The sequence below is a fragment of the Aristolochia californica genome, unplaced genomic scaffold (assembly GCF_029961685.1).
Source record: "Aristolochia californica isolate CCGP_79_NKW_82.1479 unplaced genomic scaffold, dmAriCali1.0.hap1 SCAF_4, whole genome shotgun sequence".
Lineage (NCBI taxonomy): Eukaryota > Viridiplantae > Streptophyta > Magnoliopsida > Piperales > Aristolochiaceae > Aristolochia > Aristolochia californica.
Genome location: NW_027182103.1, coordinates 40,775,877 through 40,828,232, shown reverse-complemented (window position 1 = coordinate 40,828,232; position 52,356 = coordinate 40,775,877). Strand labels below are relative to the sequence as shown.

General features: G+C 39.1%; 5 protein-coding genes across 6 annotated transcripts in view; 1 reads left to right on the top strand and 4 right to left on the bottom strand.

Moving 5' to 3' along the window:
* LOC137961911 (inositol transporter 1-like) overlaps nucleotides 1–4,365 on the bottom strand; it is a 4,452-nt gene extending 87 nt beyond the window's left edge. The window contains exons 1-6 of the mRNA XM_068808542.1: nucleotides 3,593–4,365; nucleotides 3,354–3,424; nucleotides 2,915–3,250; nucleotides 1,350–1,457; nucleotides 944–1,132; nucleotides 1–725 (exon numbers count right to left, since the gene is read on the bottom strand). The exon at nucleotides 1–725 is cut by the window's left edge and continues 87 nt beyond it. Of these exons, the coding sequence (XP_068664643.1) occupies nucleotides 45–725; nucleotides 944–1,132; nucleotides 1,350–1,457; nucleotides 2,915–3,250; nucleotides 3,354–3,424; nucleotides 3,593–3,734 (1,527 nt within the window). The 5' untranslated portion in view covers nucleotides 3,735–4,365 and the 3' untranslated portion in view covers nucleotides 1–44. The remainder of the gene's footprint in view (nucleotides 726–943; nucleotides 1,133–1,349; nucleotides 1,458–2,914; nucleotides 3,251–3,353; nucleotides 3,425–3,592) is intronic.
* A 10,081-nt stretch (nucleotides 4,366–14,446) lies between these two features.
* LOC137962626 (probable E3 ubiquitin-protein ligase ARI8) lies at nucleotides 14,447–24,255 on the top strand. The gene is made up of 15 exons (XM_068809616.1): nucleotides 14,447–14,954; nucleotides 16,891–17,015; nucleotides 17,660–17,768; nucleotides 17,920–18,010; nucleotides 19,234–19,406; nucleotides 19,999–20,103; nucleotides 20,186–20,274; nucleotides 20,841–20,948; nucleotides 21,062–21,152; nucleotides 21,249–21,338; nucleotides 22,037–22,084; nucleotides 22,637–22,708; nucleotides 22,795–22,894; nucleotides 22,972–23,101; nucleotides 23,518–24,255. The coding sequence occupies exons 1-15, from the start codon at nucleotides 14,784–14,786 to the stop codon at nucleotides 23,795–23,797; spliced, it is 1,782 nt and encodes a 593-aa protein (XP_068665717.1). The 5' UTR covers nucleotides 14,447–14,783; the 3' UTR covers nucleotides 23,798–24,255.
* Nucleotides 24,256–24,426: 171 nt separating this feature from the next.
* LOC137963010 (uncharacterized) lies at nucleotides 24,427–35,167 on the bottom strand. Of its 2 annotated transcripts, none has more exons than XM_068810182.1 (9): nucleotides 35,109–35,167; nucleotides 33,753–33,902; nucleotides 33,029–33,243; nucleotides 32,858–32,928; nucleotides 32,579–32,741; nucleotides 31,938–32,109; nucleotides 30,672–30,830; nucleotides 30,418–30,506; nucleotides 24,427–24,697 (listed from the first exon to the last, which is right to left on the bottom strand). In XM_068810182.1, exons 2-9 carry the CDS (start codon nucleotides 33,883–33,885, stop codon nucleotides 24,599–24,601), a joined length of 1,101 nt encoding a protein of 366 aa, XP_068666283.1. In that variant the 5' UTR covers nucleotides 33,886–33,902; nucleotides 35,109–35,167; the 3' UTR covers nucleotides 24,427–24,598. The 2 variants fall into 2 exon arrangements, with proteins under 2 accessions (XP_068666283.1, XP_068666282.1); XM_068810181.1 differs by lacking the exon at nucleotides 35,109–35,167 and adding an exon at nucleotides 34,203–34,851.
* A 152-nt stretch (nucleotides 35,168–35,319) lies between these two features.
* On the bottom strand, nucleotides 35,320–37,596 carry LOC137963338 (calcium-dependent protein kinase 7-like). Its single transcript, XM_068810474.1, has 8 exons — nucleotides 37,261–37,596; nucleotides 37,021–37,144; nucleotides 36,764–36,907; nucleotides 36,528–36,680; nucleotides 36,265–36,380; nucleotides 36,022–36,189; nucleotides 35,650–35,883; nucleotides 35,320–35,559 (listed from the first exon to the last, which is right to left on the bottom strand). The coding sequence occupies exons 1-8, from the start codon at nucleotides 37,594–37,596 to the stop codon at nucleotides 35,320–35,322; spliced, it is 1,515 nt and encodes a 504-aa protein (XP_068666575.1).
* Nucleotides 37,597–38,166: 570 nt separating this feature from the next.
* Nucleotides 38,167–45,690, bottom strand: LOC137962931 (protein TIME FOR COFFEE-like). The gene is made up of 15 exons (XM_068810069.1): nucleotides 44,980–45,690; nucleotides 44,645–44,889; nucleotides 44,521–44,569; nucleotides 44,310–44,440; nucleotides 43,550–43,591; nucleotides 43,179–43,449; nucleotides 42,543–43,047; nucleotides 42,385–42,448; nucleotides 42,222–42,305; nucleotides 41,820–42,102; nucleotides 41,636–41,717; nucleotides 41,233–41,299; nucleotides 40,791–41,147; nucleotides 38,994–40,497; nucleotides 38,167–38,582 (listed from the first exon to the last, which is right to left on the bottom strand). The coding sequence occupies exons 1-15, from the start codon at nucleotides 45,077–45,079 to the stop codon at nucleotides 38,578–38,580; spliced, it is 3,789 nt and encodes a 1,262-aa protein (XP_068666170.1). The 5' UTR covers nucleotides 45,080–45,690; the 3' UTR covers nucleotides 38,167–38,577.
* Between the last annotated feature and the right edge of the window lie 6,666 nt (nucleotides 45,691–52,356).

Genomic DNA, 52,356 nt, shown 5'->3' with positions numbered 1-52,356 from the left:
TGCACGAGGTTCAACAACTTATTTATTGAAATCAAGGACTGAATTTAAAACTGACCACCACCCTCGAGAAGGGCTTCTGAACCACTAGCACTTCCCCATGCTCTCTCCTTCCAGAGCCTTTCCACCTGATCAAAGCTCAGACCCTTGGTCTCAGGCACAAACAAGAAGACGAAAATGAAAGCGCATACTGCCACTCCCCCTAGTATTAGGAAGGTCCCAGCAGTCCCCACTGCAGCCACCACGGATAAGAATGTCTGTGCCACAATAAGGTTTGAGATCCAACACACGGTTGCTGACATTCCCCCAGCTACTCCCCGATATGCCTCCGGATAGATCTCTGAGTTGACAGCCCAGGGCACAGGACCCATTCCTGGTGAGAAAAAAGCAATATAGAGTGCCAAACCTACAATTGCAAACCAACCAGCTCCACCAGTCTTGCAGGCAATGGCAGCACATTCTGAGGAGCCAGTCTCAGATGTTTCTAAGAAGAAGGCTGCAGATAGAATGCCCAAGGATATGATCACACCAGTTAAGCTGGAGAGTGCCAAACGCCGCCTCCCAAAGCGATCAATCAAGTAGATTCCAACCATGGTCCCAGAAGCATTCATCCCAGCAACAATCAAAGACAGAAGCAACGCAAGCTGGTTGGAGCGAAACCCAGCCATCTGAACTATAGTGGGGCTGTAATACATGACGGTGTTGATTCCAGTGAACTGCTGAAATGCCTGCATAAAATACAAAAACTCCAGGTGGATTGATACACCTTAATAGTTTCTCCTTCTCTTAAAAGGAGAAAGAAACAGAAGGATAGCACTAAAAGGCACAAAAACAGATGAATATGCATACACCAAAAGAATAGCCAGGAATGGAGGCAAAAAAATTGTATGAAATCTTAGCCACTAACACAGTATTGATTTAGGGGATATTAGATATCCTCCATTACCTGAAGACCAGCTCCAGCCAAAAACGCAAGCCTGATTTCTTTTGTCTTGAAAACATCCCAGTATCTATGACTGGACTTCGTAGAATGACACTCTTCCTCTGAGAGAAGAGAAAGTTGGTTCAACTCCTCCTCCAAACGGTCCTGATCATATATTTTTTCAAGAACAGCAATTGCTTCCACTTGTTTATTCTGCAAAATGTAAATTAGTTCAGTCACCCCCACAATTCCTCACATAAAACATTCACATGGACAAATGCTGAAAATATCTTCTAGAGAACCCATGCTAGAGGAACAGCAAAAGAATTGAGTAACCCCAGAGACAAAGGCAGGCCAACCAACCCTGCCAAAAATTAAAAAAAAAAAAAAAGAATAAAAGAGCAAAACAGAGAGGTTCAACTGAACATACTTTCAAGTAGAGCCAGCGTGGTGACTCAGGCAAACAAAGCATTAGACAGAATTGTATGACAGCTGGCAAGCCTGATACACCAAGCATCCAGCGCCACGTTCCAGGGACCTGAACAATCACAGATCAATTGTTATAGCACACACTAGATGATATTTCAATATCCACAAAGCAAATGAATACAGAGATGAGCACAAAAGAATCTCTTATTCTGTATGCAATCCAAGTAGAGGAACTGGCTTCAATGGCATGGCAAGAAACATCAAGCTTCAAATTAGGTTGAGATTTTATGGCTCTTCCAATTACTTTGAAATCATAAAAGCAACAAGTATCACAAGCTTAACTAAGTTTTATTTTAATTTTGGAACTTTTTGCTTTTGTTGCTGGTTAACAGAGCTAATATCTACATGCAAATTTTCTAAAAATAATTTTTTTATCCTTTGAAATAATAACACAATGCAAATTTTGACAAGTGCTCTTTTCTTCTTTAGAAATAAAACAGAAATCAAATCATGCACTAGCAAAGTAAGTATCATTCTTTACTGCAGTTTGATGAGAACTATGGGCTTCACTAAACAACAGCTTGGCAACTCAGGAAGACCATAAGAACTTTCTAATGATTGGCAAATGAGACACTTCCAGCACCCAGCACCATGCCTCAGAGACCTGCTTGATCATGACAAAATATGATATGAAACATCAAATATCATAGCAACAAATAGAGATGACAAAGCTTTTGGTCGTCATTGCCAGTAATTGTCTATTTTACCATGAATGGCACTCTGCACGTCAAGAGCATGGACTGTCACGCCCCAATCTGAAAATGTCAGACAAAAGTATAGGAAACAATTTGAAATATCTGGTTAATGATATTTGAACAGGATAAAAAGGCTCCTGTAATTCTTCAAGGACTGGCACATTTGCTGAAGCTGCATAATAATATAAACCAATCTTGTCATATCATGGATTACACCATCTTAAGCAGCCCAATCACATGAACAGTTTTAATATTGGTAAAGCATCCGAAAACATTTTAATAATTTTACAAACCAAAAATTCACTAGACTGTTGATTGTGAAAAAAAAAAAAAAAATAGATTATTGGTAAGTGAGAACAAAATTGCCATTAGACTTGACCATAAAATTAGATTTTCATAAATAAGCAGATCTGTCAAATTAAACAAGACCTAAGAGTAGTTGTGCCTTGAGGAAACATTACCACCCTCCTCCCATTGTTTTTATGTCAAGTTACCAATTGAAACCCCAATCAGCCAAAACACGACCAGCCTAATAATTGTAACTTTCAATTAAACACAGGAATTTCGATAATATTTAAATAGCTGAGAATTATTCTCAAACTACGTAGCTGAACCGATGCAACATAGAAACACATTCTTCTATAAGTTAATATTATCCAACTTTACTGTCATGATAATTTTTTTCTTTTAAAAAATATGATTCTACAATTATTCCTGAGAACGAGCATCAATATCAGACCATTAAGAAGGTCTATAAAAATCATAAATAAGATCTAAAGCATCCAGTCAACGTAAGTAAGATAAAGCTTACCTCAGTGAAAGCAAGATTTACGAGGTAGGAAAGAAACTGTCCTCCTGTGATCATGAGCACATTCGTGCTCACTAAACCTCCCCTTATTTCAGAGGGAGAAGCTTCGGCAATATACACAGGAGCAGTAACAGAAGCAACTCCCACACCCAAACCAACCAGCAATCTTCCAAATATAAGGAAATATGGATCTGGCGCAATAGCCATGACCAAAGCTCCAACAGCAAAGACTGAATCGGCATACAGGGTTGCTTTTTTACGTCCATGAACATCATTTAGCCAACCCCCAGCAGCGGCACCGATCATTGCTCCCACTAGTGCCATACTAACAATCGTTTCCTGCAGAGCTAAAGTATTTAGACAACTTACCCTCCTAAATGAATAATAATAGAAAATTTGCTCTTGCCAAACAGTAGAGAAAACTTTATCCACTGCCTTGTACCTGTAAGAACTTGCTGTCGTCAACCGCCTTAAATTCATCTCGAATATATAGAAGTGCCCCAGAAATGACACCTGCAAACAGAATTTTCAACATCTGAGACTCCAGAAATGCTTTGTGGCAATTTTTTTTCAATATTTAGGACTCTAAACAACTTTTAGAATTCAACTGCAGATAAAGTGAATTTTATGGGAACAGTTATCATTTGAATTAAAAAAAAAAAAAAAAGAGGTTTCTCACACCTGTGTCATAGCCAAACAGCAAGCCACCAATACCAGCAGTCAATGTTAAACCAAGCACATATCGGTTGCTGAAGTACGACACCTGACGGTCAGAACCAGTGCCCAACGAGCCAGAGCTCCCGGGTACGGACAGAATCGTCATGTTCGGTACCTAATAGGGGAGTCGATCCTGAAGAAAGAATTTCAACGAACAGTGGAGAAATCGATAAAACCCCCAAAATGCGATGTTTTATCAACTCCGTCTAAAATACGGTAAAATTCCCCACTTTATTCTTTCTATACAAAGAGAACAAGGAAAACACTCCCCCCTTTCTGTACTATCTACGAGAAGTTCAACGCCAACAACAAAACACTCAAACTGTGACTCATACCGGGACAAAGATAGCAAGTTCCTGAAACCGATGGAACGCCAGAATAAAAAATCGGACTTCCTACAATACAGACAATTTCGAACAGCAATGTTTCAGATTGTATCCTATATGGTTCCTTCCAAGTGCCGTATGAGGTAATATGACATAGATTCTGGAAGTCCCGCACAGTCCTAAACCGTAAACTTTCCGACAGGCTCTCCGATAACCTCGGATGCTCCAGTCTTTGGACAGCGGAAGGCACCGAGCGAGGAAGACGAACTTACGAACCCCAACGAAATGAAAAATCTGAACGAGATTTTGTGGCGCCAGAGAGTGATCGACACGCGCCTATAGAGACCAAACTCCAAACTCGCGAAATTGGATCCAACGCCCAGAAGTTCCTGCTCTATAGAGAAAAATGTGTACCTCGCGGGCTGCGTTGGGAACGATTTTATAGATTTTGAGGCACTATCAGTCTGCGACCGGTTAAAGGACGGCGACGAGAGGTCGAAAAGTCCTGGCCATTTTATGAGGTCACTTCTACCCCTCTAGAAAACCACAAATGGCATGCTTATATTACCTTATCCTTTTCAAATATATAATATTTACGGAGATTTCAAGTGTCTGACCACGTATCGAGATCCACAAATGGCTAACTCTATAATCATTTTTCACGTGACAAAAAGCCAAATATTAAATTAAAAAAGAAAAATTTGTTACCACCCACCGACACGTGTCCCTCGGTTATGACTCGGATAACACCGGTGAGTTACGGTTTTACAGATCGGCCGGCACCCTTTTTCCGAATTAGAATTGACGCGACCCGTACGGGTTCACGGTCTTAGCGTTAAATTGCAATGAGAACTGGTTCATTGCACCTAACGGCAGATCGGCGGAGGTCCGGCAGACGCTGACGGTGGCGTGACGGCAGCAAGGTGGGAGTTTGTCCGCCACCTGAAGCGATTAAAAGCTCAAATGGAAGGCACCTAGTGTTAAGCTGCGTGTCAAATAAAGAGGAAGAAGACAACGGATTAGAATGACTGAGATTGAAGAGACAGGATTAAATGGCTGGCTATGTAGCATACGTGTTGCGAATACTGGAAGTGGGGAGTTATCACTAATAATTCATTTCATTCATCAATCGCCATTATCAAACCCTCAATCTTGCAGGTGACCTGTATTTTTTGGGCCAGCCTCTGAAACTGCTTCAGTAGCTTCATTGTCAAGCTCTCAATTCGTGATTAAAAATAGTTAACCCGACATCTTTACTTTTAGATCTGCCGTTCAAATGCAGGTTACAGGCAACCGTGTCGAGACGCTACTGTGCCACGTCTCAGAAGCCGGGAAAGCTTTTGCTCCCTTTTAACGCTTTCGATCGTCGGCAGTTTGGTAGCTTTGCGCGCGTTCACGTATCGTCGGCAGCAATTCACGTGAAGATGGGACGTTCCGGTGCAGTTCATTTGTCGCGGAGGCTCCCGGCCTGATTACAGCCATACACGAATCAGCAGTCTGTCTTCATATTTGTTTCCGCATTGCAGCGCCCGCCCGTTGTCCCTACCGACCTAATATTCTGGGCAAATCGTTTCCGGCTCCAGGATCTTTTCAGTTTTCTCTCAGATGCCATCGGGCCCATCACTGCCCCCTGGATGCTTCAAGGGCTGGACATATCCAAGACGCTTTTCAATGTATAAAACGATGATATGATTCTGCTCAGCATTTACGCCACCAGATACGAGGCGTCCAGGGACGTGGACGGTCACAGTTCGATTCTAGCCGTCCCTCCTCTCTCTGGTTCCGATTCACGTCCACAAGCTTGTTTCCCAGAAAAGCTAAAGAACAAAGAGAGCACAGAAGCCACGGGAGCTGAGTGGCAGCCACAGAAAACAAGAACTGATGTCAGGTACACCATTCTTTATTCGTTTCTCCAAACGTGGCAGCATCGAGTGGTGAGAAACCGAATGCGGAGTGCAGACAATTTTGATTAATCCTGCTAAACATGGATTGTTGCAGGAGTCTTTGAGTAATGGAAGACCAGTTTGTTCCTATCCCCTTAGATTAATTCCCTTCTCTTGTCAAGGTTTGATGGCATCTTTGTTCAAGTGAAAGAAAATGACATATTTGCCGACTAATCTAAGAGATGTGACGCCTTCATCGATCTAGTTTCTCCACGCAATTAGGGATAAAACCACGTGTCCTTGCGATTATGATGATCGAAAGTGAAGGCTAATTATCAACCATGAGAAGCAGACGAAGCAAACGTTTTTTTTAAGGGAATTTTACCAAAATACCAGTTTAAAAAAACTTATTTATGAAAACAACAAAGATCTAACTTATTTGCAAAACTATCGAACTTTGACCGGTCCACTATACATGTGAACAGTCAAAGACGACACATAAGCTTTGATTGTTTACGTGTTGAAACCTCATCAGTACAGCATAACACATTAGCTAATACGTCATTATTTTTACCCTTCATCTGACATGGCATCTGACACATCATTATCAATTTCCCTCTTTGCCCTGTCATCTCTCGCCATGTCAGCTGACTCAACATAAGCCCTCCGTTATATTTTTTTCGTTCTAATGTTTCTTCCTCGATCTTTCTCCTCTCCTCTCCTCTCGCCCTTGCACCTGTTGCCACCTCTCCCCTGTTGCGGCCGCTCGGCCTCGCCCCCCTCTCAACTGCTCTCTCTTTGTCTCAGCCTTATCTTTTGTTCTTCTTCTCCGTTCCCCTCTGTTCATCCTCTTGCCACCCCCTCTCTTAATACCCTATCATTTCACTTTCTTGCCGCTCCTTCTCTCAAAATCGAAGCCCTCCTCACCCTCTAAACCCAAATTTGAATTTCAAAAACCGATTTAGGAGGGTGATTTTTTAGGGTTTTTGTTAATTGAATCTAATTATTGTATTTAATTATAATATTGATTTGAATTTAGGTGTTTAATTACTGTATTGATTTTTTTGTGATTACTGTTTAATTTTTGATTTTATGTTAATGAAATTTCTACCAAATTAAAATTATTGTAAAGTTTTGTAAGATTTTTAATTAAATAATATATATTTTTAGTAATTTATTATTTTTAAATAAGGTGATAAAAAGTATACAAATAAATTATATTTTTAAACACTAAAACAACTTTTTGTATATTTTTTTAATTTATAAATATTTTAAATGGATAATATATGGGTAAGACTTAAGAGTAAATTTTTTTCTATTTATAAATATTTTAAATGGATAATAAATGGGTAAGAGTTAAAAGTAAAAAATAAATATTTATAAATATTTTAAATCCATAGTAAATGGGTAAGAGTTAGATTATTTCTATTTATAAATATTTTGAATTTCTAAATATTATTATTTTGTAAATAAGGTGATAAAAAGTATACAAATAAATTGTATTTTTAAACTCTAAAATAAATTTTTTGTATATTTTTTAAAAATTTTAAATATTTTAAATCGATAATATATGGGTAAGACTTAAGAGTAAGATTTTTAAAATTTATAAATATTTTAAATCCATAATAAATGGGTAAGAGTTAGATTTTTCTATTTATAAATATTTAAAATTTGTAAATATTATTATTTTGTAAATAAAGTGATAAAAAGTATACAAATAAATTTTATTTTTAAACTCTAAAATAACTTTTATTTTTATTTTATTTTAATTAATAAATATTAATTGATATTAAATAATGTTAAATAAGTAAGAGTTAATTTTTAATTGTTTATTAAAAAAATTTAATAATTTATTATTTTAGATATAAGGTAATAAAAAATGTATTCGATTTTTTAAAATTTTATTCAAATTTTTATAATGTAATGACGTGGCAGAATATGTGTCAACTATACTAACGTGGCAGACGATGTGTTAATCTACAGTATCGCGTTGATGACGTAGTGACGCGTGTCATCTTTGACTGTTCACATGTACACTGAACCCGTCAAAGTTCGGTAGTTTTACAAATAAGTTGAGGTTGTCGTTATTTTCATAAATAAGTTTTTTCAAACGGGTATTTTGGTAAAAAAAAAAAATTTTAACTATTTCTAATCTTTTAATTAACATTTCATATGTGCTTACCCGAGTAATATAAGACTAAATTCCAAATCTTCGTTCCAAGAAGAATCAAAACGAAGCTTCAACGGTTGAGAACGCGATGTAATGAGCAAATTAAAAAAGGGAGAAGTAAATTAACTAAAATCTTCCGGCACGAAATTTCCTACGGAATTCTAAGAGAAACGTTCAGCGTCAGTTTATGATGGGCATCGATTGATCATATTAACACTCAATCTGCTTCTCTTTTTTGTTTGTTTTAAAAAATTCCTTCTTGGTAGCTAAATTTTTTTTCTCCATTACGGCACCGACCGATATGTTTGGGAGATTCCGTGCATCGCGTGCGGATGGATTAGATTAGACTTAAAAGGAGATTGGAAGAAATTACAAGTAATAAGCGAAGATTTCCCATTTTCTGCAGAAAGACGTATCTAAAATCTGAGATAAGCAGTGACGTCTGACTGTGACGAGTGATCAAACTTGAACCGACGTATTTACTCACCCTCATCCTCGCCGCCTGCTTCTTCCTCACCGCTTTCCTCCACCAAACCATCACAATCGGCATATATCACCGTTTCCTACTTTTCCTGTACACCATGATTCTGAACTAGACGTAACTTCAGAACCACACATGCCGGGCCGTTCAGTCCCAAACATGTGGCGGTCGCCGGTGACGGACTCGTGCAGACTCTGCGGTAGGCTAAACGGTGATAGGGAAGCCAAAGAAGGAAGTCAAAGAAACAGATATGATCCCCAAGAAACTCATCACCAGTCGACCGTGGATTTCTGTTCTAATAAAATATGACACGGCACACCAACTCGGAGAAGATGAATCGAGTGGTACAACTATAAAGCTTGACAGGAGATTATCGGGATGGAGACAGAGCTGCTTCCTCGCTTTTAATTGTAGCTTCTAGAAATCAGAAAATCTCAACAAAGATAAAAATCAGACTCGAACCTAGAAAAAACCATTTTTATGTTCTTCAATCTGGGATCGAATAAATCTAAGAAAAAAAATTCTTTAATGGTCTTCCGATCCTTCCTCATGAGGTCGGACCTGCTACCTTCGCTATTCTAAGAAGAAAAACAGGAATCTCAAGTTATTTTTGTGTTGTGAATGAAAATTGTCCGTGTAAAATTTGAGGTTATTTATGATTTCTATGAAAAAATATTAGTAAAATATAGAAGAAAAAAATGTAATTGTATGTCCTGGTAGTGCCCTCTGAAATTTGGGAGGTAAAGTAAATTATAAATGTAATATGCTTTCCCCCGTTTTAGGCATAATGCAAGGGAAAGTGATTCAGGGTCGAGTTCTGAATTCACTTTCCCTCCATAGACTGTCGAACGAAAGGCTTTTGGAGAAAAAAATTTCAGCTCCTCTCTCGCTCACGACCTTCGGTGATTTCAATCGCCCCCTTTGCGACCTCTCCCAGGCGCTCGACTCTCTTCCTCTTGCCGTCCCTAGCACCGACAACCATCGGTGATTTCTCTCCCCTCTCTTCAACCACTCTAGCTCCTCTCTCACTCGCAACTTTCTGCGATTTCAATCGCCCCCTCTACGACCTCTTCCCAGCGCTCGACTCTCTTCCTCTTGTCGTCCCCAACACCGACGACTTCTCTCCCCTTCTACAACCTCTGTTGTCCTCTTAACAGTTTTCTTTGTTAAGACGTCTACCCCTTGTTATTCGTCATTCCACTCGCTGAGTGAGGAAGACGAGCTACAGTAACTCAAACCAAGGCAAGCCATAATTACTATAATAATTTTTCCTTTTAAACAACCATTGTTATTATTTATGTTTTTTTATAATCTCTTTTTTCTGTTTTTTATTTTATATTCATATTTTGGACTTTTTCATTATGCAATACTTAGTATTTAATTACTTCCCAATTTTATTTTTTAATTATAAAGTATAATTAAAACTAATAATTTATTTTTATTTTCTTTCATCTTTTAAAGTAATCTTAGCTTTGTTCAATGTTTGGGTCAAGTGGAATTTCTAAACACTCAACCTAACCTCGAGCCTCAACTTCAAAACCAAGGTTTTTTCCACACCATTTCCTTTCCCTCAACTTCGTTCTTGCCTCATTCCCTTCAGTCATATTTTTAAGAACTCAACTCTACGCCGAACGCTTAACCTCAAACCCCAACTTCTAATTTGACAAAAAAAACTAAAAAATGGACCTAGATCCACCCTGTTTCCCCACCCTAATTTGACAAATATTTTTTGTGTTATATTTTTGTATGTACAGTTGTAATTTTTTTATATTAAATAGGTGATTGAGTTATATTTGTATTATTTTTATTATTACGATGTTTGTGTAGTACGCTATGTAGTACGATGTATGTACAATTATTTCATATTTAGCTATTAAAAAATTACAATTTGATTAAAAATTTAATAATATAAAATTAAACATTTTGTTTAATTATTATATCTAATATATTTATTTATTAACTAATATTAATTTAATTTTCTAAAAGTCAGATATATCAAAATATTTTATTTAATAAATAATCTATCTGCACTTTACACCACATTTTTCATTGTGCACACTAACACAAATAAGTACTTTACATTGTGCACACTAATACAAACAAGTACTTTACACTGCACTCTCCATTGCGCATACTAACACGAACAAATATTTCACTTTCCCTCTCACTTTCACTGGGGAAAGTACATCACTTTTCGTCCTACTTTCCCCCTACACTTACAAAGTGCACTAAACCCCAACCCCCCCCCACAAATTCCATGTTCTTCAAACTTTGATGCTAGATTTATAATAAATATATATGGCTGGTAAAATATGTAATTCTCCCATGCTACAACCTAATAACCATGTTTCCTCAATGTCAATTGTTTGAAGGTTTAGGGTAAATACAATATTTAAGACAACATCTAGAAATTACCCTACCCTATGGAAAAACACTCATTGGTTATTTAGAAATTTCATTTGGCTAGCACATACATCTACGAGGGTGCTCATTTTTACTATTTTATCAGAGCATGCATGACTTATCAGTGCATTTGGATTGTTTATCTATGAAATTTAATTTGGTAAACTATACTAATGTTTTAGTGCGAAAACATTGCACATATGCACAAGCCCTAAACCTACGAAATGCAATTGATGTTTTTTTAACCTATTTTTTTATGGGTGTGATTTTTGTGAATAAACTAATATTATCCATTGATTCAATGAGATCAATTCCTTAAAAATCTAGTTCAATTAAGCTCTAAGCAAAATCTCAAGGTTGATTATAAATTGAATCAAGTAAAACTAGTTTTGAATTAGACTCATATAGTTTGAGTTTAACCTATGTCATCAATTTTCGCCAGAAGCTACCAATGATTGAGTTTGATCGATTTTGGCCAAGTTACAAAGATTCAAGCCAAGTCCATTACAAGTTATGCTCAAGGCCAGTACTCCACCCCTCAGACCTAAACCAAACTATTTTCTTCAAAACCAAGTTGATTCACCCAATTCAAAAGTCAACTCAACGAATTACGAAACGACAATCTTGTGTACCTAACAATAGGTCTCATACTTATAAAGCATAAGGTATCACAATGGAACGAAAATGGAATAAAAAATCTTACCCGTATATGTAATCCAGTAATTTTTACCCGTTTACAATTTTATCATTTTATTAAATGAAACAAAACAAATAATACCTATTCCATACCCATTTACCCATTTATCGATTATGTAAGGATATTATTATCGTATCCTTATATAACTACGTAGGGGACCTTGTTATGTATATTGTTATATGACTTTTTACTGTCTTCATACATTATAAACATATATTTTATATATACCTTAATATGAACGGTATACAGAATAGCCTATTTCATTTCATTCATATACCGTTTACACCCTACTAGTGAGCTGTTAGAAAATCCTTTTATGGGTCTATACTATTGTAACAAGTTACCTACTATAAATCTAAGTGATAAAAATACTATTGTAAGTTGATTGTTGTGGTAAATTGAGTGGGACGGGTAACAATAATTGATCTTAGAGGCATTTTACTCTAGATGTTATAGGGCAATCCTCAAGTTTAATAGACCTAATCTAATTTGGTTGCTCTGACTAAAAAATTTAGTGACCTCAAGTTAGGTTTCGATTTTGAGTTGTAACAACTTGGACATAACTAGTTATAAGACAATGGTTTGAATAGTTGAAGTTGGGTGTGTACATAAAGAGAGAAGGAATAGTCATTTCTTTAAAAAAAAACTTCCAACAACAAAGCACTTCACCTAATGAAGATGGATTTGATAACAAAATATTTTCTATCGATAGTGGTTGTTTATTTTCTTACCTAATAATGATCATCGTGATAAAGCCATTGAGTACATCAACAATGGAATTGCCGAGGAGGTTTTCAGCCTCCCAAGTTGAAGAAGATGAACACAAAAAACATCTACAGAGCTTCCGGAGCAACTGAAGAACAACCTCCCAACAGTTGTTTTGTTCATGATAGGAATGAACAGTTAAAGACTCCTCCATCCTCAAGAAGGCTTTGTGAACCATTAACATTTCCCCGTGCTTTCTCCTCCACAGCCTCTCAACCTGATCAAAAGCTCAATCCTTTAGTTTCTGGCAGAAAGGCCTCAAAAAAAGCGAAGGCCAGTACACCCTCTCCAGAAAGTATCAGAAAAGTTGCAGCAGTCCCCACGGCTGCAGCTATTGACAAGAATCTCGTAGCTCTCTGGGTAGATCTCCGAGTTCACAGCCCAAGGGACGGTGCAATATCTAAAGCTAAGCTTTCAATTGCAAACCACCCTGAAGCACCAGCCTTGCACTCGTCGTGGAGTTTATGAGTACTAAGAAGGAAGCTCCAGAGAGGATGATGCACAGAGATAGGATCACATCAATTAGACTGGTCAGTGCCAAAGACCTCCCAAAACGATCAATTAGGTAGATTCCAGCCACAGATTCATTGCAGCCACTATCAGGGTGAGCAACAACGCGAGATGGTTGAAACTCAACTGGATAATGGTGGCACACCGGAAACTCCAAGCATCCAGAGCCATGTTTCAGGGAAGAGAAGCGAAAGAAATGAAGTAGTTACTGTAAACTCAGGTCATAAGTTGATTAAAAAACCAGTTTTAGATTTTAATCAGGAGGTTGATTAAGACAGACTATACAGTGGGATCTTCCGTCTTATCATTGTTAATAAGAGTTGAATGAGAAATGACAACTATTAGGGATCGTTTGTGCTGTCATAGGAAAAAAATGACGAAAAAATCATTTTCACTTTGACTAGACTGAATTTTAAATCAGAATTTTTTTATTGAACAAAAATTCTCTTTTAACCAGTTTTCTTGCATTTGTGCCGCCGTAAGAAACAACATGGTCATAGTGTTTGTATTTAATAAATTAAAATTTGATCCTGTTTCATTCCCTGCAGATAGTCTTGGTAGCTCGCCCAAGATTTGGACAGATTTTGATTTTCAGGCAGGCAGCTCGGCTACGACTAGGATGAGATTCTTTCATTACTTAGAAAATCAACTGTTCTACCTCACTTTCGCTGCTGTCCAACAAATTCAGGTTTCCAGAAGTGAACGATCTACTTGTAAATAATTTGGTTTACGGATCAAATAAGATGACATTTTCCTAAAGGAGACGGAGCGGCATTTTGAATTGGTGGATGGAAGGTGTTAAAGTTGCTCTAGAAGCAGCTCTTCCCTCCTTTACTACCTGTCTCAAGAAGTCAAGATTTGAATAGGAGAAAGTAGCCATGGAAACAACAACCTCAACTACAACTGGACCTGGAGTCGAATTGGAGTGCAACCCACTGAACTGTGTCGGGAGAAATGGAGCCAAAGAAGCTTCAGACTGAGGTTTCATCCAGTTGGGGCTTACCGATGGGCCTCCCCATCTCCCTCCGGCAATAATTATCTTGACAAGTCAGAAGAGGTCTCTCATTCATCGATGCAACTTCTTACTTCTCATTGTCAACTCTTTCAGAAGAAATAAGTTTAGTCCTGATTGCTCCTTCTTCTTTCTCTCGACTAGTTAAAGATACGCATGAATGGCTCGCAGTAAATGCAAAGCTCAGCAAGCACCTTTATAGACTCGAATGGATCGTCTCCACTCCGCCCCAACTCAACCACCACTCGTTAAATGGTTTTGTTATTCGGGTGTTGCCGTCTGTGGCCTCCCCAACAATTTTACCACCTACCTCCAATTTGACATGTGGTCCTAAACACGAGGCACATCTCCTCCCTTTGCGGCGTTCTCCGCTCGTCTCAACCACAATCAACCACTTGCAACCAGGGCTTACGACTGCCGAGAGCGGTTCATCAAAATCGCGTCCAAGTTTAGTGCGTCCAACGAGTTACGGCGCCTCCGGTTTTTTTTTTTCCGGTACATTTGTCACCTTGGTGTCTCGGAGGCTTCGACAAATTATAAAGCTTTTTTTTTTTTTTTTTTTAAAGAAAGTTGTAAATTAAGTTTCTATCGTCTTTTCCCTCTCTCTCTCTCTCTCTCTCTCTAATTAGTCTCTGTACGTATAAAAGCTAGATTCCTCCATTGTGTCAAAAACTAATACACCAACACCCCTTCCACAGCTCCAAACTCCCCCACCCTCCATTCTACTTTCTGTTCGCTGCCCGCTATTCTCTCAAGTCTTTTAGCCCCTCATCGATCTGATCGCCTCCTGCGCGATTTGTATCCGATTTTCGGGGCGGTTCTGCGTATTTTGGCCCTGATTTCTTCTTTTTTTTTCTGTCCCCTAGTCGTAATTATTTGAGGGATTTTAGGGTTTGGCTCGCCGGGTGATGGATTCCGAGGACGACATGCACGACGCGAACGATGTGGAGTCTCTGGACGACTTCTACAGCGGCGAGACGGCGATGGAAAGCGATGATGGTGATGAAAATTATGGCTTCATCGATAATGATTCTGATGGCTCAGAGGATAGCACCTCCCATCGCCCTCACCGTCAGCAGGTGATTTTCGGTTTTATTCTGTGGCAGCTTGCTTCATTTTGTTGATACGAGAAAAAAATGGTTGTTTTGTTTTCTTTGTTGTAATGGCAGCGAGCTGCCAACTCCCCTTTCGTCTCCTGCAAGACCGGCAGTAGTTTTCGTTGGTTTGCGATAATCTTGATTTTAAATCTGGTTGGTGGAAAAACAATTGAGGTTGATGACAATGTTATGAGGTCTCTCTCTAGACGTTAATTGCTTCAGCTGTCTTCCTTCGCTTCGCTTAAAGGGTCCTTTTTTTGGCTACCAATTGTGGATTTGATGTCTGTCATGATCAAGATTTTTGAGTTGCATTTATGATGCTAGAGTCCGGAGGTTATGGGTTGATGATAAATCGTCTTGGGAAGGTGTGCGACGGTGTATTTGCTTCTATTGTGGCTGTTGCAACGATAATTAGTTTGTCAAGCTTAATTGTATACTTGTTGAGTAGAGGGAGCACGGGCATGATTATGTTTGTGGCGTCAAATCACTAATGAGTTTTCTTAAACAGTTTGGGGGTCTCCAGACCGTTTGACTGTGGCGCTTCAAAAATTACCTCTAATGAAACATGGTTGGCCATTAGAATGGAACGCATATTTCTTCTTTTTTTTTCCTTGCCCTTGTTAATGGTGCCAGAATAACTGCTACATTTTGATACATTTGGTTGTTATCTTCCTACTGGTTCTTATAGATTGGTCTATAAGCACCTTGCATCTTTTTGTGCTGATTGTTGTTCTCTTATAGTGTGTTTAGTATGTATGCAACCAGTGGATCTTGCATTGTTCAAGAACTTGGAGGTGTACAAAGTGGTTGGTAGACCATTTATGCAATTTGCTTCTAGTTAGTTCATTATTATTCTCCACCATTATGTATAATTGATTGCTCACTAGGTTTTTTAAACTAGTTCTAAGATGTATAGTTAGGGACACCCTCAATGTTTTCATCTGACTTGTACAAGATAATAGGATTGTTCGCTTGGTACCCACAATATGCTTCTGTGAATAAATGTTCTTCCTCTATCCAAGTCTGTTTTTTGCTCTGCTTAATGCTACTTTTTCTTTTTCTGTTTTGTTGAGAAACTCTCCTTAGGACTTGCTAATATAACACTTCTGTCCTATGCTAATATGGATATCCTACTGGACCTTATGTGAAAAAAAATTCAAAAAAAAAAAGAAAAAAGTATGCAGCTTTTGTGAACAAGCTGATCATGCTATAATCAACCCATGATAACATTCATAACAACTGGTTGATCTTTGATGGAAATTCTTCCCCTGCTCCCAAAGTGTACATTTTGGAGAAGCCTGTTATTGCGATCTAGTAATGCAACTTAGGAGTGAAGTCATGATTAGCATGGTAACAAGTCTTGCCTGTTCCATTAATTCTAAATCCTCCCCTATACTTGTTTGATCTATGACCATATGAAGTTCACCTTCCAAAGCTCATAATTGACTTAGGTGACTACGTGGAGATATGTTTCTTTGTATGAAAGACAGTTGCCTATGTGAAGTTTGTGGTTAGAGCACATCAGTTAGGGGAACCTCTGTTGGAATCTGTCCATCAGGAAGCGAAGAACTGGGTAGCACAAATATGAGTGCATTTTGATGTATTATGTTTAAAATGGCCATGATTGGTTTCCTGATTGTGGTAATGTTTCAAACACACATAAATACATATCTAGTGTTTGTGATTTTTTAAATGATGGTGCTATTGAACATGTATTTTTTTTTCTTGTGCTAGTTTATGTGATTTCTCAGAGGTTTTACCTTTCTACATTAGATTTTTTTTTTTTTTTAATGAAATCCATTTTCTGATTGTTATAAAGAAAGAATAAAAGGACATGGTCGATATGTCAAGTATGCAGATTCTGTTTTATGCATGCTCTATGTCTGGAAAATAACATGTGCACTTGTTAATCTTCCAGCAAAATTACACAATTTTGAGTGATGCTGATATCCGACAACGCCAGGAGGAAGACATAACAATGATATCTACTGTCCTTTCAATTCCCAGAGTTTCAGCTAGTATCCTTCTACGGCACTATAATTGGTAATACTAATATTTTTAATGCAAACATGAATTTCTAATATAAAGCTCCTCTGTTATTCTTTAAATACGGACATCTGTATGCATCTTCCCTTGCCTATATGAGATCTTGCTGATGTCTGAAGTTAGTAAGGATGTTGCAGGAAGTGATGCAATTGATAATCTATCCTTGTGTGTCCACTTCATGTATTTAAATGTCTGACAGTTCTGGAATCATAATACGCCACTGCATAATAACTTCTATTATTCTTAGCTGTTTAATTCTTGATAATTAACCTTCTATTTTTATCAATTTATGTATTTAGACAATAAAGCTCATTGTATATCTGGATAGTGTCACTCTTTTCTATTCCAATATTTGAGTCCTGATGCAGTATTGGTGTTTTTTGAAGCAGTTGAGTTGTCTGCTATATATAGGAAAAAAGAGTATGGACCTAAGTCCATTTAAGTTAGGTGCACCAAAATTTTAATTTAATCATCAAATTTGACTGAATTGATTGACTTAAACCTTATCTTTATATATATAAATGTATGTATGTATGTATAGATATATCTCATCTATAGTTATGCATGTGAATCTAACTGAGGTAGCAAAGGTCGTGATATGACATTCTGAAATGTGATTTAGTTCTATCTTTACTATGCAGGGATGTTAGCAAGGTGCATGATGCCTGGTTTGCAGATGAAGATAGGGTACGCAAGTCTGTTGGCTTGTTGGAGAAACCAGTTCTTGATCCAATGAGGAATGCTGCAGAAGTATGTACTTTTAAATTTTTAGTTAACAAATTTGAGGTGGAATACGTCTAAATGTTTTGTTGAACTTGAAAATTGTGTATTTACTTCTGTAAATTTCTCTGCTATATTTATTTCTTTTCCTTATTTACTAATAATTTGTCTATTATTGCAGCTGACCTGTGGGATCTGTTTTGAGTCCTATCCTTATGACAGGATGCATGCTACTGCTTGCGGTCATCCATTTTGCACATCCTGCTGGAGAGGTTTGTTACTTTATGCATGCAGTTTTTAAGCTATTTTTTTAATGGGTACGATGCGATCCAAACACCTCATGTGAAGGACAGTGGGTGTTGTATGAGACAGTTTCATAGTCTCCTTATGAATTATCTTTTAATGAACTAAAGCAAATGAGATCCATTTATGTGTGTGATGCGAGTGCATCAAACTTCCAGAAAAACAATAATGTGACTGCAGGAAACTTGTGTAGAAATGTGAAGAAATTTTGATTAGGTATTTCTAAAATGCAAAGTAACTCGTCTATAAAGTTTGTTAAAGGAAAGTCATATGTAAAACATACCAAGAAGTTCTTGGTAAACTTGATTAATTTTTGAAATTCATGAGGTATTTCTTAAGACAAACAAACTGTTTTGAAACTGATGAATTATTCTAATGAGGGAGAATTAATATTTTTCAATTGTGACTGCTACATTAGACGTAAAATTATACCTTTTTTGGTAGCCTGTGAGCTAAAACATATTTTCATGGGTGTATATGGGTTACATTGTGCTTCTTGTTAAGTGTCTAAATTGTATTTTGCTAAGATTCTTCAAAATTTTGTGTGGTTTTTACAGTGGTTTCACCTGTAAGTGTCTAAGAATGTTTTGCAGCTACTTGATTTACTTCCACCTTCTTCTTTTATTTATGCAGCTACTTGTTTTACTTCCGCCTTCTTCTTTTATTTTATTTCCTTCTGATGGTTATGAAGGAAACCAAGTTTCTTCTTTGAATGCGTTTCCAAAACGTCTTGGCTGTTTAATTAGTTTTGAGAAACTTCTGAAATTTACTTCTGGTGTCATCTCATTTTCAAAATGTATCTCCGGAGTCAATTTCTTTCTATTTTGGACAAATCATGAAGGATTTTTCTTTACCCAGTACATACATGGAAAGGGTAGATTTTGTCTTGCATTTTCCCAGATATTTTGGATTGCTTCATGTTTTGGTACCATATATTTTGAGAGATTTCTGTTTTCTGTTTCCGATACCTTGGATGTCCTAAGTATTTTCACAATCGTTATTTTTTGTCCTGTTTAAATTCTGTTTTTTTTTTATTGACATTTGTATAACTTATATATTTTGTGTGCACGTGATGGACTCAACAATTTCCTCTGCATCTGCCGCAGTATGTTCTCTAGGGTTGTCTTATAGATGGTGTCTGATTAAAATGCTTATTGTGTATTATAAATTAACCATTCAAGTCGAACGACAGGTTATATCACCACATCAATAAATGATGGTCCTGGATGCTTGATGTTGCGGTGTCCTGATCCTTCTTGTGGAGCTGCTGTTGGCCAGGACATGATTAATGTTATTGCTTCTGAGGAGGACAATCAGAAGTATGCCCGATACCTCCTTAGATCTTATATTGAAGACAATAAGAAGGTATACCTGGCAATCAAACTATTGGTTTTTGATGTTCTCTGGAATGCTACCTCATGGTTTCTGTTTTCTCATTTCCAAATATGCTGTCGCTTGAATGTTACCAGTTGGGAAGAGCCTTGAAGGAAGAAAACTTAAATGTGTATATATACATGGGAGCTATTTAACTTTTGGTGTTTTTAGTGAGCTTATCAAAATTCTAGGAGTAGGGATTTAGAAATATGAAGACTATTACTAGACCAACATTTCCCAGAGTCTTAGTGGGGCGTGTCTTTCAGTAGATATGGTCCAAGTAGCGACTGGATGCTGCATATACGAAATTTTTTCTGTTTAGATTCTCTGTCTTCCCATCTTTGGGGAAGCAGAGAGCTTCTGATGCAAAACCAAAGGGTCTCTCGAGTGGTTGCATCTGCCAAGCATGTTTTATTATTTTGTTTGGAGTGTACATATCTTTCTGTATTTTGTTCTTACACTGAAGGGGCAGTGAAATCTATCAGTTTTCTTCGAGTTCTTTTGTTAAATGGATGGTATGACATTTCTTTCTGTTATGTTCATGCTTAAACTTGTAAAATTGACTTTTTTTTCTAACTTGTAGACAAAGTGGTGTCCGGCTCCAGGCTGTGAATATGCAGTTGATTATGTCATGGGGAGTGGTAACTATGATGTCACCTGCAATTGTTCTTATAACTTTTGTTGGAATGTAAGTAACCACTGGTAATAGATTGACTGAATGAAATATTGTGGAGTTGATGCAGTAAAGCATCTGTTTTGTGACTTTGCAGTGTACAGAAGAAGCTCACCGTCCAGTTGATTGTGGCACAGTGTCCATGTGGATTTTGAAGAACAGTGCCGAGTCTGAAAACATGAACTGGTATGACTTAATAGGACATTTGCAATATGTCTTATGGATTTCATTCTGAAATTTGTAATTGAACAATTTTAGTTTTTAAATTCTGATTTGAATTAATATGTTTACGGATGGTTGATTCTGATTATTTTGGTTACTGGCTTTGACAATGTAATTTTAGATGAATGGCTTGACCAGGCAGTGATCAGCTATTATACTGTTTCAATGAATTACATTTGTTTACACACTTATTAAGTGTTTAATATATTGGTTGTTTAAGGTAAGTGGTATTAGACTTAGATATGTCATGTGCATTTACTTTCTATTCAAATGTGCTAAAAACGGACATCAGTTATGTAGGTTCTGTTGTCTGGACAAACTTTTATGATTTAAATGTTTATAAGTTATTTGACAAACTCTTGAGCTATTAAGTTCTGCCTACTGTTACTTTGCTCTTCTTATTAATTGGTTAAACAGCATATCTATTGCAAGAATCATTTAGACAATCTCTAGATTATTATCTACATGTGCTACTATTTCTTCCCTGTTTTGGTTCATGATAATGTAATTTTTTTTGGCAATATTGTCAGGATATTGGCCAATTCCAAGCCTTGTCCAAAATGCAAGCGGCCAATTGAGAAGAACCAAGGGTGCATGCACATAACTTGCACTCCTCCTTGTAAATTTGAGTTCTGCTGGTAAACCATTCATATCCCTGCTGTGGATGGATATTAGAACAATAGCCTGTCTCATTTATTGTTCTGTTAATTTTGCATGTGAAACGTGTATCCATTTTTCATATGTTGTGCAGGCTGTGTCTTGGTGCATGGTCAGATCATGGTGAGAGGACTGGTGGTTTTTATGCCTGCAATCGCTATGAAACAGCGAAGCAGGAAGGAGTGGTATGCACATCTGTTTGCAAGTATAGTCTGTCAGATGCAGCATCTCATGGATAAAGTTTTAAAAGCATAGCTGATTATTGTGTGAAAATAATGCAGTATGATGAAGCTGAGAGGAGGAGGGAAATGGCAAAAAATTCTCTGGAGAGATATACTCATTATTATGAGAGATGGGCGACGAATCAATCAGTATGTACTTCTCACCTTGTTTAAATTCAATAGACCCACATGTTTCATATTCTTGTTTTAATTTATGTCAGTGCTTAACTCAAAAGTCATATCCTCTATGTGAATGTAATATTTGTGTTACCTTTTGTTTGTTTGTTTACTATGCCATGCTTTCTCGTGCATCCACTATTCTTCGATTTAAGCCTTCTCCCCAACATGGAATTTGTGTATGATTCACAGTAACATTAAACCTGCACATTTTAATTTCTGAGTGATTGAATGTGATGTTGTTCTGAATCGCACCATGGGCAAAACTTTATCACATAGTGATTAATTTTATTGTTCTTGTTTCTAGTGCTTCTGATAACAAATTTCTAATTATTTAGATATTTTAAATTTGCTCATCAAGGTGAAAATTGTATCTCAGATTAGGGTCACTTGCTACAGCACAATCTTGGTTGACATTGCTGAGTTGCTCCTGTTGTTTCGGATGGATACATTTCTTGTACAATTTTGCTTTTCCCTGTACAAGTAATTTGAATCAGTTGGTTTATTTGAAGCTAATTGTGCTGTTAATTGATAGGCATGTGTTTACAAGGTCTCGTTTGAATTCCTAAAAGCAGACAATTTATAAGTCTTTCTATAGTTTTTGAGCTGAACTTTTATCTGTTTACCTTGTCTTTGAACTAAATTTAATATGATATTTGGCTACTGTGCAGTCAAGGCAAAAGGCCCTTCAGGATCTACAGCAAATGCAAACTGTGCAGGTATGTCATATATATGTATCCAAAACTGTGCTTTTGTTGACCTGCTATCTACTATGGGAAGTGATAAGCATCCTCACTAATTTGTGCATGTGAAAGTAAGTGTTTTAGTACACTTCTTTGAGCTGCCCTGGCCTCTGATTTTTATCTGCAGAACTTCCTCGAATGGTCATATTAAAGTTATAATGTGCTTAACAATAGCTTTTATATTGGGGGAGGAGGGGAGAAGCAATAGTATCATGCTTTGTTGTCCACACATGTGCAGATGCACACACAGAAATAAATGTTTTTCTGACCTCTTGGTTGAAGGTGAGAAGGGGATGGTTTCCATCATAAGTGGCAATATGCTACATACGCACTAATCTTGCTATAAAATTGCCATCTTATAATGCGAGAAAATCCATTTTCGTAAATCTTGCTTGAGCTTTCAGGTAGAGTCAGAAGAATAGTGCCTGTTCTAAATGTTACTGCTATAGCTTTCTATTGGGACCGTGTATTTGTATCATAATTGCGTTTCCCTGCATTAACTATGAACCAATAACTGTGGCTTTGCAGTTGGGGAAGCTTAGCGACAAATATATGCAGCCTGAGTCCCAGCTTAAATTTATCACAGAAGCATGGTTGCAGGTCTACATTTTTACCTTAAAACCTTTCTTCCCTTTTACTTGTGAAGTACTTGTCACATGCGGTATTGAAAATTTTGCACTTCTCAGATAGTAGAGTGTAGGCGAGTGCTGAAGTGGACCTATGCCTATGGCTACTATCTTACCGAGCATGAACATGCAAAAAGACAATTTTTTGAGTATTTGCAAGGTAATATTCTGATCCACTATTGAACTCTCCAAAGTATGTCATTTGTGCTTAAAATATTCTGCTTTTGATGTGTTAAGGTGAGGCTGAGTCTGGGTTAGAGCGGCTTCATCAATGTGCTGAGAAGGAATTGCAGTGTTTTGTTGATGATGAAGGTTCACAGACCAAAGATTTCAATGAGTTTCGCACAAAGCTTGCTGGTCTCACCACGTAGGTTCTGCTGGATCCTTTTCCTTCTTTAAATGTGATTCAAAAAATGTTAAAATTGGTTTAAGCATTTTTGTCATTGTTTGTTTTTTTAATGGCAGTAGAACAAACAACAATTTGTCATTAAAAAAACAGTGATGGAAATATTTATAATCTGTTACAACATAATGCTCTGCTAGTTAATAATATTAATCCCGTGGTCCTAAGCCAGGGAAGCATGTCGTTGACAGCCAGGTTAAAACTTTAGTGAACTAGGATGCATCTTTCTTTTATTTCTAATGTCTTTAGGTTAAAGACAAGGTTCACAATGGATGTGTCTCCATTATTTTGTGAGCACGTTTAGGTTCACATACTTGTCAATTGTTTCCTATTTAACCTTTGCAAGAGTGCTGATTTTTTTTCTATTTATGATTTGTCAGTGTGACTCGAAATTACTTCGAGAACCTTGTGCGTGCTTTGGAGAATGGTTTGTCAGATGTGGATTCTCATGGCGCCTGCAGTAGGGCAGCAAGCTCCAAGAGCCTCGGTGGGAGCAAGGGAGGTAGAGGTGGAAGAAGCAAGCCCGGTAGCTCCAAATCTAGTAGTGTTTCCGGCCGTGGGAGCGCCTTAGATGGTTCAACCCATTGGTCTTGTGAACACTGCACTTACGCTAATGTCAAATCTGCCACTACATGTGAGATATGCCACCATCATCGATGAGAGTCTATCTTTCCTACATGAGCGCCTGACCAGAAGAATTGTTTTTCGCTGCCGGTATCTAAAGTTCTGTCGAACTGCAGTTAAAAAAGATGTTCTTCTAGGCTGTGAAGAGGCCTGAGAAATAAGTGGAACAGTTGCAGCATTGAATACTAGTCTTTTGTGTGTTATAGAGGTAGCTTTGTTGTTCCCCGTCTCTGTATATATGATGTATCTGCTTGAAGTTGCTTTTTTTTTGTTGATAACATAGTGCAGCACAGAAGAAAGTACTCATTTATCTCATCCATCTTGTAGTTAACCCATGGGAACTCATCTGTTGATTCTGTTGTTGGCCTCTCCTAAGAATTACTGAAAATGTACACGAGCCTTCTCTAGCACATAATATATAGAAGAAAGTGCTCGCAGAAGAAATGCAAAGGGAAGCAATGGGTAGTAGATGGTCTCTTTGCCTGTTTTTTGCAGTCTGGTGTTTTACCTGAAGTTGGAATGCCCAAATCAAATTCTGCATTGACTGGTTGAGTTTTCTGGGTGAAGAATACGAGAAGCTCGATCGAGGCCTATGCTTCCTGCTTCTTTAATGAGTATGAGACATGCCTATGCTTACTATTTCATAAAGAGGTTAAATTAAATAGCCTTATTTGCCAGCTCCAAGGAAATATAGACAAGGAACTTGTCCAAAACAAAAGTTTCAAGTTTAAAGGAGGCATCACATGCGAGTTGTTTGAAAATCTTAAATCACAACAGGAAGCCTGCACCTCCATACATGCTTGATAAATCTGGTTTCAGACCAAAAGCAACAAAAAGTCACCGGCAACATCTTCCCTGGACCGAGAAGGGTGCAGGGTCAACTTTAAATGTACGACCCAATACCATATCAGCCACCATTTCAGCAGTTCCTAAAGCCTGTAATTGGGAAAAGCAGACAAAGAAAATTAATGGAGTCTTTAGGTGTTATATATCTAGAGTGGCACAGACACAGATAATAATTGCATTAGTCTCACATCACTGCAGTTCTATCTTGAGCTATAAAAAACAAACGTAAATCACTGTAGGTGGTAAAAAAAAAGATGAAAGGTGTTTTGGTCATTTTTATCTTAGCTTTAATTTCTGGAGATGATATTGTATTGTTCAACATGTTTAAATTTCTTTGTTGTGCAAATTTCATGGAATTTTGGTATGTCTATTGGGATATAAGGGTAAAATGTAACTAAATAGGGGTAGTTTTGTCACTGTCAAAAGTGAATAAGAAGAAGTGGGGGAGCAGTTTCTCTCAAGCTCTCTTCTCTCTTTCCTCTCTTCCTCATTCTCTCTCCAAAACTCTCAATTTTCACTTAATTTATATCAAGGGAAATAGAACAAAATGAAAAACATGTTTACTCATATTCCATGCATTTCAAGGCAATTACTTAGGAAGGTTACTGTTAAGATTTACTCTGAGATTTCTTCCCTTAAAGGAGAAATCATGTAAATATTCTATAAATCCGGTGATTGTGTAATCCCGTTAATCATTCATGATTCTTCCATGTATATTCTGTAAAACGGCTATTTAAGCCGATGATGTGAACGAGAAATTATGACTGAAATTGAAGTATTATTTTCAACTTGGTATCAGAGCGGGAGAATCATCTCCTTCTCCTTCTCATCGCCGAAGAGGAGAGCGAAAGCTCTGTTCCGTAGTCTATCGTAGCCGAAGAACAGAGCGAAAGCTCTGTCCCATAATCTCAGTCGCCAGAGAAACTGTAAACTTTGTTTCGCAGCAAACAGCGATGTTCGGAAGTTCCGTAGGCTGCCGAGCCACTGCTCAGCCTTCCATCAGAAAGCGTCGCCGACCGACAACGAAAAGTCTCACCAGGGCCGCACCAGCGTGCGTCTCGACGAAGACGGACCTCAACAGACCTTCTGGACGCACCGACAACGGCAGCCGAGTTACCGCTCAGCCTTCCAGCAAACTGTCAGCCACTTGACGCCGACAAAGGGGAAGAGACACACTGTCTCTTCGAAGAAGAGGTACAAGACATTTTTTTTTTCTGCTTAACTTAGGTCCGTGATTGTTATTATTTTGCCGAGCGACCCGGTCTCGAACAGACCAAGATCAGCCCAACAAAAGAAAGCGAACCGGACCAGACCGAATCAGTTTACGGACCGGACCGGACCAATATTTTTTGGGTGATTTTTTATCCCCGCCGATCTTCTTTTCATCATGTCGAAGGAATCAACACCGATTATTCATGTGCAATCCGAAAACTGGTTTTACAACCAGTGTCACTCTTACCGAAGTCAACTATGATGTATGGTTCCAGATTATGGAGATGCAAATTGCAGGATGTGAAAAACTCGGATATATTATGGGAAAAACACCATTCCCACAAGAAACGGATACCTCCTATTCAAAATGGTATGCTGAAAATCAAAAAGTCAAGGGGTGGTTGTTAACCTCTATGTCACCAGATATTATGAAGTGCTATATTCGGCTGCGTACAACACGCGAAATATGGAATGCTCTGGAAAAAAGTTTTCTATGATGGGTCGATGAATCACAATTATTTTCATTGAATCAGAGAGCTTTCTCCACCAAACAGACTGGTCGCCCTTTATCGACGTATTATGGTGATCTTGTGGAAAATTTTCAAGAACTTGATCATCGTGACAGGATTATAATGAAAGATCCTGATGATGTTATCTCTTATAGAAAATCTATTGACAGATTGCGTGTTCATATTTTCTTAAACAGATTGGATACAGAATTCGAACAAGTCCGTGGCGAAATTCTCAGAAAAGACCCGATATTGGATCTTGAAGAAGCTTATGCTTATGTACGTTGTGACTCTGTTCGTAGAACCACTTTAAATAGTGAAGTTGATCGTGTTGAGACATCTGCAATGGTAGCACGTCGAGCTAAGCCTAAAACAGCTCGACCAACTGGTCCTAACAGTGATCAAAATCGAACATCAGGATCTCAGAATCACAGCTATGAGGTTGGAACAACCAAACCAGAGCGTATTTTTACTCACTGTGGTGAGACTGGGCATATAAAGTCACGATGTTATGAACTTATCGGGTATCCTAAATAATGGGATCCTACCAAAGCGCCTCGCAAACGGAACTCCAAATCAAATAATCATGCTTCCGTTGTAGTAGCAGAAGCTTCCACCTCTCACATAACTGAGGATGCATTAGTCTTAATCGCTACATCTGGTAAGGTTCTTAATACTTCCGCTCCTAGTAGAAATAGTGAATGGATAATTGATTCTGGTGCTACTGATCATATGACCTTTGACAATCATCTTAAAAGTATGAAACCATCTGAACAACATATCGTATCTACAACAAATGGTACTCCCTCTCACATTATTGGAGAAGGTTCTATCACTCTCACTGAAAATATGAGTCTTGATTCTGTATTAGTTGTTCCAACCCTCAATCATAATCTATTATCAGTTGCTCAAATAACTCGTATCCTGCATTGTATTGTGGTTTTTTGGCCTAACCTTTATGTTTTTAAGGACATTCGAACTCAGAAGACAATTGGGTATGGTACTAGAAGGGGGAAACTCTATTACCTTGATTTGCAGCCAGAGAGTTTTCAGCAGTTAGCCCAAGCGTTCTCCATGAAGAATAAATCTGCAGATTCTAAAATTTGGTTATGGCATTAACGGTTAGGTCATTCATCCTTTGGATATTTAAAGAAATTGTTTCCTATCTGTTTCAGATTTTAAGTGTGATGTATATGAATTGGCGAAAAACCATCGTGTTCCATTCCAAATAAGCATGAATAGGAGTCCAACACCCTTTATGATTATTCACTTTGATGTGTCGGGTCTAGCAAATATAGCCTCTCTTAGTGATAAACGGTGGTTTGTTTCTTTTATTGATGATCACACCAGTATGACTTGGATTTGTTTAATGAAGTCAAAAAGTGAAGTTAGTTCGTTGTTCAAACAATTTCACAGAATGATAGTCACTCAGTATCATCCTGCAATACGAACTCTTCAAAGTGACAATAGTGGAGAATTTGTGAATCAAAGTTTAAAAGAATATCTAGATGATCATGGCATTACTCATCAAAATACTTGTCCGTACACCCCTCAACAAAATGGGGTTGCAGAGCGAAAGAACCGCCACCTTCTTGAGGTTGTTCGTGCTTCCTTGTTTGAAGCTCATATGTCGGCTAGTTACTGGGGTGAAGCCATCACAACTGCAGGTTACCTTATCAATCGAATACCCTCAAGTGTGTTACAATTTCAGACTCCCTTGAGTGTTCTTCATAAAACCATAAATTCACCTGCTATGCCAAATTTGCCACCTAGAGTTTTTGGGTATGTGGCCTTTGTTCACCTCCATAAGCCATTGAGAAATAAATTGGAACCCGGAGCTTTCAAGTGTGTTTTTGTTGGTTATGCTCAACATCAGAAAAGTTATCGTTGTTATTATCCTCCCTCTCGCAAATTGTATGTCACTCTTGATGTGGTATTTCACGAAGATAACATGTATTATTCTACTCCCGAGTCTTCAATACAGGGGGAGAACAGGATTGAATTGAAGACCCTTAATCATCATTTGGATATCTTGGATACTACAAGAGGTAAATATTCAGATTATAGCTGTGGACATCAAAATGATACAAATGAGCATGATTCACAGGATGGAGAAAGACAAGACCAAATGTAAGTGATGCAACCAGAGTCTCGGCCACATCTTCCCCCCTTCATAATGTACCAATGGATCAATTGCCTTCTGAGTCCGAGTCCATGTCTGAGCCTGAGCCTCAGGTAAGTTCCGAAACTCAACTAAGATTGCTATCGAACCACAAGAGGAAAACCTAGAGTCAATTATGAACCTCTTTTCACCTCTAAATCTCAGTATCCCATGCATAATTTTGTGTCTTATCATAGATTGTCAAAGGTAAATGAAGTATTTGTGAATCAATTATCTGCTATATCTATTCCTAATAGTGTGCAGGAAGCCTTGAAAGATCCTATGTGGAAAGAAGCCATGAATGAAGAAATGAGGTCCCTCCAAAAGAATTCAACATGGGAAGTCGTTGACCTACCTATAGGAAAAACACTAGTTGGATGCAAGTGGGTATTTACCATTAAATATAAAGCCGATGACACCATTGAAAGGTTCAAAGCAAGGCTTGTTGCCAAAAGATATACTCAAACCTATGGGATCGATTATATGGAGACATTCGCACCAGAGGCCAAAATCAACATTGTTCAGATTCTACTATCTCTGGCTGTGAATCTTGACTGGCCCTTATATCGGTTTGATGTTAAAAATATATTTTTGCACGGAGATCTCCAAGAAGAAGTATATATGGAATTACCTCCTGGATGTATTATGCAAAACAAAAGATGCAAATAAGTATGTAAACTGAGGAAATCCCTATATGGTTTGAAGTAGTCCCCGAGGGCGTGGTTTGGAAGGTTCACAAATTTTATGAAATCTATTGGATACAAGCAAAGCAACTCAGATTGTATATGTTGATGATATGATAGTAACTGGGAACGATCCAGAAGAAAAGAAACCATTGCAAAGTCGTCTTGCTAGAGAATTTGAAATGAAAGATCTTGGCTACTTAAAATATTTTCATGGTATTGAAGTGTCCAGATCTAAAGAAGGAATTTTTCTATCTCAACGAAAATATGCTTTGGATTTATTGAAGGAAACTGGTATGACAGCATGTAGTCCAGTCAGTACTCCTATGGAAGAAAATCTGAAACTGGGAACACATTCAGATCAAGTCCCTGCTAACAAGGAGCGTTATCAGAGACTAGTTGGGAGGTTAATGTTTCTTGCACATACCAGACCAGACTTAGCTTATGTACTAAGTGTGGTTAGTCAATTTATGTACTCTCCAAGTGAAGAACATATGAATGCCGTCAACCGTATCCTGCGCTACTTGAAATCATCTCCAGGGAAAGGAATTTTATTTAAAAAGGGAGGTGACTTGAAAATTGAAGGTTATACCGATGCCGATTGGGCTGGGTCAATAGAAGATTGACGGTCTACATCTGGATACTTTACATTTGTAGGTGGAAATTTGGTCAAGTAAGAAACAAGAGGTGGTGGCTAGATCGTTAGCTGAAGCCGAATACAGGGGAATGGCCAAGGCAATATGTGAATTATTATAGATCAAAAATCTGATACAAGAACTACATATTGAGCCAACAAGTCCTATGAAATTATATTATGACGATATGGCAGCATGTGATATTGCCCACAACCCAGTCCAGCATGATAGAACTAAACATGTTGAAGTTGATAGACACTTTATTAAAGAAAAGTTAGAAGCAAAAATCATTGAAGTCCCTCATGTTCGATCTGAGGATCAACTTGCCGATATGCTAACCAAGTCGGTGTCTTACCGAGCTTTTAACAAATGTCTTGACAAGTTGGGCATGAGTGATATCTATGCACCAACTTGAGGGGGAGTGTTAAGATTTAATCTGAGATTTCTTCCCTTAAGGAGAAATCATGTAAATATTCTGTAAATCTGGTGATTGTGTAATCCCGTTAATCACTCATAATTCTTCCATGTATATTCTGTAAAACGGCTATTTAAGCCGATGATGTGAATGAGAAATTAAGACTGAAATTGAAGTATTATTTTCGACTGTTACCATGCAAAGCCCTTCTCCTTCATGTCCAGTTGCAAGAAAAACTTTAGACAAACCAGGGACTGGTCCAATGAATGGCTTCCCATCTGTTGCTGCAGTTGCAAAATAAGAGTCTGTTATGTTTCTAGTGATTATAGACATCTGGATAAAGCATTTCACTCTGAAGAAAGAATTCTTTCCATTTTTATCTACCAGTAGTAATTTCCTTCCGGAGGATTTCATAAAACAGGATACTAGTACTAGAGAATGACACTTACAATAAGGACGCAATCCTACTCTCACTTTTCTGCTTGAACTAAAATTAAGGAGGGAAAATTGTTTCAGATTAGGGAGGAACTCTCCAGCCCTCTCCCAGATGCGTTGTATGATTGATTCTTCTGTTTCCGTGCTGAATCCACAGAATTCACGACTGCTTCCTGAAAGAACAGACAAATAAAGCAGACAGTCAGGTCTCTGTTACTACTGCCAAATCAGACACTGAAACAATATATTAAGATTACATCCTTTGACATGCATGCTGTTAGGATTCCAAAAGAAAAAGTGCTTCCTCTTAGCTATCAGGGTTTGGTGATACAGACATCATATTCCCTTCCCATTCTCTTAAGGTTCATCTCTTCCAATTATAGTTTCATCTTTCTGTGTTTTTCTCCACTTGTATTTGAGGGCGTGGGGGAGGTTGAGGGTATTTTTGTTCACTGTAGAAGGGCTTGCTGAATGATTTTGGGCAAGAAATAGCTTCAAATAGAAGAGGATCAAACGTTCAAAAAACATATCATTTGTCCTTAAAAATGACCCTTGGTGCCCAAGTAAAGTCCAACAAAATCAAAGCTCAAAAAAAAAAAAAAAAAGCATAATATTCTCATTTTGAACTATTGATCACAATAGTAGATCACTTACAAATTTTGTAAACCTATAGTGGCCAAATGAAAACACTAAATCTTCATCCTCTTTGGATTTTCTATGCATAACCAGTGCTATTCTACAATATCAGACAGCCAACAACTTAATCAGCTCAAGTGCTTGATACTGGTGTTATAGAGAGATAAGTTGAGCCCAATGGACTAATCATTATGCACCATTGAGCTCTTGAGCTCAATCAACTCAATTTCCAAAAACACAATTATTTAAGGTTTGCTCAGTACACCAAGCTCCCATAGTTCTCACAACTCCACCCCTGGAAAGACTGGTCAACTAAATGATTTTTTGAGCCGTAATAAAGTCATCAGCAGAGCTTTGTCTCATCCAAGTAGGAAGTAGAATTAAAAAAACAGAAATACTATCAATAAAAAAGAAAATACGGCTAATACATCACAAGCATCAAAGTGGTATGTGACACAAGCATATACTGCATTCGAGCTGCATATGGCACAGACATCAGGAAAAGGTGAAGCATCTCAACAATTAGAAATGCTTTAACCCATTAACTCTCTGGCAACAAGTACTGCCTACTAAAGCAAAACAATATTATATGCACAACAATTATCCAAGACAAGGTTATGTATGTAATCAAGTTTAAGGAATACCTAGGAGAAGGTTTCCCATCATATCACTAGTTGCTGTCATTGAAATAGATGTCAATCTATGTTCATGGTCGACCATTGCCGAATCAGCAATTTGATGATCAACATATCCTACCTCCATCAAACCATGGTTCAGTTGAATCTGGTTGAAATTCTCTAACACAAGTAGGTGGCCCTGTATGCAAAAGGAAGAGACTGAGGTGTAGCAGGAAAGAAACCTAAAATCTTTGAAGACTTTAGTTAAGAGAAAAAAGATTTTAATGCACCTTGGGGTTCCAACCTGGGGTATGGGCCCCACGGGCACATTATAAAGATGATTACAACCATGCAGCTGCTGCTGACTTTCCCAAAAATTAAAATAGGCTATGCATTGACAGGAAACAGGTGAATGAGAGAATATTTAAGATCAAGACAATACCAAAAGACAAGTTTGGTGATCCTCACTATACAGTTTACACAAATAGTAAGGATACAAGGCCAAATGATACAATAGCCTTGCACTCATATTTCAGGAAAGCCAATAGAGAGATTACAGCAGTTCAACATTATGGTACTGTTTTACAAAACTAAAATTTTAGCTATTAGTATTTAGATCCAGAAAACAGAAGTCCAAAGTCCAAAGGAGATGAGATTCAGAACCAAACCTTTCGAGGCTTCACAGGTACATCCAGTAAAATTTCTGAATGTGAGAGCAGGTTTTGTATCAAGGGTCTGGTCCATGCACCTGTGGCAATTATAACAGCCTTTTTACAGTATAAAACTTTCTTGGAAGTTTGAACAGCTTGAACCTCTCCATTTTGACTTGATCTAATGTTGGCCACAGTTTTAATTACTGTTAGTCTTTGAAAAAAAGAAACACTGAAGAAGATAAAACTAGAAGAGCATATCCCATACAGCAAAGAGCTTAATGCCAAAAAGGTTACCTTATTAAGCAATGCACTGGATCATGGTAAAACTCTGCATATCTGCCATGTGAAGCAAAGGATCTGTTACCCTACATGTCAAGCACATCTAAACAAATCATGGTGTACTTAAAAAGATTACTAGAACATAATAGGAATGTATCTCCATTGTGAAGGTAGCTTTACACACACCTCCTCAATGAAAGCAACAGTGTGGTGTGCATCCAACTGGCAATCATCCGGTAAAAAGGCAGCACCACTTTCTTTGCTGACTTCAAGTTCAGGTTCTTTCAAATGTAAATCGTTACTAGACAGGAATTCTGCTCTTAAGCCAGCCTCAGAGAGCCGTTTCACTCTTTCTTCCAACAATGCTAATTCTTCAGGTGCTCTACCAATCAACAAACTACCTATAAATAACAATCCCATCATCCACATGGACGTCATTTACCAGCATTATCACTTGGAAAGCATTATCAATTATAGAAGCCAAGGACAGTATTCAGCAGTTCATTTCGCTGGTAATCCTCTAAAGCTTCAGCAGTCCACACATAAATGTCCTGTTTCTTTGTTTTCAATGGAAAACACTTTAGAGGATAGTAAAAAAATTTTATTTGAACAGACAATGGTGTATTTGCCAAACACACGGAAAAGTAATCCAAGATTCCACAACGAGCAAAGCAAGCTGAATAACACCCAGGCACCACTAATGTCCTGTTTCTGCCTCGAATGGAAAAACTTAAATTGGACAACAAAAAATGTAGCTGGAATAGACAACTGGATATTTGCCATTAGCTACAGAAAGCCGATCCAGGGCTCCAAATAAAGACAAATAGACAACAAGATACCAGTGAAGTCTTCCAATATACAGGTGATCAAGACAGATCAGAAAAAAAAATGGAACTGAGAATTGGATTACCAGTTTTCTTCCATCCCAATTTTTTCAGGGGATCCATCCCTGAGTGCTGTACACTATCGACAAGAGCTTCCCACAGTTGCTTGCTTCTCACTGCAAGATCCCATTTATGACTTTCAGGAGTTTTATGGATCATCCATATGTAACCCTGCCCTGTAGTCACCAGAAGAAGAGAAGTATAAACAAAGTGACTTGGAACCAAAGTCATGTTAGTCGGAGCAGTTGCACAATGGGTGAATATCAGGAAAATCAGATGGTTATGAGTTGGTAAATGGCCTCCGAACATTAACAACTAATAGCCAAGTAAGAAAACCGTCTATTCCATAAGGTTGTCGCAGGCGCAGTAACATATCCAGAATGTATGATGGCTCAAGTCGACACCAACCAAAACAGCAGAGAGATAAAAATACAGGTAAAAAAAAACAGAAAGGAAGATCATAAACAGCTGATTACCAGCGCCAGTAGCACCAGAGCAAGGAATCCCGGCATCAACGATGGCAACAGAAAGATCCGATTCCAGAAGAAACTCTCTAGCAATTGTCAAACCGATGATTCCAGCACCGACAATGACAACGTCGAAGTCTAAGCTCTCCGCCATATCGGAGCACGAAATTGCAATTGCGGAAGGAAGGCAAGGTCGGCAGCTTCTGTTATTGAACTTCCCGAACTTGAGAGACGAAACATTAGAAAATTTGAGAGTAGGAGACCTTGGTCGAATCGTAGAAAGAAAAGAGCGACAAAAAAGAGTCGTCTCCTGGAGCGAAAGAATATCATTTTTTGCGCACAGACCACGTGAAGAGACGGCAATGGCGTGCATTTTTTTAATGGAAATCAGCAAAGAAGATGTTTGAGCTTTGAACACAAGGAAGGCGCTTTGGCTACTGGGCACTCAGCTGATAGAGAATATTCGGCCCCTGGTAAACCGTGTCCGGAAGCTCGAACTGGGGATTGATTTTCAATCTTCAAAATCACAGAAATGGTAAACTCTTGGAGGGAAGCAGTTATTTATCCTCTGTGCAGGAGAAGATCCTCCTTGTGGGTTCTTCAATCCGCACTATCTAGGTTGGGAAACAGAACGAGTGACACCCTGATCTTCCGGATTGAATTGTTTTGACAGTGGATTGGTTCTTGAACTGTTGTACGAGCAAAGATGAAATTATTGCAGGAATCTTGGACGGTTTGACTACGAAATATCGCGGGGATAAATCTTGCTGTAAACCTTATGATTCTCTTACTCGAAACTCAAAACCCATTGACCACTGAAGCTTACTTAACCAGGCAAGTTAATTAAAATTAATACTAGTAATATATAGGGTAACTAAGTTATACGCTTACAGCTTTCTGCATTTGATTATCTACCTGAGTTTTGTTTGCTCTCTCCTTCTCCATTATTGCTAGCAAGTGGAATTCCCTTGGGACAAAGGTGAAGCTTGAGCCGCCATTGTTAGACCAATTGTGAGATGATTTACAAGGTTTGGATTCGGTGAGCATATGGTAAGAGAAATGGAGTTGAATCAGTTGTATGCATACGGTACACTCTACAAGAATTAATACACTAGTTCAAACAGTATCAATCAACAGAGGCGGTCTCGTGGAGCTCTAATGTTATCGGATTGGTACAGGAGATGCGGGTAATCGGCCTTGTGTTATCTACTGAAATTCGTTTACTTAGTTGGGACGAGACATCTTTGAACAACTTTTGGCTCAGGGTTTCGAGCAATGCCCTCGAATACTGGCGTGAGGCCTTCCTCCAATCTGTCCCGCCACCTTTCATCATTGAAATGAACTCCTCGTAGCTGATTCGGCCATCCTACCACAAAAGACGAAGAAAAGCTGATGATTTGGAAGGGAAATAGATAGATAGTTTCTGGGATTTTGCCGAAGATTCAGCAGTTTGTACCTTGTCAGTATCAACTTCATGGAAGATGTCGCCGACCACTCGTTCATCTTCTGGACAAAAAATGTCCCCTGATAGTGCTTCTCTCATCTCCTCTATCTCAATGAATCCGCTATCGTTCTGATCGAAATAGTTAAATGCTTTCCGCAAGTATTCATCGGTGCTGATCTTTTTCAAGTGGACGGAGACTGTGACAAACTCATCACAATCTAGAGTACCGTTTCCATCGACATCAGCCTGCAAAAGTAGTGACAGGTTGATAACCTAGTGTGGAACAGGATAGATGAATGGTAGTTCTTCTCAAATCATTATTCACTCCGGTGGCCTTCATGGAAAGCGGACAGAGAGAAGGAGAGAAAGATATATGACACCCACCGCTTCCATCAGCATCTGAACATCTATGTCAAGAGCAGGTTGTCCAAAATTCTTCAGGCCTTCTTTGAGTTCTTCAAGACTCAGGTTGCCATTCTTGTTAACATCCATCACTTTAAACATTTTCTTTAATGCGTCAATTTCCTCAAAGGGCAATTGTTCAGCTACCACCTATACAGAGAAATGGTAAAAAAATGCTTATAATTATCCCTCTCAAGTAGCTATAGTCTGTCATGGTAAGCTTACCCTTAGAGCTTTCTTCTTGAACTTGTTCATGGTAGAGAACTGCTTCAACCTTGTTCTGACAGTTTCTCCAAGAGGGACATCGGGGACAATATCCTCATTTTTCAGCCAAGGATGATCTTCATGAGAATCGTGAGAAGTTATTTACTTCAGTTCCATCCTTCATATGAAGCTAGAGAAGAAAAACCCAGAGGAAAGAGGACGCAGACCAAAGAGAAGAAAGGAAAAAAGGAGAAGGAGAAGCCAGTGGAATGAAACATTCGTACCAAGAACCTCTTGTGCGGTCAAGCGGTTGTAGGGATTTGGATCAAGCATGCACTCGACAAGTTCCTTTGCATTGTCAGAGACCTTGGGCCAAGGTTCCCTCTTGAAATCAATCCCACCCTTTACAATCGCCTGTGCTATTCTCTCTTCAGTTTCTGCATTAAGAATTAGATAATCCCACAAATACCATAATTCCGAAACTGATTCAAAATCGTCTGGAAGAAGAAGAAGACATTACCAGCCCAAAATGGTGGAACCCCACATAACAAGATGTAAAGAATAACGCCCGCGCTCCATATATCTATCTCTGGTCCGTAATTACGTTTCAGAACCTCGGGAGCCATATAGTATGGACTTCCCACAATTTCTCTGAAACGCTCGCCTGTTACAAAAACGAAGAGCCATATAGTATGAGCTGGTGATCGTGTACAGCAAAAGAAGAAAAACCTGGGGAAGGCCGGCAAAACGAAAAGAACTAATTAATTCAAGGCTAACCGGGCTTGAAGAATATGGAGAGACCAAAATCAATAGCCTTCAGTGGAGCAGTTTCCTTCTTGCTTGCAAATAAGAAATTCTCAGGTTTCAGGTCCCTGTGCATCACTCCGTGCTCATGACACACCTTAATTCAGTGAGAAAATGAGAAAAAAAATTAATGTAATGTAAATGTAAGAAGGTCGAAGAAGAGAAAAATCAATTTCTGATCAATCCTGTTTCCAGCTATGGGTATTAGAACACCTGAACAATTTCAATTATAGTCTTTGTCACAATGGCGGCGGCTCTCTCCGTGTAATGTCCTCTGGCAACAATCCGATCAAAGAGCTCTCCACCCTCGCAGAGCTCCATCACGAGATAAACAGCGTCGTTGTCCTCGTACGTGTCTTTCAACCTCACAATGTTAGGATGAGGGGGTAAGTGCTTCATGATTTCTACCTCTCGTCTGACGTCCTGTACGTCGATCTCCGTCCGGAGCTTGCTCTTCGAGATGGTCTTGCATGCTAAAACCTCCCCTGTTTCTGAGTTAATGCATTGGTTCGTAATCCCAAATTCTCCCCTTCCGAGCTCCTTACCCATACGGTAGTGCCGGAAAATGTTATTTCCGGTGGGATTGTTGAGGACTGTGAGGGGATAAAAGGCGGAAGATCGTCGATCGTCCAGGTCGACGGAAGAAACGGTGGGTTTCGGGGAGGTGGTGGTGTTGTGGGTAGCAGAACAGCAGTTTCCCATGGTCTCTCTCTCTTTTTCCTCTAACCAGACGGAAAAAGAGATGAGAAAAAAACCCTAATACCCCCCATGCATGCACGTCTGGTTGAGCACCTGCGAGGCTGCAGAACCACAGAGTTGGTTTCGTTTCGCCCGCCATTTCTACCGGAATTTTAACTGGATCCTTTTCCTTCGGACACATTGTCCGAAAACGAGAAAACTGTAAGTTGATTGATCTGAATTATCCCATTAATCTCAACTATCCATCACTCCACCAATCCATTTGTCACACACAGTTTTGCTTTCATTTCCTTTCTAGTTTACTTTTTTCTCCAAAGACTTTCTCGAATCAGTATTCAAAGATATAACAACAAGGTTTGAATTCGAATGATCCAAGATGCAAAAAGGCAAAGGGAGGGATGTCGTCTAAAATATCTCATTCTCTAATGCAACCTGCGGCCACAAATTATGACTTTCTTTAAACTAAAAATGTACAGCTACTACCCTTCCAAATGGTATCCAAAGTGAATAAAGTAAATGTACAGATTGGAGGTAGACAAATATAACAACAAGATATGGTACAAAAACGTGAAAAATCTATCATCTCAGGCTCGCGTGGGTCAAAAAGACATAATAGGATACACATTTCCGTGTCAGCTTCGGGATCCCACCTCCATATTATATAGCACATCTTTTACCATAGGTAATGAGATGCCTCCACGGTTCCCATCACTTGCCCGGCTAGCTCCTTGCCTTACCCTCGACCACTGGGGCCTTTTTTTGCTTTCACTCACAACGATACTTGCTACCCCCGTGCACAAAACAGCTTCTATTCGACCTCTACTTTTCCTGTTAAGCTGCAGCATTCCAATCAACAACAATTGAGTGCTACTGAGGGGTTCTTCTTGGAAGCAACATAACAAAGTCACCATGAAACGAATAATGCAAGTAAACAAATTTTGGGCTGCATACTCTACCAGGTCCCAAACGATCAGAGACCATTCATTGGCACTACTGATTGAGTCTTTGGAGAAAAAAGGTGAGTACAAACAGGGCTCACTTTTATCAACTTGAGGTGATTGTTCAGACATTGTTGGTCACCTCATCACTAGAAATGGCCTAGTATACATTACCACAAACTAGATCACTTGTTGTTCAATTAATTAGTTTTGAAGCATGTGAAGACATAAAATGAACTGAAATAATCAACAGTTTTGAGTGAAGCAGTGGTGGAGCTACATACATTTTGGAAACAGGGGCGGGCATACCTGTTGTTGGTTTCTGCTCAGCAGATTTCACAGATAAGTTTGCAGCTGACTGTGCATAAGATGTAGCAGCCATCACCGCCATGGATCCACCATTTAAAGGACTATTATATACAGAAGAACCCTTATTCCCACCAGCAAGATAACTAGCTGGACCTGCCCCTGACAGAGTTGGTGCTCCTGGTTGGATCTGATGATTGGAAGGTCTTCTCATATTCACATTCACAGGAAATATACCTTGTGGCATGGAAATTGATCTTTTCTGTGACGTCTCAAGAGCGGAGAAGAACAGCTGTTGCGTCTGTGCATGGCTCTGTGACCCAATTGTTTGAGCCAACAGCGATGATCCAGGTCCTGTAGACGTAACTTTCCTGCTAGAATTTATAGGTGGAGATGGTGGTTTTACCACCCCGCCTATTCCAGCTGGGTTTCCAACACCTGGTGTGGCCACTTCTGCTGTACAAACTGATGACTCAAAATAAGCATTTCCCTGCACAGCTGTTTGGCCCACTCTCTGTGCAGAAGTCATCTTCCACTGTGGAGAGTTTTGCATGATAGGAAATTCCCTGGATCCCACTGGAAGGATGGTTGTAGCATTTGAGTAGACAACAGGGATTCTATCACTGTACGCAGTTCGTACTGAAGCTGAGGAAGCTGAGGTTGAAGGAGCTGCAGATTTGGAGTGAGCCATTACCTGTTGCTGCAGCTGCTGACTAGCTGTTGCAGTCGATTGAGTTGACTCTGGTATCTTGTTAGAGGCAGAAGCAGCTTTTGATGAAGCTTTTGACTGGTTAGCTGTTTGAGACTGAAGGTGATCATCTAGTTGGTATTGGAGGTGTCTAAAGTCCGGTAGATTTTGAAACATGTGATGACCAGATGGGACAGGACCAGGTACTCCTGTATTCTTTAAACTCATTGGAAGACTTGGGTCACCAACCTGCTGTGCCTGTTGTTTTCCACCCATTGCTGCAGGCACAATAGCAAAATTTGGGAGGAAGTTCTGATTTCCAAGTGCATTCTGGTTCTGGATCTTCTTTTGAGTATGTGGGATCCAACTCTCAGCAACATTTCCTGCAGGATGTACAGATTCGAGCTTAGACTCTGGAGGTGGCTTACTAGATGCTGGGAAACAATGCTGCTGCTGAGCTTGAAGATGCTTTTGTGAAGATGATGGTCCACTTGAGGAGGTCATGTTCTGGGTTTGCGGAAGAGAATGCGGTTGGAACTGAACCAGGGAAGGATAGAAAGAGCCACTAAAGAAAGGAGGTGTTGGTTGCTGTTGTTGACTTATGTGTGCCCTGTAAGCTGGGGGGACTGGGAACGGATAGTTGCCATGAAGCATTGCTAGATATTGGGGAGGATCTGAGGTTCCTGATATGTTGCTATAACTAGCACTGACAGGAGCTGTCACAGCAGGTCCTAATTGTAAACTAGCATTCTCGGTTGAGGTCATATTTTTTGATCCTCCCGTTCTGGGCTGGTTGACAGGATAAATAAGTGCTGTGCCCTGGTTCAAGATATAATATTATTAGAATCTGATATCAAAATTTGCTGCATAAAAATAAAGTCAAGAGAGACCGTGGAGAAGGAACAAACCAGCATGCAAGTCTAGTTAAATCAGATAAATCAAACAGACAGCATTTGACTCTTTGGTGAAAAAATAAAGACAACATTAGATATTTCAGCAATACAGTTTCAATGTTCCTCGAAAATACTTTAAAAAGAGTTTTTTTTTGAAAAATAAAATATGTGATCTTTCAGGGTTTTTTAAAACGAAGAATTTAAAATTTAATTACTCACAGGGTGTGCTGACTGGGGAAGTAAAAGATGCTGCTTTCTTTGGGTGTCAGCAGAAATACTGGCATCCTTGTCTTTTGCATTCTGACTATTCAGATTTGCGGGTGAAGTAACGCCAAGATGATTGCCAGGTTGTAAACTAGGATTTGTTGCAATAGGACCACTAAAAAACATAGCCTCTGATCTAGAAGGCAAAATATTCAGGTTGTATGGTTTAGCACCATAGAGTGTTGCTGAGCTGGCAGCATGCCAGAAAGGATTGAGTTTTGCTAGTTGCTGTTGATAGTAAATAAGCCGGGCAATGAAGCAATGTGTGGCACAACGATTTGGTCTTGCTTGAGGCGGCATGACAAAAGGTGCCTGCCAAGAGAATACACCTTTCCTTTTAAAGAGAAATCTCAAAAATTATATCTCTAAGAGGAAACAAAAGAAATGAAGGAATTACATTTGTAGTGGCAGCATTTCCCTCAAATGGGATGATAGATGGCACTCCAGGAAGATTGCCTGGATACCTGATCACAGAGCATCTAATCACTTAGGCTATTTTGATAACATTATAGGTAAGAAATTAATAGAAACAAACCCAGGCACGCTGAATGAAACCACCTTGAATTTGCAAAAAGAATAAAAGCAACAAAAAAAAAAAGAAGCTTTTTGCATAATTGCTAAGTTTAGATGTGTAATATAAAAATGCACTAGCTTTCCAATATCCAATTTCGCTATTCATTTTCACAATAATCAAGTGTGGCAATTTGAGGTTCAGGTTAGTTGCAATCGAATTTGTAATCATACAAAGGAATAGGATTGAAGATGGTTAATCTATGTGGAAATATTGCAGTGCTACTCACCCAAATGGAGGAAAACCTCCAGGCCAACCAGGAATTGTTACTGGGGTAGCTGATGTAGAAGGCATGATACCAGCAGGTGCAACTGAAAGATTCAGGAAAGAACAAAGAATGAGAAAAGATGTTCTGCATGAATTCCTAACAGTGAGTATCAAAGTTATCTTTATTACCAATCTATTTGTCAAACCTGTTCTTTCTCCTTGTCTTGCTGTGCATTTTGGAAGTTTCTGTGGGATTTGCTTGTTGCCATTCTTATGCAAATTACTTTCATCCTTGCATGGTTCAACTGATCTTTCGAGAAAAGATTGCTTATCCAAAGATGCTGTGTCCTTGTTTCGTCTTGTTTGAATTTTCCCCTCAGTATCTAGAACACTGACGTCCTTCTTTAATTTGACATCATCGGCCCCCACTTTCTCAGCAAGATTTATATTCTCTTGGCTTTCCTGGATAGATTCACTGATAAGGAGTTTCTGTTTTTGAAGTGAAGAGCCATAAGAAAGAACTCTAAACTGTACAAAAGACGAAACACCAAAGACGAATCTAAGATCATTCTTTCGAAGGCCGTGACCCGAAAAAGTAATTTACTCACGCGCTTGTTTGAAGATTCCTCCAAAGCACCTCCATCTGGGACGTCAGGCATGTTGTCATCAGGCAAGGGATTTCCAGGAGGAGCCTGCAACAAAGTAGATGTTCAGCACCTGAAATGGATTAACGCACTTGAGAATTGAGACAACTGAGGTTACATTTCTCACCATTAAATCAATTTCAAACTTTGGAACCTTGACACCCTCCACAGTGTCATGAGCGGGAGAACTACTGCTTTTCACAAGTATTAGAAGAAAATAAGCGTAACAGTAAAAAGTCACGTACAGAAATAGACTCCCTGAACTAATGGCAAAATAATTCTTGCCTTGTATCTTCTGTCTTTGTATCTGGTGTGGAAGATGCTGAAACACCAGGTTTGGAAGTGTTTGGCACCTCTGTAATTTCAAGATTGTGACTATGGGGCGTTTCACCAGCTTCTGCAGTACTCTTTTCTGCTGTCACAGGAACAGCTGAATGCATCTTTGCTTCCTGGTCTACAACGGGTTTGGGTTCCGAAAAACAAGAAAGACTTGATTTCTCCTCAGTCCGGTGTTCTTCTTTTCTTTTACAAGACTTCAAAGGAGATTGTGAGATAGATGAATTCGATAAAGGAATTTGTTGCTCCAATGAACATGAAATAGACGGAGGTGCATTTTTATCAGCCTTTGGGGATAAAGCCTCCAACTTTTTTGATTGAAAATCCTTGGTTTCTTCAAATTTAGCAACTGAGCTGAGAAAGTCCCCTGGAGGATTTCCTGGCTTGGAAGTGCAAGGCATCAGTGCAGAGTTACTCTTGTCATCGATGGGCCATGGCTTCTTCCTCTTTGGAGCTGCAAAAAGATGAGTTCATGACTTGAGATCCCACCACACAGTTAGGGGCCATTTTCGAATAAATTAAGCACAAAGGTTGTCAATAATCCAGGGAAATAATCAAACTGCTATTTTCTCATTGTTTCATTACCTGTCACAGTTGCTGAAGAGGTGCATCCTGGATGTTGATGCAATGTCTGAAGGTGCAAAGATGAAGGTGCAGAGACTGGAGTTGATGCAGGTGAAGAGGATTTGCTGATAAAGGAATGTGAACCTTCATTTGATGAATCCTGCTTGATGTCATGCTTTTTGGGGGAAGAACCCTGAAAAGGATCTGGTTTGGCAGGAGACTGTTGAGATTGGAGCCTAGTCAGACCATACAGAAATTGGGCGACTTCCACCTCACTTTCAGAAATTGAGACCTGCAAGAGAGGCGTAGGTGTAAGTTAGAAAGAAGTAACAACTAGATCAAGGACAACAGTATGGAATATACAAAGCAGCATTAAAGGAAATGATTGCAACCTTTGATGTTTTGGGAGGCTTTGGTTTTGTTGTTACAGGCTTCTGCATATAAACATGTAAACCACGAAACGTCATAACTTTGACAGAAGAATGGCAATCATAAATGAAAAAATAAATTATCATGTTAGAGCCTTGGAACAGAAAGTAACTCCTTTAAACAATAATAACAATATGACAAATGCTTCAAAACCCTAAGAATCCAAATATTGAAAAAGGAAAAAAGGAAGAAGGAAAACCCTAGAGAGCCTAGAACGGCCTAAACTGACTTTTACATTCAGTACTACATGGTGGGCTGGTACTTCTCAAGATAGCCAGAATAAAACTTAAAATGCCAAAGAAACAGCATCAGGTGAAAAACCATTAGCTAGTAACAAAAGTCAAATAAAAACGTTTCAGTCCTATGCAGCGTTCGCTAGTTGCATAGTAGAAAAAAAGCTAGTGGAAAAGGGGAATTTGTTTGGATGGCCAATGATGGTAAATAGAGATTAAGAAGGAAAGATACCTGAATTCCATAGAGAGGTACACTTGACAGTTCTCTCCCGTCAAATCAGAAAAGAGAAGAAAAAGAAAAAGAGCGTAATAAAAGATAAATCCTGAAGTTCCTGACATTCTCCGAATTTTTTAAGTACATATAAATTGAAAAAAGTTTCCAGAAGTGGCGCTAGCGAGTGGTTATACGCCTCCGTTCACCAAATTTGAGGAGAAAATGAAAAGTTAAATATAGCACAATAAACAGTTTAAAAGAAACAGGAGAACCCACCATTCTTTTGCTGGATTTCATTGATGCATTTGACGAAGGCGGCGAAATTGATGCAGTACTATGTCGGGCAGGCGATGAAGAAGAAGACTGCTGAACATTTGCTACAGAATCCTGCAATCTCTTCACTGAAGCTGAAAAGAAATGGCGTCTCTCGATTAACTCATTCTCCACATATAGCCAGAGCAAGCTAACACTAGAAGAAAACACACACCAGAGCGGGCCCTTCTCGGAACCAAGACCCCTATCATCTCATCTGTTCCCTGCAAGGACCCCAATAAAGAACAACTCTAATTAGCAGTGAATTGAAACAGAACAGATAAAAAATGCCGATTTACCTTCCACGATAGCTTTGTTCTGTTGGCTCTCCGCAGAGAACTACTGCCTCGAATAGCTTCATCTTCTTCATGCTGGTCTTCATCCAAGCTCTCGTCCGTGCTTCCATCTCCATCCTCGTCTCGGTCGACATGGAAGCCATCGTTCGAGTTAAGTCCTCTTCTCCTACTCGACCTGTGGTCCTTCTTACCACCATTAGATCGGTCTCTTACTGAATCATTTCCTCCGTCATCACCCTCGCTTACACCTTGTAGGAATAAACCATTACAGACAATTAGGTCCAGTAAGAAAAGAAAAGTTTACACCCAAATCTCGTGATAATTGCAGATCTGCGCACCAAAAGAGTCCTTGAAAAAGCCTCCACGAGATCTGCGTCGCGATGTCGAGAAGTTGCTGGATATTGCCGTTCCTCTTCTGCTATCTCTAGTTCTCTCCATTTATGCGAAGTTCTTCACAAAATCCTCCGCATTACCCTGAAGGTTTCGCTAAAAAGCTTCGAAATCCTAAACTCAATCACAGTCGTACTCTCTAGAAATTTCAACTCAATTCAGAGGATTTGAGCCAGCAAAGCGAAGAGCTACCACCCTGAAGCGACAGTGGAAACCAGTTGAATCAATTCTCTTATCTCACCGTTGTCCAGGAAGCCGACTTCTCCCATGGGAGAATCTTTGTACAGTCCGGAACCAAAAGCTCGAAACAATCGAAAAAGATATCAGGCGAGGAGGAATGAAAATGAAGTATCTCCTTGAAATCAAGGATATTCGTCCAGATTCATGACGAGAAGAAACGAAAGATTGCCAAATTCCAGACGTTCAAGGTGCAGCTTCCGTGTAGCAATTCCAAGCTAAATCTGTAAACAGAACCGCCGTCTCCGAATTCAGAACAAAAAGGAAAGGTCCGGCGAAGAGGACAGAAGAAAAAACCCTAACTCAGAAGCGCCATTTTTTCCTGCTCCGTCTTCTTCATAAGCTCTCTCGCAAGATTCCACAAAAGTTTTCAGTTCTTTACAATGGTCACACAAAAGGCGCAGCAAAGCCCTCGACGGACGGCTCCGATATTTGGTTGCTTCTGCCAGAAAAATAATCGGGAGGCTTAAATCGATGGTGCCTCTGAAAGTTCAATGACGTGGCAGATGATCGCTCCGCTCTATGAGAAAGGTTAGGCTATGTCGACCTTTTAATTCACACGTGGCGTGCTACGAATGGAAGAAACTGAGTAATCCGAGCAGACACAGATAATCCCGTTTAGGCTAAAACAGATGCCCCACCGGCACCAGCCGGTGAGTAGTGACCGAGTAGTTGTCGTGAGTGCAGCAACTTGCTGTACAAGAAAAATACGTAGACGCGACCAAACGGCTTCGTTAGCGCTGGCTCAAGCCTTGAACGGCTAGATGCTCGATATACGCAAAATCCAGAAAAAGTTGCTCCTCTTATCTGTCTTCGCTCTTCACTATGACGCCGTCCATTTCATGTCGGCTTCACTTGTCAGGGGAGTCAGTGGTCCCCGCAGGTGGGCAAGGCTGCAGAAGCTAAAGGTAATACGGAGTGACTGCCACGTGTGAGTTTCAGAATGAAAACGATTAGTAATCCGTAGATCCTACGTGGTGACTGAGACGGTAGAGCAGGGCGGGGTTGACGGCGAGACAATCGTGACCGTGGGAAGAAACAGACAAATTCGTTAAGGGGCGAGACACGTGAGTCAACCGCCACAGGCGGATCCCGGGGAAGAAATCGGAGGAGAAGAGGCGGAAGGGACACGATCGAACGGTTGTGGTGGGAGGTGGAAGAGAGAAGAAAGAAAGCGACATGGGATTCAGCGTAGTGGTCGTTTCTGACAAACACGTGGCTTTTACATCAAGACTCAGATGCTGAGCAGGCTATCGTACTCCGTTTCCGGTAATTTTGGTTTTAACCACTTTTCAGCATCCGTATTCCGTACCAGCTCCTTACAATCTCCGATCCCGGTTTACTCCCTTACATCGAGCCGGTTTTTTTAGTCTCTCGAGCTCGAGATCCGGAATCAGTTTGTTTAAATTAATGAGTTAAACTAGACCGAATCCTTTGTGAGCCGGCTTATTAATGAGCTAAGTCATGAGCGGAAATAGTGGAACAAGGGAACTGGAGCGGGAGCGGGAGCGGGAGCGAGGGGGGAACTTATTCTTTTCATATATCAAATAAAATCGTCAAACAGATGGTGATAATGAGTGAGAAAATTTTAAACAATGGAAGAGGTGTTAATGTATTTCGTCCATTGGCTTTCGTTACCATCTTTCGTTGGCATCAAGCTTAGGTTGACAAAGGAAGCAACTGCTAGGATCTAGTTAGAAGAGTGATTTATATGTTCCCTTAAAAAAAAGTTGGTGAAGGATGACAAAGATGTATAGAAAAGAAGGTGAAGATATATTCCTTGTGTTGTGTAATTGATGTGATGTCACAATCATATCCCTCTTTCCCTCTCTCTCTCTCTCTCTCTCTCTCTCTCTCTCTCTCTTTCTCTCTGCTTCATCTACCCTCTCTTACTTCCTTCTAATTTCCCCACGTTGGTGCTTCTTTCCTTAAGAACCCTTGCATACTTTCTTAATCCCTCCATTATTCCATCAAACCTCATCCATAAAAACGTATCCTTCAATATATTTAACTTTCACACCTCCAAATTCTAGCCTACTTACAAGCCATCTAGTCCAAGTTTGTCTACTTATGAGTTGAAAAAGATAGGACCTTAAAGGGGTTTCTATCTATTGGTATCAAAGTGGATTTTTTTTGGGACCTTTACTTTCATAACGGTCAATACAAGAACCATGGAGCAACAACTATAACAAGAGGAGACAACTGCCCAAGAATCCAACCAAGATAATTTTGTAGAAAAGATTACTAGCTAGGTAGGACATATGCAACATCTTACAAGTATGCTTCATTCCTTCATGAAAGAAAGGGTTGCAAGACCCCCTACTGCTCCTCAACAAGCAACGGATTGTGAAGCTTCTACAAAATCTATTTTTGGTATGTTATCGTCTCTACCCCCACAATACTACCCCTACCCTCCCTTCCAAACATTCCCCCACACTATAATTTGTCCTCAATCTATTGAATTTATGGAAAAAAGAAATATTTCATTGACTTGTTGTGATCAGAGTATATCAATCCCTATTTATAATAGAGTAAAGTAGTAGAGTCTAATTATAATTAAACTACTCTTGTCCCAATTACACTGAAACTTTAACACTTAAAGATAAGTTCTAAGATAATTACACTGAAACTTTAACACTTAAAGATAAGACTAACATAACTAAAACACCTTTAAATTGGAACTCTTCTATGAGACCTCCTTCCATAATAATTGTGGCTCTATAAGACTTCTTATTGTGAGAGTCATGTAAGACTCTTCCATATTTGTTCTTCAACACTTCCCTTTAGGGTGGAATTTATAACTTCAGCTTGCAATGAAAAGGATTCTTGGTCTTCAATTTTCTTTTTCTGCAAAAAAATTCTTGACAAATACAATTCTTCATAGATGCAAAAACTTCGTCTTTTGTGCTCCCTCTTTCTTAATATTTTGGTCACATAAAACTTACCACAATATATGGAATAAAATACTTCTTTATTGTACTTTGGGCACCGACTCTCAAAGGCAGAAATGGGTGATAAGTGGGTAATGCATGTCATTCACAAGACGGTGATAAAAGACTCACGGATAAAAAGTCTCAATGGACTTAAAACACCTATATATATATATATATATATATATATATATATATATATTAAGGTAAACCAACCGAAACAATGCACAAGAGGTTGGCTCAAAGGGGTATATGAGAGTCAAATAAAGGATGGTAGGAGAAATGCTACCAAAATAACCAATGGGTAATGGGTAAAGAGGAAGATACGATGTTGTGGCCACCATGTGCTTTATTTTTCTAAGAAATTCAAGTTCTGCATCAAATGAACCAATGCCAGCAATAGTCAACAAATAATTAACTGAAGGCAAACAAACGAGTTCTTCTTCAGAAATAATATCTCAATCAAAGAGACACAATAGCAGTAGAGAAAATGGGCCAATGTCCAAATAACATGCATCACATGTGCAATTGTATAGTAGTGGATAACCAGTATATAATAGAAGTCTTTAAGGGTAATAAGGACACATCAAATATCAATAAATAAGGAAGTTACATCAAATCGTATGTTGGAACCGAGTAATAATCCAAGATAATAATTCAGCCAAAGAAAGAGAACTGAGTTGAACCGAGTCAAATAGTAGACTAATATAATCGAATCACAAAAGAAATATGTATAGAACTTGGGAACCAAAAACGTATAACTGAGGCAAAAAATAAGGGGTCGAGTTAGGTTGGCCCAGCCCGAGTTGACCCGGACCAGGTTGAGCTGAGTTAACTCAGCAGAACATAGGTTGAGCTCGGGTCGGTAGTGTCGCTGGGTTAACTTGGCTTGGTCTGGGTTGGGTCATAACTGTCAGAGTGGTTACGTCCACTCTTGTTAGAGTTTGTGGTCTGAGTTAGGTATTTGGCTTTCCGCACTTTAAATGGCTAGTCTTTTCGGGTTGTATTGGCTAGGTAATTGACTCAGAACTCTGAAGTTAAGCTAGCTTGGGCAAGAGTAATTCTAGGATGGGTGACCTCCTGGGAAGTACTCTTGCCTAGGACTTTAACATGGTATCAGAGCTAGGCATGCCACGGCCCGCATTCGTATCCCGTGAGAAGCGGCTCCAGAATGGGTGGGGTGGGTGTCAGAGTGGTTACGTCCACTCTTGTTAGAGTTTGCGGTTTAAGTTAGGTACTTGGCTTTCCACACCTTAAATGGCTAGTCTTTTCGGGTTGTATTGGCTAGGAATCTCACTCAGAACTCTGAAGTTAAACGAACTTGGGCAAGAGTAATTCTAGGATGGGTGACCTCCTGGGAAGTACTCTTGCCTAGGACTTTAACATGGTATCAGAGATAGGCATGCCACGGCCCGCGTTCATATCCTGTGAGAAGCGGCTCCAGAATGGGCGGGGTAGGTGTTAGAGTGGTTTCGTCCACTCTTGTTAGAGTTTGTGGTCTGAGTTAGGTACTTGGCTTTCTGCACCTTAAACGGCTGGTCTTTTCGGGTTGTATTGGTTAGGTATCTGACTCAGAACTCTGAAGTTAAGCGAGCTTGGGCAAGAGTAATTCTAGGATGGGTAACCTCCTGGGAAGTACTTTTGCCTAGGACTTTAACATGGTATTAGAGCTAGACATGCCATGGCCCGCATTCGTATCCCGTGAGAAGCGGTTCCAGAATGGGCGGGGTGGGTGTCAGAATGGTTCCGTCCACTCTTGTTAGAGTTTGTGGTCTGAGTTAGGTACTTGGCTTTCTGCACCTTAAACGGCTAGTCTTTTCGGGTTGTATTGGTTAGGTATCTGACTCAGAACTTTGAAGTTAAGCAAGCTTGGGCAAGAGTAATTCTAGGATGGGTAACCTCCTGGGAAGTACTCTTGCCTAGGACTTTAACATGGTATCAGAGCTAGACATGTCATGGCCCGCATTCGTATCCCGTGAAAAGCGGTTCCAGAATGGGCGGGGTGGGTGTCAGAGTGGTTCTGTCCACTCTTGTTAGAGTTTGTGGTATAGTTAGGTACTTGGCTTTCCGCACCTTAAACGGTTAGTCTTTTAGTCTTTTCGGGTTGTATTGGCTAGGTATCTGACTGAAAACTCCGAAGTTAAGCGAGCTTGGGCAAGAGTAATTCTACCCTAAGTTAGGAAAATTTAATCAATCTGCCATCGTCTTCCTCATAGCGCCAAACAACTCGGCAACGGCAAATGAACTTCTTCTTCTCCCCCTCGCCAAAAGACTGTAATGGACTTGGTACACTGGTTCGAATCAACACCTCTATTCTTGACAAAAATAGAGTTCTCAGCGGAGGAAATAATCCACCAAGCAGAAATAGAAAACGAACTCACAAAGTCGTCTTCTCCGACAATGGTATTGGTGATCTTCGAATAGCGTGGGACAACAACGAGAGGTCTCAGATGGTGATCAAAGGAGTTTCCAAAAAAATCAGTGGTGGAGATATCTTCCAGCAATGATGCAAGCCAGAGAAGGAAATTCCGAATTCAGTAGAGTCGTTTCCTCCCGACGCAACAACCAAGCTGAAGATTTAACATCTTCTTCCCTACGCCTCTCGCTTCCGAACAAAGGTCTCAGATGACAATCATAGAGATCTCAGAGAAACAATGGATGAAAGATCAATCAACCAAAAATAGCAATGAAGCTCTTGTTTATTACAACAACAACTTGAGCACTTCCAGAAATAAACTAATACAACTGAGACAATCTCGAATTGTAAATAACAACAGAGCAATGCTCAATGACTTCCTCACAATGAGAAGTCATTGTCTCCAGCACAGTTTTTGGATGCTAGATAGAGACTCACCAACTGGATGACAGAGGATTAACCCAACAACTTAAATAAATATTCACCAGTATAGTAAGGTCACTAGACGGATTAAATCAACAAAGAGCAATCGTCTTCAACCTCCAGAAACAGAAACAAATTTGGCGCAATTTTGTTTGTAACACAGACAGATAACTCGGAAACCAGAATAGAAGTTTTTCGAAATAAGAAATAGCAAAAAAGAAAGTAGAAGAAGATGATTCTCAGAATAAAACTCCGTAAATATATAATATGCAATATTAAAAGCTTAGTATAGAGGTAAAAATGTAAAGCAAACAATAGGTATATGGACTAAAAAAAGAATGAAAAAATGATAGATACGAACCTAAACTGCTAGAGATAATAGACCAGAAAAGATCACATTAACCTGCTCTGATACCATGTTGAATTTATGGAAAAAATAAATAATTCATTGATTTGATGTAATCAGAGTACATGAATCCCTATTTATAATAGAGGAAAGTAGTAGAGTCCAATTACAATTAAACTACCCTTGTCCCAATTACAGCCAACCTCTAACACTTAAAGATAAGTCCTAGCATAATTAAACAACTCAACATAAATAGAAGACTAACATAACTAAAACTCTTCTATGAGACCTCCTTCCATAATAATTTTGGTTCTATAGGACTTCTTATTGTGAGAGTCATATAAGACTCTTCCATATTTGCTCTTCAACACAATCCATCACTCCCTACTACACTACCACTCCACCCATCAGTTTACCTTCCTATCTTCAGCCCTCTCATCCTGCTTGTCACCATTATGGCATATCTCATACTGTGAAAATAGATGCCTATTCCATTCCATACCCTCACCTCCATTGATCCTCACTTCACCAATCCACCTTCCTTGTCTCCTCATTCCCCAGTCCATGAACCCAAAAATATGTCGGGAGGTACTATACAAGCTTCGGGTAGATTCCCTAAATATAAGCTAAAAGATGGCCCGACAGAGTCAGACCTATATGGCAAACTGAAGAAAGCTAATGAATGTTTTTAGCTTCCTTTCATCTAGAAGGTAATGTAAGACGGTGGTTCCAATAGTACAACAAAAACAACATTATTCTCAACTAGCAAGCATTTGTGCAAGCTCTTTGCATATGATTTGGGCCTACTCAATATTAATATTTTATTTTTCTTCTTGCCAAATCTAAGTAAATTGGCTCAATTAAAGATTACCAAACAAGGTTTGAATATATAACCAATCGAGCACATTGGTTGGAACACATCCAAGTAGAAAACTTCATCAAAAGATTGAAACCTGAAATTTTATTGAAACAA

Bases quoted from the DNA above. Each gene is read 5' to 3' on its own strand.
- LOC137963010 (XM_068810181.1), bottom strand. From the start codon at position 34,566: ATGCACGCCATTGCCGTCTCTTCACGTGGTCTGTGCGCAAAAAATGAT. The intron at 32,110-32,578 runs GTTTGGTTCTGA...TTTTGCATACAG, and splicing joins TACCTGTGAAGCCTCGAAAG to GGCCACCTACTTGTGTTAGA. The intron at 30,831-31,937 runs GTATTCCTTAAA...CTGTTCTTTCAG, and splicing joins GATGGGAAACCTTCTCCTAG to GAAGCAGTCGTGAATTCTGT.
- LOC137963338 (XM_068810474.1), bottom strand. From the start codon at position 37,596: ATGGGTAAGGAGCTCGGAAGGGGAGAATTTGGGATTACGAACCAATGC. The intron at 36,908-37,020 runs GTTAGCCTTGAA...TTTTTGTAACAG, and splicing joins CTCCATATTCTTCAAGCCCG to GCGAGCGTTTCAGAGAAATT. The intron at 35,560-35,649 runs GTACAAACTGCT...CTTTTGTGGTAG, and splicing joins ATGAAGTTGATACTGACAAG to GATGGCCGAATCAGCTACGA.
- LOC137962931 (XM_068810069.1), bottom strand. From the start codon at position 45,079: ATGGAGAGAACTAGAGATAGCAGAAGAGGAACGGCAATATCCAGCAAC. The intron at 42,449-42,542 runs GCAAGAATTATT...TGTGAAAAGCAG, and splicing joins ACAAAGACAGAAGATACAAG to TAGTTCTCCCGCTCATGACA. The intron at 42,103-42,221 runs GTGAGTAAATTA...CTTCAAAAACAG, and splicing joins AGGAATCTTCAAACAAGCGC to AAACTCCTTATCAGTGAATC.
- LOC137962626 (XM_068809616.1), top strand. From the start codon at position 14,784: ATGGATTCCGAGGACGACATGCACGACGCGAACGATGTGGAGTCTCTG. The intron at 22,709-22,794 runs GTCTACATTTTT...TGCACTTCTCAG, and splicing joins TCACAGAAGCATGGTTGCAG to ATAGTAGAGTGTAGGCGAGT. The intron at 22,895-22,971 runs GTAATATTCTGA...TGATGTGTTAAG, and splicing joins ATTTTTTGAGTATTTGCAAG to GTGAGGCTGAGTCTGGGTTA.